Source organism: Cryptomeria japonica, chromosome 3 (genome assembly GCF_030272615.1).
Source record: "Cryptomeria japonica chromosome 3, Sugi_1.0, whole genome shotgun sequence".
NCBI lineage: Eukaryota > Viridiplantae > Streptophyta > Pinopsida > Cupressales > Cupressaceae > Cryptomeria > Cryptomeria japonica.
Window position 1 is genome coordinate 136,608,579 of NC_081407.1, and position 72,089 is coordinate 136,680,667.

Genomic DNA, 72,089 nt, shown 5'->3' on the forward strand with positions numbered 1-72,089 from the left:
CCGTTACTTGCAACAACTCAGTCAACAAGAAATGGTTTCAGGGTTGCCTTCTATTCGATTTTCTGATGGAGTGTGCCAGGGGTGCATTCTTGGTAAGCATCCAGAGGAGAAGTATGATAAAGGTAAAGCTTGGAGAGCTACACAACTATTGGAGTTGGTACATAGTGACTTGGCAGGACCATTTCCACAACCATCTTTCAGCAAGGCTAGATATGTCTTGACATTTATTGATGACTTTTCTAGATATACATGGGTTTACTTTCTCAAACAAAAGTCTGAAGTCTTTGAAAATTTTCTAGATTTCAAAGCTTTTGCAGAGAAACAATCTGGGAAGTTCATCAAGATTCTGCGTACAGATAATGGGGGTGAATATGTTAATAATCAGTTTGAACAGTTTTGTGCTTCAGAAGGTATCAACATGCAGCAGACAGTTCCATACAGTCCTCAACAAAATGGTGTAGCAGAACGAAAGAATAGGTCCTTGAAGGAGATGGCTAATTGTATGATTCACTCCAAGTCTTTGGCACCTCAGTATTGGGCAGAGGCCATCAACTGTGCGTGTTACATCCAGAACCGAGTTCCTCATAAAGCTGTGAAGGGAGTAACTCCCTTTCAAGCTTGGACTGGTCGAAAACCCACAGTTAAACACTTTAGAGTGTTTGGTTCTCTTGCATGGGCCCACATTCCAGCTGAAAAATGCAAGGCTATGGATCCGCAGAGTAAGCCTTGCATATTTGTTGGATATCCAGATGATGTCAAAGGGTATAGGCTTCTCCATCCCACTACTCATGAGTTGTTCATTGAGAGGAGTGTTCGTTTTGAGGAGAGTTCTTCTAGTTCTTCTCATACCACTTCTCCATCCACTATCACATTGGAGAAATTGCATTATGATGACAGTTCTTCAGAGGATCTTAGACCTCCTAATCTTGATGAGGAGTCTTCTTCCTCTACTTTAGATGGTGATAGTGATGATGAGGATTCACATTAATCTCATAGTCATCATTCAGAGGCTGATGATTCTCCCCCAGACTCTCCAGCCTCAGTGCCTCTTTGGGCTCGACAAACTTTTGAGTCAGCAGGAGATTGGCTTGGTGATCCATTAGATACTAGAAGAACAAGGTCACAATTTCAGCAAGCTCGACATCTCTTCATTGCTTCAGCTTCTGATCCACAGTCCTTTCGAGAAGCTTCAGGTGTTCCTGAGTGGGATGCTGCAATGCAAGAAGAGTTCAATTCCTTGGAAAGGAATCACACATGGGATTTAGTTCCTCTTCCTAAGGGAAGGAAACTTGTTCGATGCAAGTGGATCTATCAAACAAAATTTGCAGCGGATGGGTGGGTTGATAAGTATAAGGCTCGCTTGGTAGCAAAAGGTTTTTCCCAAGTTCTAGGGGTTGATTACTCTGAGACTTTTGCTCCAGTTGCTAAGATGAATTCCATCCGCCTTGTTCTTGCTATAGCTGCAGCCCATCATTGGGAAGTTCATCAGATGGATGTGAAGAGTGCATTTCTTCATGGTGACCTTCAGGAGGAAATCTACATGGAGCAACCATAGGGGTTTGTTCAGGATCCTTCACTTGTGTGTCGACTTTGAAAGTCTCTCTATGGCCTCAAACAGGCTCCTCAAGCTTGGTATGCCAAGATGGACTCATTCCTTCTGACAGTTGGTTTCACTCGGTGCCATTCTGATCTGAATGTATACATTCTGCAACAGGATGAAACTCTCACATTTTTGGTTCTCTATGTTGATGACTTGTTACTCACAGGGAGTCACTCATCCACCATCAAAGTAGTGAAAATTGCTCTACATGATAGATTTTTGATGTCAAACTTGGGTCTTCTGCATTACTTCTTGGGAATTGAGATCACTCAATCATCTTCAGGAATTTTCCTTGGACAACCCAAGTATGCGCTTGATATGCTCTCTAGATTTCACATGGCTAATTGTAAGCCTGCACCTACTCCATTTTTGTCAGGGGTCAAACTTGAGGCTAAGTGCTCTTCACCCTTGGTTGATGGCACTTTATATCGACAGCTTGTTGGAAGCCTCATTTATTTGACTCATACGAGACCCGACATTTCTTATGCTGTGGGCATGGTCTCTAGATTCATGCAGGAGCCACATGAGTTGCATTGGAAAGCAGCTAAGCGGATCCTCCACTACATTCAGGGTACTCACAATTATGGAATTCAGTATGTAGCAGGTGTGGATATTGACTTGGTAGGATATACGGATTCAGATTGGGTAGGTGATTCTCAGGATCGCAAGTCTACTTCTGGGTATTGCTTCTCACTTGGTTCTGGTCCAGTTTGTTGGTCGAGCAAGAAGCAGTCTGCAATTGCTCTTTCATCGACAGAGGCCAAGTATCGAGGGGCAGTCAATGCCACCACTGAGGCTATTTGGCTTCAAAATATTCTTACTGAGTTTGGTATTCTAGTCAGAAAGCCTACCATCATCTTTTGTGATAATCAGAGTGCTATACAGATCTCAAGAAATCCAGTTCATCATCAGAGGACGAAACACATTGAGATACATATGCACTATATTCGGGAGCTCATTCAGGAAGGCATCATTGATCTTAAGTATTGTCCTACATCGGAGCAAACTGCGGACATCTTCACCAAACCTTTCACTGAAAGCAAGTTCCTTCATTTGTGATCTTTGCTTGGGATGCAAAAGGTGTCTACTTCAGGAGGGGCTTCTTGGTCCTTCATTCTTTCTCTCTCTATTTTGGGGGGGTCTATTCCTCTTATGGGGGGCTTCTTCTTTTGGGGGGGATATTTATGTACATGGGTACCTAACATGGCCTCATTTGCCAGGACCCATCTTTTCACCCACCTAAGCTACGCTTAAGGGGGGGTGTTAGTGTAGGTTTTTTTTATTTTCCTTATGTTAGGGGGTATTTATTTTTCCTACACATATATTATTAAGCTTGCTTAGGTTATTAGGTGTGGTTAATATGAGGACACGTGGCGGAATACATTAGCTACATGTGTAACTCTCCACCTCACATGGGTAGTTGAGTTACACACCCTCTTTTGGCTTGTTGTGCCACCTCTCATAACCACTATTTTGTCATTTCCTAAGTGGGTTATGGGGTAGTTGGGTTTCTCACCCTCTTTTGGCCTTATGTGCCACCTCTTATAACTCCTTTTTTGTTTTCATGTAAGGAGGTTATGCCACATGTTTTGGCATTTACCAAGTAGGTAAAAACCTCCCACCTTTTATGGGGTAGTAGGTAAAACCTCCCACTTTTTATGGAGGTGGGAGTTAATGCACCTCTTGGTTGTATATGCTATTATTTTTCTATATAATAAACAATATACTCTCACCTTCACAAGTGAAGTGATAGCTAGGTGAGAGTCTTCTCTAAATTCTCTTCTTTATCTCTATTTTTCTCTCATATCAGATTTATCTTCATTCAGCTATTTTGATCTTCGATCATCCGTTGCTTGGAGTTGCATGTGATCTATGACCGACATCAGATCCTGGCTCAATTCTTACTTCTCACAGAATTTAACAAATGCCACTGCAGTAGTAGATATGTACAAAAGAAGTGGCTTCCCTAGAATAGGAGGCATAAGAATCAGAGGTGATGCAAGATATTCCTTAAGCTTCTCAAAAGCCTTTTGACATAGGTAGTCCCATTTAAATTTAGTATCCTTGTGTAATAAGTGAGGAAATGGGTGACATTTGTCTGCAAGTTGTGAAATGAAGCGTCTGATAGATTGGAGCTTTCCTTGGAGACTACATAGTTATCTAAGGGCCTTTGGGGGAGGAATTTCCATGATAGCTTTCACCTTTGTAGGATCAGCCTCTATACCTCTGTGCAAAATAAAGAAGCCTAACAATTTCTCTGATGTGACACCAAAGACACATTTCTTGGGATTGAGGCATAGTTTGTATTTTTCCAATCTCTCAAAGATTTTTCTTAGGATAGGGATGTGCTCATGTCTTGTCTTGGATTTTCCTAGAAGATCATCCATATAATCTTCCATGATTTTATGCCAAAGTTCATAGAAAATTGTTGTTATTGCTCATTGATATGTAGCTCTAGCATTCTTGAGACCAAAAGGCATGACGCGGTAACAAAAGGTGCCCCATGGTGTTGTGAATGTTGTTTTGTGTTGGTCTTCTTTTGCAATCCTAATCTGATTGTATTCAGAAAATCCATCCATAAGTGATAACATTTCATGTCCCACTGTGATGTCTACCATCATGTCTATGTTTGGGAGTAGGAAATCATCCTTAGGGTAGGCATTGTTCAAGTCCCAAAAATTTGTGCAAACACAGATGCCCCCAACAACTTTTTTGACAAGTACAATGTTGGATACCCACTCAGGATAGTTTATTATTTTTATGAATCCAGCATCCAACATCTTTTGGAGTTCTGCTTTGATGAGGAGTGCAATGTGTGGATGCATTTTGTGTAACTTTTGCTTTACTAGTTTTGCATCTGGACGAAAAACAAGATTGTGAACTACCAAGTCAGAATCTAGGCCTGGCATGTCAGCATATGACTAGGAAAAATTGCTCTTTGTTTCTATGAGAAAATTGATAGTCTTGTCTTTCTTGATCCGTCAAGGACTTGGCAATGAGCATGTTCTTTGGTGTGTCTTCAGCACCCATATTGATAGTGTATGTTTCCTCTATTAGCAAAGTTGACCTATCTTGCTGAAGAGGAACAATGGTAGGGAGGCCAAGTCCCTTATCCTCCAGTGCCTAATCTAGGTTTTCACTTTTGGATACGCTCTTTGTTTTTACTTTTTCGTCATCCAAAAGTGCCTCAGAGAGGTTTTCACCTAGGGAATCATGATTTTTCCTTTTGTTATCTTTTTTGTTACTAAGGGCATTGAATTGACTACCAAAGTATCCTTTTTCATGTAATTTAATCCCATGAACCTTGTTCTAGTCTTCCAAATTGTGCATAGTCATGAGAGTCATGAGAGCATTGTCATCAGCGTAGACATCTAAAGTAGGTTTGTCTCATTGGCCCTAGTCTATAAGTTCAGGATGGACAAGTTGTAGCTCATGTAGGATGGGAGGGGTTGTGGGAGTGATGGTGTTGACGTGTGTATCAAAGAAGATGTCATCTTCATATTCAAAAGGCATTTCATGGAACTCCTCTTCATCAGAGTTTTCGACATCCAAAGCCCCAGTGATGGTGATCTTAGGCACTAGAATATAACCCAAGCCCTTGTTATACTTGTATCAGATGGGATTTATTGGTGCTTTTATTCCTTTCTCTTCTGGCCCTTGGTCATGTCCTTTGTAACCCATTTTCTCTACTATGGTTGATGCTTTTGGATACATTTTTGGGTTTTTTTTTTTTGATCTTCATCTTCTTCTCAGTACAACCATGAAGACACATCTGTCTCAAGACTCTCCTCATCAAGTGGACCCCATTGTTTGAAGGTGGTATCCTTACATTGTATAACAGGTTTTTGATCTTTTTTAATTTCTTTTGGCTTTCCAAATGACTTGGGAGACAAGGGGAGATTGTCTATTAATAAGACATCCTCAAGTTTTTATTCTCCACAACAATTATTCAGGATCTTGACTTTGGGCTTTTCTTGGAATGAGGTGGTGGCAATGTTTGATGCATTAGATGGAGGAGTGGGGGTGGGTCTATTCAATGGGCAATGATATGGATGCTTCCCTTCTAAGAGTTTGAAATATTGAAATGGTTGTGGGTCACCTTTGATAGTGATATCTCTTTCATTGAAGGCGAATTTGATGCATTGATGCTAAGTGGAAGGGACAGCTTGAAGAGAATGGATCCACGGGCATTCGAGGAGGATGTTATAGGGGAGATCAAGATCTAGGACTTGGCAAGGGGTCTAAATTGTAATAAGGCCCACTTGAAGAGGAAAAGTGATCATTCCTTTAGAAAATTTTTGCATCATCATAAGCTTTGATTGTGATTCTTCCTAATGTATGTACCAGGTCCTCAAAAATCCCCAATTTCTTTATTAACTTGTATGTATAGAGATTGAGTCCAAATCCACTATCTATCAAGATACATTTAACCTTGTGTTTCTAGATAAGGGCTTCAATATGTAATGGTTTGTTATGGTCTTTGTCTACAAAAGTGTCATTGGAGGTGAACACAAGGTGTTGCTGGGTAGCAAGGTTTCCAATGAGAGCTTGGAATTGGGTAGCATTGATGTTGTCAGGAACACGCAACTCAAGGAGGGCTTGTTCCAAAATCTCCTTATGGACAAGGGAAGTTTTGAGGAGCTCTAGGATGGAGATCTAGGCAGGGGTCTTCCCAAGATGGTCAAGTAGGTCATATCAGTGGGTGGAGGACATGGGGGGAGGGTTGGGTGGTAGAGGTGCTCCTTGGATAATTACTATCCCTCAACGAGTAGTGACATTGTAGTCATTCTGAGAGTGATAAGCGGAAGGTGCGGCACCTTGAATGACTATCTTAGTAGGGTTAGGTCTACTTGCTAGTTGAAATAGGGCAAGATCACCTTGGACAGTGATCCTAGGTCTACTTTGGGAAGGGGGAGGGTTAGCTCCTTGGATAGTTATGACATTGACATGGTTATTTGTAGACTCAAAGCGACCTGTTATATGATTGGTGTAATCATAGTTCACGATATTAGATGATGAGCCCTTTCCTTTGTCATGCTTTGGGAAAGGTTCCTAACACATCTTAAGTTTTTTATTGTTATTACCAAGTTTGGCTATTGCTACTTCAATATCACTCTTATCAATGAGGTCTTGCATGTAGATTTTCAGCTTCATACACTTTCGTGTATCGTGCCCATTGATACGATGATATTCACAATATTCATTCTCATTTTACCACCTAGGTTTGGGTTGATTAGGATCAAGTGGGTGAGTTATCAAAAAGACTACCACACCTACTTGGACAAGCTTTTGCAACACAATCTCAATGGGCTTGGCAAGAGGAGTAAAGTCTCTTGGATTCCTGTTGTTAGATCGGGGTGGTTGCCCCTAAACTGAGACATCGTTATGAGGATTTTGAGATTGATTTTGATTATTTTGATTATTAAACTATGATTAGTGGTGGTGGGCTTTGGAGGAGTGGCCATGGTCTAGACCCATTTTGCATCAGTCACACCATTGACTACATTCTTATTCTTAGACCAAAATTTTGGTTTGTTATTGTGAAAAGAGGAAGACTTTTGACTTGATTTTTGATAATGCTTTAGGGTACCTTCCTCTAACAAGACACACTCAAGGGATAAGCCCTTGTCAGTCAACTTTTGGAAAGACTATGCATTGAGATGTCAAGGGTATTGATAGTTTGGACACCATATTTTTCTGAAATAATTCAATTTGATGTTGTCCTGGCATGTCCCACTAGAATTTCTTGATAAGGTGTTGCCACCTTTGCAAGAAGTTAGCGAAAATTTCTCCAGGCTTTTGCTTTGTGTTACAAAGGTCCATCATGAAAACATAATTGACAATGTTATAAGCATAGTGGGCCACAAACTTTTTTGCTAAGTCTGAGAAGGAGGTGATAAAACCTCAAGGCAAGGACGAGTACCATGCAAGAGCATCTCCCATGAGACTCTTAGGGAAGAGACTTCGAAGATATAAATCACTATACGAGACTTCTTGAAATAAGATATGGAACTTGTGAACATGGTCTCAGGGGTCCCCTTTGCCCTCATACTTCATGAACTTGGGCATCTCAAACCCTAGTGGGTATGGTGCAATTGATATGGATGGGTCATAAGGACATAATTCCTCAAAGAGTAAGGTTTCCTCTTGTTAGTCCTTTCCTTCATGTTTTTGATGATGTTTTCATGTCCTAGATTTCCTTGATGATATCTTGTTGCGGATTTTGGATATTGTGGACTGTGCTTGCCCCTAGAATCGGATGAGTCATGGAAGGTGTACCACCACTGCTAATGTATTGATATGATGAGGAAGTGGGGATGTGAGATGTGATGACCGATGTCATGGGGAATTGAGTGAAAATTAGTTGCGACCTGCAAATTTTTGTGATAGGAGGAAGTGAAGCTTGGATGAAGTTAGCGATATTGTTGAGAGGAATGGAGGATTGTGGAATAGAAATGTATGGTCGGGTAGAAGAAGATGGCATAGAAGCATGTTGGAGAATAGACAAGATCGGATTGGATATTGGCATAGATGCTAAGAAGGAAGAAGGTGGAATGGAGACCATGAGGATGGATGTCACAGATGTTATTAATTGGAGTTGGATGATGGGCGGGGGTGCAATTGGTTGAGGTTGAAGAATAGGTGTGATGAGTAGGAGAAAGCTCTCCTTGTGGTTGTTGATCAAGAACAGATCTATCAAAATAAAGGGGAAGGTGAGCTCCATTTTCAATGAGATCCTTTAGAATACTATTAGGATTATGTTGGATGAATTTCTCCATCATTTCTTGGTTGTAAGAGTCTTCTAGGAATGTTTTCACTTCCGGGGAGAGGTCATCTTGATCGACCATGTTAGGGTCCCCTTGTGGTTGGGGATCTTGGACATCAGGTTGCACACTTTGTGTAAGATCTTGTGTATAGTCTTGATATAGGACACTAATGTTCGGCATTCCATATTGTTTTTCAGCCATATTTTTCTTTTAGGATTGAGTTGTGACCATACAAGATTAACCTTAGAAAGATTGATTGGAAGGAAAGAGACTTGATGAAAGGACTCAGCAAAAGAAAAAATTGGATTCTAGATTTGATTTGGATTTGATTAATTTGGATGGATTGATTGATGGGGTCCTTGGATTAGGACATGAGTTTGATTAAGATTGCACCTTAGTCTTTGGATGAGGACTTTAGGTGGGAGATGTTGACGAAACCACAAGAAAGGTAATGACCAAGTTAGGTAAAATTTAGACCTTAGGATAATGATCAAAGTCTTTTTTCTACTAAGGATTGACTAATGATCCAAGGCAAAATAAAGACATAGGATAAGAGTCTTGATTGACTCAAAGGATGAGGCAAAGGTACTTGGGGAGGATTCTTCCCCAAGCACAAAGGCCAAATGATTAATTGATTAGAGATGAGGTCTAAATGAAACTTCACAAGGCATAAAACCTTTACGTGAGGTTGATTTGAATGAAGGATTATTGATTGAGGATTGATTTGATCAAATATGATTGATTAAAGATTCATTAATGTGCTAATTCCTTAGAAAAGGTTGATGATGAAAGATCAAAAAAGGGTGATAGTGATGATTAGAAGAACTTGATGACTAAATTATTCTTGGTATGGACATGACGTAGTAAGTGATGGGTTCAGATGGAAAATTGTATGAAGGGATGTGACCACCCTAATTTTGATGATAGTTGGTATTGAAAGACAAGTCAGATCCTTGGTGTAGAGCTCAGACTCTTAGTTCATCATTAGCATCAAACTCATTGCTATGACCATGAATTAATTGTGATATCGGTGCAAGAAGGTCCTATGCTTGAGCAAGAGTTTACAATTGGTATACCAAAACTTTCGATGTCTAATGAGTTGTGTTTGTGTGAGCTTCTTTTTCTTGATTGGACGATGGATTGACTTCCTGGGATGCTTGTACAACTTAGTCTTTTGAAACATGAGGTAAGCGGAGTTCCGATGTAGTGTGGACTTGTTGGAAAATTTGGACTTTTATCGTGACTTGGACTGGATTAAGGTTGCTTTAAAATTTTGTGTGACTAGGACATGATTTAGATATGACTTGAATATGACGTGGGAATGACTAGGGATTATGATTTGGATATTGACTTGGATAGAATAATTCTACTCTTGGATAGTCATCAAAGTGAGAATGCTATTGGTGTACCTCCTCCTTCAAGGCTCACAAAAAAAATTTCTCGTAGGTATGAATCAGTAAGAGAATAGAATGATGTGAACTTGATTGACCTAGATGAAACTTCTAGATCTGAAATAACTTTGCTAGATCCAGAAGAAGATTTTGGAGATATAGATATATTGAGAAGAGAACTCCAGGAATAGATAGATCTCAAAAGTAAGAGAAAAAAGGAAAAAGAATCTGAGGTTATTAGAGTTGTGATAGAAAAAGATGGTCTGATGAGATAGTTAGCAACACTAAAAGCCTTAGCGCAAGAAGATGATAAGCCTAGTGTTGAGGGCCCTATTCTAAGGGAGATTATAGATAAGAAATCTGAAAATGTCATAAGGGAAAAAGCTAAGGATAATATGGATAACCCAAAGTTAGTTGATCTTAGTGAACCAAATAATCAGGTTCCTAGATTAGACTTGGACAAGGGAAAACATAAAGTGTCTTCTATTAAGATAGATGATAGGAAGTCTTCGACTATCCCATATTTAAGCCTAAGGCTATCCCAAGTTGACATTGAGCTAGAAACAGCTAGGATAGAAAATGAAACTCTTGCAAAAGAGTTGAAGAGAGTTCAAATGAAAGCCTCAAATGCAAAGATGAAAAGGAAAATTGATTTCCTTAAGTTGTCAACTTTGAATAGTGCTTCATTCATTGCTGGTCCATCCAAAACCCAGGCTATTTCTTCTACAGTGCCAAATATCAATACGAGTGTTCCATCTCAAAATGACCAAAATACTCAGAACACTGGGATTCCACTTATTGGATAGAAAATTCAGGGAACCACTCAAAATAGTATTCATCCCCAATGTCCTAAAGATCTTGACACAACTACAGGGGTTAACATAAGAATAAATGCTACTACAGTTAATACTACAACAAGTATTGCAGGATGATCTGTATTAGGGAAATTTCAAAGAAGACCTATCCATCTAGAGAGGTATAAGCAATTACATTTTGATGCGATCCTAGGATATCCCAATGTTATCCCAAATGACTTAAGGAATAAATTTAGTAAATTCATAGGTAATAATGCTATAACTAGCGAAGAACACCTAAAAGCATTCATTGATAAGTTGAATTATTATGAGGTGGAACATGAAGATGTGGTTATGAAGTTATTTGTACAATCTTTGACAGAGGATGCCAGGGATTGGTATAGGGGATTGCCAACTACAAGTATCTATTCCTAAGAGGAATTGGAAAGATTTTTCAAAGAGCAGTATGGTGACAAAACAAACCCTAGTTTCATGTTAAATGATTTCAATAACATCAAGAAGTCATTGAATGAGGATGTGTCTGATTTCAATATCAGATTTCAAAAAGCTATGCATAAGTTGTTTCAAGTGTTAAGGTTGTATGACAATGTTTGTCTGACTATATATATGAATGCATTTGATGCAAAAATGGGATATATACTTAGAGACAAGGATCCTAAAACTCTAAGAGATGCATTTAGAATGGCTATAAATATGGAAAGAAATAGAAAAGCTTCAGGTAAGCTTAGAAGAAGAGAGGATCCTAGATTTTCTAAAAATGCCAAAGATAAAATTGAAAAGTCTTTAGGTACAAAAATTAAAGAAGAAGAAAGATGGGATAAAGTAATTAATACCTTGAATGATTTAAAATTGACTGTGGAAAAAAATTACAAGAGTTCTGTACTAGAAAAGCCACAGTTCAATAAATTCAATAGACCACTAAGATTGCAAGAATACCCTTATAATACAAACTGGAAAGATGGAAAGCCTTTCCAACAGAAAAAGGGTAAACAATAACAACAAACCCCTGACCCATTACAAAAACATACAGTCAACATTGTGGAAGATACTCCCTGGTGTGTTGCTTGTCAATCACCTCATTCACCTAAATATTGTGTCATGGCATAATTTATTTCTGCTAAAGATGAGAAACATGAAGAAGAGGAAGAAACCTTTGAAGGTGACAATGTTGATTGTCTTATGATTTCTCCCTATCTTGGAGAAGATAAAATACTCTTCTGATATTGAGACTCAATACTTTGATATAGACAATCAAATGAAAATAAATGAAACATATCATCAATAGGTTTTTTCTGATGAGGAATTATTTGTTGATGACCGAATGTCCAATGTTGAACAAGGTGAGTGTTTTGTGTCCTTGAGAAGACCCTCAAATGAAGAGATTGCTAAAATAAAAGTTGCTATGGTAGCTTAGGTTAAAAACAATTATCAATTGAGAAACAGGGTTGTAGGTGAGGACCAAGGCAAGCCTTCAAGTTTATTTGTCAAAGAATTAAAAAATAAAGGAAAAGAGGTCAAGGAGGATAAATCAGGGGAAGAAGCAATCAAAATTAAGGAGGTCAAGAGAAAGTTGTGGGCCAAAAAAGAAGAGGTTGTAAAACCTATTGAAAAAATTTCTCCACTTACGATGAAAGCAAAGATAGTTGAAGAGTCTGCTTCACCTATTGGAGGAGACTCATATAAGACAAAAAATATTGAAGGCAACATACCCAAGAAATATGAAGAACAATCAGGTATGTCACTTGAACTACCAAATTACACACCTATAGATATGCTTCGGTTGCTTTCTTAGATTACAATTAAGGTTCCTTTGCAAGAGATGTTAAGAATTGGAGAGCATAGGGAAAAAGCCATGGCTTGGGTCAAAGCTATTTCCCATTCTGTTGAAATTGAAAATAAGAATATATCTCACAATATAAAGGAATGAGTGATTAGAAATGAAACAAAGAATAAAGAGTTAGAGGGAATGGTTTCCTAGATCCCCCAAATTTACCTTGAAGATACAGAAGGGGAGAGCCCTAACAATGTAGATCCTTTCTTTCTAAGTGTTATTGTTAATGGAGGAATCTTAAAAATTTGTATGATTGATTCTAGGGCCTCAAATAATGTCATACCAGTAAGGATAATGAAGTCCATGGGTTTAAAGGTAGATACTCCTCACAGAAGATGTTGTGCCATGGATTCAAGAGAAGTGTCTATGATAGGAACTATAAAGGCACTACCTTATAAACTTGTTGCTTTCCCTGAGAAATAATTAATTATGAGTGTCCTAGTTGTGGATATTCCACCTCATTATGGGATGCTATTATCAAGAAAATGGAGTGCCTCTATGGGTGGAATTTTGCAATGTGACCTATCTTATGCTACTTTTTGCATTGATGGTAAAAATGTAAAGGTCAAAAGAGAATCTAGGGTATCATATATGATGGTCAAAATAGTACAATGTGATGAGAATATGACTTGTTTTGTAGAGATGAAGATAAATGCATTCAAGGTTGAAGACTCTCCACTAAAGAAAAAGGAACAACCTGCATTATTGGTTGAAGAGGTAGAAAAGTCATCAAGACATGATGATTTATGGACCATGTATTTTCATGGAGTCAGCTCTAAGGAGGGCTCAAGAGCAGGTGTGTTGTTCATATCACCCCGAGGAGAAAATTTTAAGTTTTCTTTTACTTTGTCCTTTGCATGTACAAATAATGTAGCAAAATATGAAGTGTTGTTGCTTGGTCTAAAATTATCTGAAAAACATGGGATAAAGAATATCAAAGTGGTTGGAGAATCTGAGTTAGTCATATCCCAAATGAGATCTAAATATGCATTAAAAAACAAAAGGCTGAAACAGTATAGAAATGTTGTATGGGACCAAATTGAGAACTTTGATGCATTTGGTATTGAATGGAAAGAGAGAAGTCATAACATAATGATTGATCTCCTGGCAAATATAGCTCTAAGGCTAGAGGACGTCACTTTTGCTGGAATCTCAAGGATTGAGATTCAAACAAGACCTTCAATCCCTGATAACATTGAAAACTGGAAGGTTTTTAATGATGATGATGATATTTTAAGATTTCTACATTGTGTAGATGAATATGAAAATCAGGAGATTCATTTCAGTGCTTTTGTGCAAACAGAGGATGATAAAGAAATAGTCTTTGGGAAGGAAGTGATTCAATTAAAGACAAATAAATTCCCAGAGGTTTGGTTGTTTTAGAGAGGGTGTTTGATAGTCAAGATAAAGATAATGTTGTTACTACTACCCCACACCTTGAAGATTTAGAAGAAGTTAACCTTGGGATGGAAGAAGCTCCAAGGAAGGTAAATGTTGGAAAGAAAATGTCACCTAGGGTCAAAAAAATGTTAATTGATTTATTGAGAAAATACAAGCATGGTTTTGATTGGTCGTATGATGATTTGAAGGCTTAAAGGTAAGATCTATTTCCACATGAGATTCCTTTGAAAGAAAATGCCAAGTCTTTTAGGCAAAAACAGAGGTCCATTAACCCAATATTAGCACCTAAAATGCAAGAGGAGTTGGCCAATCTAAGAGACACTGGGATTATAAACCTATCAAACCTTCATCATGGGTGTCTAACTTGGTGACTTTTAGAAAAAAGAATGGAGATATCAAACTATGTGTTGATATCATAAATCTGAATATATCTTCATTAAAAGACAATTATCCATTGCCAAATATGGAAGCAATGTTACAAAGGGTAACAAGTTGTGATATTTTTCCATGATGGATGGATTTTCAGGTTATAACCAAGTGATGATTAGAGGGTCAAAACAATACAAAACAACATTTACTACACCTTTGGTAACCTATGTTTATATAAGAATGCCTTTTGGTTTAACAAATGCAGGAGTGACATTTCAAAGAGCCATGGATGTTGCATTTTCTGATATTATAAATGTATTCTTAGTGGCATATCAGGATGATTTAACAATTTATTTCAAGAAGGAAAGTGATCACTGTGGTCACCTTGAAAAAAAATTTAACAAAGCTGTTGAATATGGGATATCCTTAAACCCCCAAAAAAGTGTTTTTGGGGTAACTGAAGGTAATTTGTTGGGTCACATTGATTCAAAAGATGGTGTGAGAATTGACCCAGAGAGGGTGATAGCGATAGACAAAGTCCCTTAGCCTAAAACAATGAAAGGTATCCAATCTTTCTTTGGGCAAATAATTTTTTTAAGAAGGTTTGTCACTAATTTTGCTGAAATTAGTAGACCCATATCCAAAATGTTAAAGAAAGCTACAAAAATAGAATGGAATGAGGAGCCAGTCAAGGCATTCCAAGAGATTAAATAGGCTATTAAAAATGCACCTATTCTTAAGACACCTGATTATGGAAAACCTATGCAGATATTTTCATTTGCATCTTTTCGTACTGTTGTTGTTGTGTTGTTGCAACAGAATTTAGAAGGTTTCGAACAACCTATAGCATTTTTTAGTAGATCTTTGCAAGCTGTAGAATTGAAGTATGATTTAAATGAAAACCAATCTTATGTAGTTACAAAGGTTGTTAAAGCTTTTTGGAGTTACTTGATGGGAGCAACAATAGTTGTGTATTTGCCTAGTGTTGCAATTAAAGATATTCACACAACATGAAGTGTCTAGAAGAAGACGTTGATGGATAAACAGGATCCAAGAATTCAATAATGTTATCCAAATCAATAAATTAGTGAGCATTACAATTGGAAAATTTAATGGCCTAGAGTAATTTGGATGCCAATCAAATAAATATTGTGGAAGAAGAGCATGGGTCCTCTATCTGTGATATGGATGGTTACAAATGATATGATGATATCATATATTATTTTTAGAGGATGAAATGTCCAGAAGATATGATTGATAATAAAAGGAGGACATTAAAATTACATGCTATTAAATATTCCATTGTAAATGGGAATCTTTGGTGGAGGAACAATGATTGTGCCATGTTAAAATGTGTGGACCAGGATCAAGCTCAGAAGTTGTTGTTTGAACTACATAGCAGAGTCTGTGGAGGGTATTATATGGCTAAAACAACTGCACACAAAGTATTAAGAGCTGGGTTCTGGTGGTCGACAATTTTCAAAGATGCACATCAAATAGTCAAGAAATGTGACCCATGCCAGAGATTCTCAAGAAAATTAAAATTTTTAGGAAATTTGCCATTAAGACCAGTAAATATACAAGCTCCATTTCAGCAGTGGGGTATGGATTTCATTGGAGAAATAGCATGCAAATCGATTAGTGGCCATTCATGAATTTTAGTAGCCATTGATTATTTCACTAAGGGGGTTGAAGTTGTACCGACTAAAAAAGGAACAAGGTGGTAATCGATTTCCTTACAGAGAATATATTAACTAGATTTGGATGTCCAAAGAGGATAGTCTTTGATAATGCAATGAGTTTCAGGTCAGAGAATATGAAAATTTCTGTAATAAATATGGTATCCATATTTATTATTCATCACCTTACCACCCATAATTAAACGAATTCTAGAAAAGAATAAAAAGGCTTGGGATTCAAAACTAAGATTAGTTGTTTGGGCAGACAAGGTAACAATCAAGAAAGCAATTAGATGTGTACCTTTTGATTTGGTGTATGGTATACGAGCAAGGTTACCCCAAAATAATCGGATGGAGATATATAAATTTGTCCAAACTTGTAACAATGATATAGATGATGGTATGTAGTTGAGAATTGAGGCTCTAATGGAATTAGATGAAGCTAGAAGAGAAGCAAGTACAAGAAATACAAAGTTACAGATGCAAGTTAAAAACCTATATGACAAAAGAACAATTGCAAGGATTTTTTAGGTTAATGATTTGGTTTTGATATGGAATGGCATAATAGAAGATAAAGGAAAACATGGCAAGTTTGATGCCATTTGGCTAGGCCCATATTCAAATAAAATGGGGAGAAGACTCTTATATTCTCCAGGATATACATGGTGATACTCTTGAATTGCCTATTCATGGACAATTCTTGAAGCTCTACTTTTCTTAAAAGTAGTTATTTTCCATGAGCATTAGTTACATTTTGTATATATTGGTTTAGTTTCCTTTTAGTTGATTTTACCCTATCCAGGTAATTTCTTTTTGGTCTGCTTTGTAATTGGTCTACTTTACCCAAAGATCTTGGTTTCTCATCTCATTCATGTGAAATTAGAGTCCCAAATAGAGCCACTGATAGGAACTAAAATTATGTCTTACAAAATTTGGTCATCCTGGTTTTATTTTTGCCCTTGGTCAAGTTATCAGGGTTTAGGGCTATAGGGGTTTAAAAAATGTTGGAGCTACTTTCCAGAGAGCAATGGATGTAGCTTTCAAGGAATTCATTAACATTATCATGGTTGTGTACCAAGATGATTTAACATGTTTCTCCAATAGGGCAGATGACCACTACGAGCACTTGGAAAAGGTTTTCAATAAAGCTCTGGAGTATGGTGTCTCTTTAAATCCAAAAAAGTGTCTGCTGTCATTGAAGGAAAGTTGCTTGGGCATATTGTCTCCAAGGAAGGGGTTAGGATAGACCTCGAGAGAATTGAAGCTATAAACAATATACCGAGCCAAAGAGTGTCAAAGGTATCTAGTCTTTCTTGGGTAAGGTGAATTTTGTTAGAAGGTTCATTGCCAATTTTGCTAAAATAGTCAAAAGCCTATTGTTAGATTGCTCAAAAAAGATGCAAAGTTTTATTAGGATGAAGAAGTTGAAAAGACTTTTGGTCAAATTAAAAAGGCTATCCAGGAGGCACTAGTGTTGAAATCCCCTGATTACAGTAAGTCCTTTTCTCTATTTTCTTTTGCTTCTTATCATACAGTGGCTGCAGTCCTTCTTCAAAAGGATTTTGAAGGACATGAACACCCCATTGCCTTTTATAATAAATCTTTACAAGCTACAGAACTAAAATATGAAATCATGGAGAAGCAAGCATATGCTTTGGTTAAAGCTATAAAAGCATTTAGGCCATATCTTGTGAATGCACAAGTAATTGCTTACGTCCCACATACAATTGTCAAGGACATCTTATCTCAGTCCGAAGTCACTGGTAAAAGGTGTAGATGGATAACTAGAATTCAAGAGTTTGATCTAGAGATTAAGATTACTAAATTGGTAAGAGGTTTAGGTCTTGCTAAGCTAATGGTTGAATCAAACCTTCTTGATGTTAAGGTGAATAATTTTGAAATCAAGAACATCCTAGTCACAAGTATTGAGACACAGCCTTGGTACTCAGATATAGTACATTTTTTAAGGGATGCAACATGCTCAAAGGGAATGACTCCAAACCAGAGAAGAATGTTGAAATTGAAGTCTCAAAAGCATGTCCTTATTCAGGGTGATCTATACTGGTGAAATAGAGATGGGGCATTGTTTATGTGCTTAGACAAATCCCAAGCTAAAAAGATATTAACTGAAATGCATGATGGAGTATGTGGAGGTCACTACTCTTCCAAGACCACAGCTGGTAAGAATAGTTTGGGCTAGATACTATTGGCCTACTTTGTTCAAAGATGCCCATGAACATGTTCAGAGGTGTGACCCATGCCAAAAAATTTCTTCCAGATTGAAGTATGAGGGAGCTTTGCCCCTCAACCCAGTTACAATGGAAGCCCCTTTTGTCCAATGGGGCATTGATTTTATTGGGGAAATAGTTGAGAAATCAGGAAGAGGTCACAGGTGGATCATAGTGGCCATTGATTACTTCACTAAGTGGATTGAGGCTATACCTACTAGAAGAGCCACTAGTAAAGTTGTCATTGAATTTTTTATGGATAATATTATAACAAGATTTGGTGTTCCTGTGAAATTGGTAATGGATAATGCCATGAGCTTTAGATCAGAGGAGTTCATTGAATTTTGCACCAGTCATGGAATAATTATGTCTTATTCTTCACCATATCATCCTCAGGGTAATGGGCAAGCAGAATCCAGCAATAAGAGCCTTCTGAACATTATTAAGAAAATCCTTGAGGAGAACAAAAGGTCTTGGGACCAAAAATTGAAATTGGTGATATGGGCAAACAGGGTTACTATCAAAAAGGCAAATGGTGTATCACCATTTGAATTGGTTTATGGAATGCAATCTAGGGTGCCAATCAACAACCTTCTTCTTGTATACAAGTTCTTACAAGCTAAGGATATGGAGTTGTCAGAACCTATGGAAGACAGAATGATTCAAATGGTGGAGGTGGAGGAAATCAAAATTTTGGCCCATAAGAGAAATTTGAAGATTCAGTTGCAATCCAAGTATTTGTTTGACAAAAGAACCACATTAAGGAGGTTTCAAATTGGAGACATGGTTCTTCAATGGAATGCAAGAGGGCAAGATAAAGGAAAACACAAAAAATTCGAGTCACTATGGATGGGCCCTTCTATTGTTTGTGGTCTTAATGGAAAAGATTCATATTTTTTGTAGACCATGAATGGTGAGGTACAAGAATTTCCAGTGCATGGACAATTCTTGAAGCATTACTTCTCTTAAGTCCATGCACAATAGGTCCTAGTCTGTATATATTTAGGTTTATTTCTGTTGGTTGTTGTGGGTTTGTTTTGGTGTGTTCTCCATATTTTTTTGTATTCTTGTGTTGATCTTGCGATCAACCATCCCCAATCAGAGTCATTGTTATCACTGTTTTGACTTTTGGGTGATTTTGTTCCATAATCTACTAAAATCTGCAAAATTGCTCTTAGCACTTCATCTTGCCTCTGAGTTATTGGTCTGAAGGTTTAGGGTTTTTGAATTTCCCCCCTTATCTATTTTGGGAATCCCCGCATTCTATTTCAATGTTACTTTTTCCACTTAAGTGGAAGGGTCAGTCTGTCATGAAGGGGTCCCCCCCTTTTACGTTTTACCTTAGGCGGGTCTCTATTAATGTTCTATTTTGCACCCTTTTCCTAAGTTTTTAGTCCTTTGTCAGGCTCCATAAAAACCATGCAAGTTCTAGTAGATCCGACGGTGTGCGTGAATTCGCAAGGGGAAATAGCCCAAACTTTATGCTTCGCGAAGCAGTGAAAAGAGTGGCAGGTCCGAAAGGTAGGTGGATCCTTTGGTTAAAAACTACGCATCTCAAAGATGATCTAATGGTTGGCGCTATTTCACTTGAAAGAGATGTGTGGAGTTTACCTTTCACAAAATAATGAAAAGATTGGCAGGCCTAGCTGGTGGGTTAAAGAATGAAGGTTAAAGGACTATATCTTGGATTTGATCCAATGGCCCACGTTGTTTCATAAAGGAAAGATGCTAGGAGTTTATCTTTCACAAAGTTGTGAAAGGGAAGTGGGCCCAGTGTAAGGATGACATGGAAAATAAAGAAGGTGCATCTTGGGATAGATCTGACGGTCCGCATTATTTCACTGGGTGAAATAGCATGGAGTTTATCTTTTGCAAATTAGTGAAAGGATCTAGCGACTATGTGGTGGATGATGTGGCAATATAGTTGGATGCCTAGATAAAGAAAAAGATGATCTGTCAAATGGACATGTGGCTCTAAAGGATTGGGAAGGGCCCACTTTGATTGAGCAGCAATGGTGATAAGATTCATGGCTAAAGTAAAACACGTGGCAGTTAAGATGTGGAGCCCGATAGAGTTCTTGGATGAATGGGTGGCTAACATGTAAGAGTTATCCATCAAAAATCAATAAGGAAAGTGGAATCCATGTAGAGGGCCCACTTTGAAGGTTAAGGGATGTTAAAGGTTGCACATCTCGAAAGTGATCCAACAGCCAGCGTTGTTTCGTAGCCCAAAGATAAAGGGTTGTTAACCTTTGCGAAATAGCAAAAACCTTTAGTGGTGATGGTTGTGTGCGGTTAGTGAAAAAGACTGGCAGGCACCATAAGATGTAAAGATTGAGTGGATGGTAGGATATCCAACGGCCATTGACATTTCGCATAAAAGAAATGCGCGATGTTTATCTTTCACGAAAGGAATGTGGGGCCCGTTTTTAAGCAGGATGACCCAGGTAAGGTAAGTGACGTGCATGTTTTCCAGGATCTGATGGACGGTGTTGTTTCACATGGCAAAGATGTGAGGTTTTTAATCTTCGAGAAATAGCATAAAGCCAGGACATTGAGATTTTCTTTGTGGTCCGTTGGAGCCTATTTTCAAATTCAATTGTGAATTGATTGTTGAAGCATGTGGATTAATGCTTCAATTCATTGCTCTATTGCCATATTAAGCTTCACATCAACTAAATTGCAATGTCATTTCAAAGAGTTTTGTAGAGGAACCATTGTGCAGAGTGAATTTCTTCAGGCAACAAGTAAGTTCTACACTCATTTTGAAAGTTACAAGTTCGAATTGGTATAATTGGTTGTTTAAATTCTCAGAGGTCTGTTTGAGTTTAAATTGAAATAGCGATAATTCAAGATGGAACCACAAGAGACTTCATAGGGAAAGTGAATTATTAGGATAGAGCTATATGTGATGATTTCTTGGAACAATTAACCATGTCTATAAATCTGGTTGCTAAAATAAAAGAATTGGTGCCCAAAGCTCCCCATTTGAGAATTAATGATGGCATGTATGACAAAGGGAACTGGTTAAGGGATCTACAAATAGGGTTATCTGGTCTAGGACTCTTCAAGGTAGGATTTGGTTAGAGATACTCCCCTACTCCAATGAATAGTATATGGGAGTTAGACATGGGAAATCTCATAGTTTGTGGGGTTTTTATGGATGTAGATTTATTAACCCAAATTGCAAATAATATGACCTTGTTGCTAAATGTGTGAGAAATGTGAATGGGGGAGCCTTAATTGAGATCAATGATGATGAGTTTAGGAAAGTGTTTAAGTTTAGCACGGTATCAAACTACTTAGAGCCAATCAATTTTGATACACTTACACAAGTCTACAATGTGCAAAGGGATCACCTTAGGAGTGGTCCTCTAAAAGAATATTTTGTCAAAATAGGAGGGTTAACTGTTGTAGGCCCTAGTACTATAGAACCTTTCTCACTAAATATATTTACTCTGAGGGCTAAAGGGATGTATCGGTCACTCTGTCAGATGTTTGAGGAAGATGCTGAAACAACCATGCCAACCCATTATATGCTAATTATAGCACAGATTTTGAACCCCTCTCTGGCAGTAACTTTTGATTATGCACCTTCTCTCACTGATGCAATTCATGCAAGGCTGATAGGGATTAAAAATGGTAAAGTAGACAAACCCTTTGGGTGGTACTCTCTTCTTATGCACATGTTTTTATTTAAAGGTGCTGACTATTTTTCTAATGAAATGGATCTGGTTAAGGAAAACGATGGTGAAGAGATGTCTATGCAATTATGGAGCACAATTTTGTCTTGGGACAGAGAGGATGCCAACTACTTGAAGTTTTATAGATATTTTGCATCAAGGCTTAGGATCCTCTTATGCTCACAAAACCCTAGAATCCCTAAAGCTCTTTTAGAATTTCTTAGGCCTAAGGAATTTGCTGAAGGTATTAAGATTGTTCATAATTGGGGTGACATATATTTATACCCTGTCTCTATTGTATTCAAAGTTTATGGTACTTGTTCCCCTATCAAGTCCCATTGAAGATAGGAATTGCAGAGGTCCTGAGGCAAATTGGGGGTGTGCAAGAGGTCAAATTAACAAATAGGGGAAAAGGGACCATCTTCCCAACTGTCACTATGGCTCATCAATTTGTAATCACCAAGGGTGGTTGGAAGCACTTTGATGATTTCTTTCAACCATATAGGTTATCTACTGCAGTATCAAGATTTGCTGACCCTGAAGATTTCTTCAATTGCATGTTCAAAAAGAGAGCAGTATGTAAAGGCAGAGCTCACTAGTTCCATTTTTTTGAGGATCTGATTAGGAATGAATTCAATTTAGATGAGAAAGAATTGAGAAAAGAAAAATGGGTAGCATACAAGAAGGCTCTTGATTTTATTCACCAATTTGATGGTGGTTATGATCCTCTGTCTAGTTATTCTCCCTTTGAGGAGAAAATTAAATTCTTAATTCTTTATTTTAAAGACCTAATGCTGACATTGAAGGAGAAGAGGGAGGTTATAATGAGGAACAATCCTGAAAGGGCTAAATTGGTTTTATCCAATCCTGCCTTTGCCAAGGCCATCCCTTCGGGTGATTATGTGATGCATAAGAAGGCAAGATATAGTGTGCTAGTGTCGGTAACTAGTGAGCCCTCTACTTCAAAAGGGAAGAGGGCAATAGGAGATGTCATTGACATCCAAAACTCCCCTAAAAGGAAAAGGGTAGGCAAAGAGGTGCAAATAGGTGAACCTTTGTACTCTCCATCCCAATCCCCTATCCATGTGGGAGATGAATAGGTAGCGACACAGAAATTGTTGTAGTTAGGAAGTCTTGGAGAGATTACCTACACTTATGAGGAAACATAAGAGGGAATGCTTGAAGAGCCACAAAGTGCTAAGATGAACTTGACTACAGATGAGTTCAAAGGAAAAGAGCTAAACCTTGCTATCAAACAGGCCAATGAAGAGTTCCTAGCTGATAATAATTTTGTCACAACAGGGTCCTTTATACAATTTGTTTGGAAACAAAACATTGAGAAATTTAAGGCAAGATGTGAGAAGAAAAAGAATGAGTAACCCCACAAAGATGCAAATACAGTGGAGGAAGAAGCGAAGCAAGAAATGATAGCACAATTCAAAGTCATTACTCCTGAAAAGGGGAGAGAAATGGTGTCAAAGGCTGGTGTTTTAATCCTTCCTAAATGGGACATAGTCGATGCCTTAGTGCTTGAAGCAGTAAGGAAAGAAACCAAGCCCCTAGAAGGAGTGACATTCAGTAAGGATAATGTTTCTTTGGTTATGTGGTCCCTAAAGAGGGCTAAGAGTAGAAGGAGGAAGGACACCTCAAAATCTAGCTACCTAGGAGGTATGATAGTGAAGAGAGTCTAGGACACTGGAGTGGTGGAAGATTCTAGCATAGTTCTAGAAACTGCAAAATTTAGTGTAGTAGTGGCTGAGAAAGAAGCTAAGGAGAGAGCTGATCTCGAGGTAAAACTAGAAACAATTTTAAAGACTTATAATGAGGCCAAAGGAGAGATAGCCAACCGAGATAGCATCATTGCTAATTTACAAAGTCAATTGGTAGGGCATTACTAGAAAGGTGAGTCCTCTACTTTAATGATTGCATCTTCTCCAGCAAGACCCCCACCCACCAGTCCTATCATTGAATTTCCCCCTTCTCCTATGAATTTTGGTTTCCAAGCAACTAAAACCATACAAGATGAGATGGAAAAGTTTAAACAGGCTCAAGCCTTATTTGCAAGCAAATATGAAGAAAAGGTCAGAGGTACAATTTTGAAATTTGCTGACTCAGTTAGAGCCTCTATTGTATACATTTACATGAACAAAATTTTGAATATTTTGACTGATTTGAAAGAAGATAAGGCCACTTTGGAGCCAATTTTGAATAAGTGGATACCTAGGGAAGTGGAGTTGGAACTTATGTGTTCATCCCATGTAGAGGCAGAGGATGATGCCAATATCAAATCCACTTGTGAGTTAGTAAAAGGAATGACTGGATTAGCAAAAGAAAGGGCAGGTGTGAAGAGAAAAGCCCACTTATATAGAAAAGAATATTTTGATCACAAGTATGAGTTGTTTCTCGGGGGTTTTGCTAGTCCAAGTCAGCTGAAAGAGGCAAAAGGTATGGTTTGATGAGTTGGGGTATAACTTGTCTTAGAGGGTAAATGAGGTCATTAATATAGATGACATGTCTTTATTTATTAAGACAATTAAGGAGATTGAGAAAGTAAATTCACATTATGGTTTTCTAGAGATAGAGGTTGGGCAATTGAGAATCACATGGAAAAGGCTAAATAAGATGAAAAAGAAGATTGTTAGCTTCTCCTAGCCAAGTGATGATGTGTTCTAAGAGTGGAAAAACAAATATGTAGTATAAGAAGAGGAAGTCCCAGAACAGTTAGAAGATGCTGCAGCGGAACAACAAACTTAAAAGGCCGTTAGGAAATGAAATGGTTGTATTTATTCTTTCCTTTTCAGTGGGAATCATGGTTGTAACAAACTCTTCCTAGGAAAGTCTGAAGCTTGTTTACATCCATATTGTTATAAATTGATACTAGGACTTAAAAAAAAAAGCATCACAAGAATTTGTAAAGAAACTCTGCTGAAATATATCTAGGGTTTTTTTGGTTCTCTCAGGAATTACCTTGAGTCATGTAAAATTTTCAAAATGAATATAAATATACAGATCAAAGTTTTAGGCCTAAATCATCATTGTCTTCTGGTGTGCATTCATTAGTTTGATGGTTTCATTTGGATAATTTAGGGTTATTAGATTGAGCATGGATTAAGAGGCAATCTTATAGATATACATATGGCTTTTCTCTTCAGGAGAGGGATTAAATATGCATGAAATATTTCTATTAGTAGATCAATTGTTTGCTTCTTTGAATTTGATAAATGGTTTTAGTTTAAAGGGAAAGAACCTATATATATGTCAGGCATGTATGGGGTTCATGAAAGCTAAAGTAATGAAATGTATGAGAATGTTCAGTTTTGAAACTCTTGCTTGATTAAGGTGACTCTGTAGCCTGGATAAGCCATTGATATCAGTTATGGAATTCTTTCTATCTTTCTTGGGATCAAATACTGAAAATGAGCATAAGTTTTCTTTATTGTTTCAGTTTTATTGAGATGATGAAGTCCATAGGTTTTTAGCATTGGTTTACTGTGGATCTCAATTTAAAAGTGTGAAAGTATTCACAAAAGGTATACCCACCTGAGCTTTGGATAAGTTCGACGTGTAGAAGGTTTTGTTGAAACCTTGTTATATGTTAGTCCAGAATTAGATTTTCTTGGTGTCCTCTTCATATACAGACAAAGTTACTAAATTTTCTTACAGGGAGGAATAGGAGGGAATCAGAATTTGAGAACAACAGTAATGCCATCTGATTTTATGTACATGGCTATGCAGATACAACATCTGGACTTTACAATAGTTTTTGACTTTGCCCCTTATATTGAGGAGAAGATGCATGAGGGGTTATTAGACATTAAGAATCAAGTTATCGATGTTCAATTCTCCTAGTATTCTTTACTCATGCATATGTTCCTTTCAAGGAATGGAGAATATTTTGAGGGTACCATGAACCTTAGAAGGACAATAGATAATCAGAAGATTCCAATACAACTCTGGAGTACAGACATGTCATGGGATAGACAAGAGACGAGCTATATAATATTTGATAACAACTTTGCCTCTAGGTTAAGACAAAGTTTGAAAGTGAATCCACCAAGGATTCCTAAGTAATTGCATGATTTTGTGAGACCCAAGGAAAGGGTGCCTCTTGCCAGAATTGAACTTACTTGGGGGGATTTTATCCCATACTTTGTAAGTACTCTAATCAGAATCTATGGATTTTCTGGACAACCTCATGTACTGCCTTTCAATATTCCTCTGAGAATGGGTTTTGCTGAGGTGATGTGTCAAATTGGATGTATTCAGGATAAAGATTTAAAAGGAAAAGGAAAAGGGACATTCTTCCTGGATTACACCATTATCCCTTACTTTGTGATTATAAAGGGAGGACATGAGAACTTTGACAAATTCTTTTCTCCATACTATTTGTGGGTAAGTGTAGCTAGAAACAATGATCCTGAGGGTTTTTACAACAATTTTAGAAGGAGAATAAAAGGATCTTTGTTGCCCCATGTGCATAATTTTCCTAAGGACTTAATCAGGAATGAATTTGACCTCATGATGTAGGAATGGAGAAAAGAGAAGTGGATAATTTTTAGAAAATTATGGGATGCTATTCAGAAGATGGATCCAAAATATGATCCATTAAAAGGGTTTTCCCCATTCCATGCCAATATTGAATTTGTTATGAAAAATTTTGATGACTTAACAAAGGTCTTAAGAGAGAAGCTAGCTAGACTTGAAGAAGTTCATGGCCGGTGGCAATTAAGCTCACAACCTCTTGTATCCTAGAAAGCAAGTGGTGTGATAGTGGAGAGGCTTGTTCAGGAATCTCCACACAAAAGAGTTGGAGTGTGATACTGGGAGTTTGATAAGGATAAATGGTAAGAAGATGATGAGTTCAGAGCCTTTCCCCAAGATACAAACTAAGCCTCTTCAAGGAGTCAGGATCATTGATCTTGAAGATGTAGACATAAGTCCCACTCCATCAGCTATATCTTTTCCACCAGCCAGGCAAGATGAAGCTCGGGTGGAGGGAGATAGGTTTGTTGCAACAAGTGCAGAAATGCAGATGGGTATTCCTATATTGCCTCCTAATTTGGAGTTGGATCTTACTCCCTTGGATATCCAGGGTAAAGCTTTCAAAGATGCAAGAAAGGAGGCATGTGATAATTTCCTTGAGGATGATGCATTTGTAAGAAGCCCAACCTTTTTGCAGTTAGTATGGAAAAGAAAGGTCGAGGAATACAAAGGAAGGATTATAGAGAGGAAGGCCCAAAGGCTAGATAGATCAAACCAAGAAATCCAAGAGGAAGTAAAAAGTGAAATGAAGGAAGAGTTCAAGGAAATCACTACTGATGAGGGCAGGAAAATTATAAGTCAGGCTAGAGTCTTGATATTGCCAAAATGGGATATAGCAGATGCAGTGGCATTTTACACAATTAGGAAATAAAAGGAAGAAGAAGGAGGGTTAGCATTAAGAGGATCAGACTTTGCAAATGATTATGCAACCTTGGCTATATGGGCATTAGAGGAAGGACCTAGGAAGCCCGACATCAGTCTTGATTATAAAAAGAGAAGCTAATACATAAAGTGTAGAGGCTACAAAATTGAATGTTGATTTTGCTAAGCTGGCACATGAGAGTGCAAAAAAGGAAGCTTTAGAGAAGGCTACGCTGATGAAAAAATTTCACAAGCTTTTTAGAAATTATAATGCATCTCCAAAAAGATGTGTGGAGTTGCAAATGAGAATGCAACTCCTTGAGCAAGGACAAATAAAGGTTTCCTATCTCATACTTGCAGGACCGTCTAAGCCATAAACATCTAGGTCACCACCTATGATCCAAGGATGAGAAACAACTTAATTAAATACAAGTACTAATATCCCTGGCATGGTATTAGTCTCATATGATGATGGTGATGAGCCTGATACTACTAGATCAACTGAACCAAATGAGTCTCAACTTTTGAAGATTGTTGAATTAGAAAATATATTGAAAGAATTAGAAAAATAATCAGCTGAGGAGTGGAAGGATATACTTAGCTCTATGCTAACTCATTTAAATGAGAAAATTTAAAGCAGGTTAAACAATATTCATGCCTTATATTCTTTACTTTTTTATTTTATTTAAAAGTTTAATGATGATAAAGAAGTGGCAATTCCCCTATTTACAAAGTGGATACAAAGGGAAAATGAGATTAGAATGATGTCCATGGCCTCTAAATTTCATACTGAGAGACCACATGTACTCCAACAAAAATATTTGTTGGTGAAATCAATGCAGGAAGCTCAAATTATGCCAGAAAATATAGAAAGAAAGATAAGGGAATTGATGAAGAGTTTTAGTGAATTAGAAAAAACACTTTTGCCAGATATTGAAGATAGAGAAGGGGCAATTAAGCTTTTGCATTCTTGGAAGGAAGAGGCAAAGAGAGTCATCAACACCTAGGTAGAAATGATTTGTGATGGGCTAAATATGGATATGTTGGAGGATAGTATGGATAAAATAATTGCTATAGGGCTATTTTTTGAAACTTTTGAAAGAGAGGCAAACCAAGTAGTTGTTAAGTATATTTCATATAGCGTAAAAGCTGATGAAGTAATGAATTTCAATTGACCATCTGATGAGGATTATAGTGCATGGAGTGACATGCATTCGAATGATGAATAGAAAGTTGTAAATAGTTTGCATGACTATTTTTGTTTTCTAGTGGTAGATATTTTGGAACCCGTAAGATAGGATGGGGGGAATTTTCATCATGAGTTTTGAAGAAGGCGGCTATATATTTTGATCCAATATAAGCAAGTTTTGAGGATGATTGTTTTGTATAAAAAAATGTGGTTATGCATAGTCATTCTTAGATGATAGGTGTCTCCTCTGGCCAAAAGCTTGTGTTCTCCCTTGTTTTTTATAAAAGGAAATTCAGGGCTATGAGATGGGATTCGGAATTTTGGTCCCTTATGTGTTCTGAATTTCTATTTCCAAATAGAAAAGTTTAGGTGAAACAAAAGGATTGTAAAAGATCATTGTATAGAGCAAAAAAAAAAGAAAAGAGTCTTGTGTCTATGATTTTTGTAGGTTCTTGAAGGAGTTATGTATGGATTGTATTCTTATAGAGACATCAGAATTAATGAATAAATACATGTGTAGACACCTAAAAATGGTCAATGCTTGTGGAGTCATACTTTAACATTGGCGCATTGCCTTATTTTAGGTTTTTGCATCGCATTAACATTTCTTCTATGTTGCATACTTGGTCTTTATCATTTGCGAGCATCGAGTCCTTCTTCTGCATTCCTCATTTTTATCGCTTTTGAATTAGGGTTTTGTCCTCTTATCAATCTTATCATTTTGAGATCGATTTGTCATCGATCCTTGTCCTTGTCAATCTTGTCGTTTTATGATCGATTCATCATCGATCCTTGTCCTCTTCAATCATGTCAATTGGCACATATCAATTTGGTCTCTTTATCAATATTGGTCCATTTGTCAATCAATCTCAATTGTTTATCAATCAAATCAATTCAAAATCATGGTCGAATCGACATCAAATCAATTTTATATCAAGACCTAATTGTCGTCCTTGAATTTCTAATTTATCTTCTAGGGTTTTATGATTTATTCATTTAACCTTGTTTGTCATTTTCTCTCCATTTTCTCCCTCTAGGTTAAATAATTTATTTATTTATCCTAGGTCTTCATGTCACAATTAAATGTTTAATTTAATTGGCTAACTAATTATTCCTCTTTTTGTGAATTAATTAATAAATGACAAATTATTAATTGATTTACCTAATTTCTCCTAACTCCTAATTTCCTAATTTTTCATTCCCTCTTTGTGAATTAATTAATAAATGAGAAATTATTAATTAATTCACTAAATTCCTAATTTCTTCATTTCTAATTCACTAATTTCCTAATTTCTTCATTTCTAATTTTCTAATTCCTAATTTCCACCTATTTTCTAATTTGTCAAATTCAATTTCCACCTAATCAAATGTTTCTCTAGTTCTCCCTATTTTTGTGCTTCGGTGGAAGCATGAATTTCTCATGCGTCATACTTTTGGCATAGCAAGATGTCATAAGCTTCTAGTCCTCTAACCTTTGCATTGGCAATATGTCATAATTCATGACATAGAAGGTGTCATAACCTTCTTCCTTCAACTCAATTTTGCCATTTTGAAATCAATTGCCTCTAATATCAATTTCATGCTAATCTTGTCTTTTCTCCAATTTATATATAAATTGGATGAATTTCTTTAATCAAGACTAATCACTTTGTTGAATCACATTATCCAACTAATCACTTTGTCTAATCACTTTGTCGAATCAATCACGCTTCGAGTATTCTTACGCTACTATCTTGTCTACTTGCTTTCATCTCATGTGTATGCACTTGTAGGTGAGATCCACAAACAAAGCTATTTGAAGAAGAAAGAAGGACAATGGAGCCACATGAAGGAGACATTCAAGTCTGCATTTGGTTTGCTTAAGTTTTCAATCTTGAATATCTTGTTTTCATATCTCTATTGGATGTAATTAGGATTGATCATTGCATTTGAGCTTTTGTGATTGAGCGAATGACTAATATTGAATTGCTTGTGATGATTTCCAATTTCCTAGCTACAACATGATTCAAACCCATTTCTCTTTAGTGTATTGTTCTATCATGTTTTGAATGCATATTATTAAGGATTTTATGATTCATTGCACTATTGTGGTGTATGTAACCTTTTATTCACACTTTCGTCTGATAGGTCAATTAAATGCTTGAATGAAATTGCAAAGCGATAGGGGTCTTTAGAAGGATTTTGATAAGTAGTTTTGGGTGGGGATTAAAAATACAATATATTGTAAGGCAATATTATCTGTGGTTATATGTTGTTAGATAAATTTTGTTAGAAGTACAGTCTAATGCAGTATGAATTCATGTACCCAATGGAATAAGGCACTGATCATAGTTAAGTGAATGCCTGCTTATTTATTTACTGTTTGGAATCACCACTGGTTTTCTATAACTTGTTGAATATTAGAATATTTTCAATTTATATGAATGTTATCATATGTGTTAGTCATCTCATACTCTGAGCGGGTTGAGGATCACTAAGGAATTTGCCATGCCTGAGCATTCTCCCTTATTGTTGAGTCTTTATATGAAATTATTTTCTTTTTTCATGCATGATTTGTGAGTGTGGTGTAAAATCACAAATAAGCATGGGGATCACCCTCCCTAGTTTTGCAGAGCCTAAAGCATAGAAGGATCTCGCATCCTTGTCATTGTTGGTCCAAGTCTAATGAATATCAAATAGTTGGGAGTGGCTTTCCATAGATATTTTTAGGAGAAAATGACTTGGTCTTTGCCTTTGAGTGAGTGTAAACCCGTTTCTGGGCACCAACAAAAAATGGTGACTCTGCTAGGGAATGAATGATAAAGAGTCTCTGGTTAAAGAGTTCTTGTTTAAAATATAGTAGAAGTTTTCATAGTATTTATATGCTTTGATGGTTGAGCCTACAGTTCTTTATTTTGTTTCATGTTTTCCTATGAAAAGGGTGTTGTACATTTTTGTGAGAAAGATATTCCGATTTATGAACAAGGTTCACAAATTTCTTTCAAAAAGTATCAAACAGTATATTATTTGATATCCCAAAGTAATTTGGGTGGCAAATCTGAGGTTTTTATGCCAATGTGTATATCTTTGAATAGTTCTAACAAATTTTTGAAGGACTTTGCTACTATGATTAAAGCAAAGAACACCAAAGGTTACATGAAGTTGCACCCTGAAGAAAACCTGGAATATTTTTAGGGAGCTTCACAAAGACAAGGAATAAGAAGAAATGCAGATACAAGCATTGCTCCCTCATCATGGAAGCCCAAGCATAAGAATGCAAGTAAGTCATAGTTAAACTCTATTCCTAAGGTTCATGCATCATCTTCAAAAAGTTCTGAATCAGATAGTTTAGCAATTTTCAATTATTTATTTGATACACCTATACAAGAAGAAATGCAACCACAAAGGAAAGAATGCATTCAAGTTCAATATTCAAAGAAGGCAAGAGGTTAGAGTAGAAGTAGAAGTCATCAAAGTGAGAATACCATTGGTGTACCTCCTCCTCTAGGTCTCATAACAAATTTTTCTCATAGTTATGAATCAGTACGAGAACAAAATGATGTGAACTTGATTAACCTAGATGACACTTCTGGATCTGAAATAACTTTGCCAGATCTAGAAGAAGTTTTTGGAGATATAGATACATTGAGAAGAGAACTCCAGGAATAGATAGATATCATAAGAGAGAAAAGGAAAAAGAATCTGAGGTTATTAGAGTTGTGATAGAAAGAGATGGTCTGATGAGATAGTTAGCAACACTAAAAGCCTTAGTGCAAGAAGATGATAAGCCTAGTGTTGAGGGCCCTATTCTAAGGGAGATTGTAGATAAGAAATCTAAAAAATATCATCAGGGAAAAAGATAAGGATAATATGGATAACAAGAAGTTATTTGATCTTAGGCAGCCAAATATTCAGATTCCTAGATTAGACATGGATAAGGCAAAATAGAAAGTGTGTGTTGTTAAGATAGATGATAGGAAGTCTTTGACTATCCCAGATTTAAGACTAAAGTTATCCCAAGTTGGCATTGACCTAGAAACAGCCATGATAGAAAATGAAAGTTTTAAAAAACATTTGAAGAGAGTTGAAATGGAAGCCTCAAATGCAAAGATGAAAAGGAAAATTGATTTCCTTAAGTTGTCAACTTTGAGTAGTGCTTCACTCATTGCCAGTCTGTCCAAAACTCAAACTATTTTTGGTACAGTGACAAATGTCATTACAAGTGTTCCATCTTAAAATGACCAAAATACTCAGAACACTGGGATTCCACTTATCAGATAGAAAAGTCAGGGAACCACTCAAAATAGTAGTCATCCCAAATATCCTAAAGATCTTAACACAGCTGTAGGGGTTAACGTTAGAATAGATGCTAGTACAATTAATACTACAACAAGTTTGCAGGATGAGCTGTAGCAGGGCAATTTTAAAGAAGACCTATCCATCTAGAGAGGTATAGGCAATTACATTTTCATGGGATCCCAGGATATCACAATGTTATCCCAAATGACTTAAGGGATAAATTTAGTAAATTCGTAGGTAATAATGCTATAACTGGAAAACAACACCTAAGAGAATTCACTGATAAGTTGAATGACTATGAGGTGGAGCATGAAGATGTGGTTATGAAGTTATTTGTACAATTTCTAACAAGGGATTGCCAGTTGCAAGTATCAGTTCCTGGGAGGAATTGTAAAGTTTTTTCAATGAGCAGTATGGTGACAAAACAAACCCTAGTTTCTTGTTAAACAAGTTTAATAACATCAAGAAGTCATTGAATGAGGATGTGTCTGATTTCAATATCAGATTTCAAAAAGCTATGCATAGGTTGTTTCAACTTGTAGGATTTTGCCAAGATCAAAGGCACAATGAAAAGCATAAAAGAGACAATAGAATGACAAGAACAAACTATATTCTCATCAATATGCAAAATGATCAACTGGATTAACCAATACAATGAATATAGGCCTACTTATATAGGCAAAGCCATATGGATGTATGAGCACACAAATATGACATGTGGCTCAATGAGAAACAAGGGTAGGTAAGAAATACTAGCGGTAGGTAGGAGAAATAATATAATATTCCACAAGAGGTGGATGACCCACCGAATGTGGAGTGTAACAGCAAAATAAGACCACAAAAGGTGAAATTTCTCCTACAAGCTCTATCCCTATGTGCACACTTCCCTAAGTGTCTCAAATCCAAACTACAAAGAGATGTATTATCCTAAGTTAACTTAAGTAAGTGTAATAATATCCAAAATGAATATTTATTTACACCAACACCCCCCCTTAAGTGCAACTTAGGGGAATGAAGACTCAAGTCAACAATGCAAGATGGGTCCTGGCTACTAGGCCATGATAGCTACCCATGTACAATATGCAAATGCAAGCAAAACTATGCAATGCAATCTCTCACAAACGGAGAAAGGGAGAAAACCCAGTGGGAAAAAACTCCCCCCCAAAAGAGAGATGAATGTACAAAAGACTCTCAAAGAAGAAGGACAAAACCTCAAAGAGGAAAAAGTCCCCCCCATAAGAGAGGAAGGAGAAGTCAGCTGACCCCCCCTAAAGACACATCCCGCACCCCCAAGAGAGCTCATAACTACTGGAGCTTACTCTCGGTGAAAGGTTTGGTGAATATGTCAGCAACCTACTCTGCTATAGGACAATACTGCAAATCAATGACCTGCTCCTGGATGAGCTCTCGGATATAGTGCATATGAATCTCGATGTGCTTGGTCCACTGGTGCTGGACAGGTTTTTCGAGATCGCAATAGCACTCTGATTGTCGCAATGTAGAACTGTCGGCCATGGAGTGGTGAATCCAAACTCTATGAGAATCTGTTGGAACCAAATGGTCTTAGTCGTTGCATTAATAGTGCATCGATACTTAGCCTCAGTCAAAGAGAGAGCAATAGCATGTTGCTTCTTGCTCTGCCAACAAATGGGGCCCGAACCAAGGTGAAAACTGTAACTAGAAGTAGACTTACGATCATCTAGATCACCAGCCCAATCGGAGTCTGTGTAATCAACCAAGTGAAGTTTGATGCCTACTACATAGTGAATCCCATAGTGATGTGTACCTTGGTGTAAAGCGGAAAAAATCGTGATCGAACCCTAGTTGCTCTCCCATCTTTCAACTCCAAGGAGAGAGAAGGGAGGTTCGCTAGGATTTGATGGTTTTCACTTAGGGGGGAGACTTTACATTCAAAAGAGGGGTTGAAACCCACAAGATCCAATCCCACGCAATGCAAGATTGGATGCTAAATGAATTTCAAGGGTTAAGAAAGCAAGGCTACCCTCTTTTGTAAAGAATGTGCATAGAGGAATTGAGCTAGGAATGCATAGAAAGTGACAAAGATTCGCTTTATAAACTGAGATAGGAATATAGTATGAAGCTGCAGACCTGGAATTAGCAGTAAAATGTCGATACGGTGCTGTCCTGCAAATTTGAGCAAAAGTTGTCGGGACGATGGCGCCCGGCGCCACGGTCCTCCGAAAAATCCGCGAAATGAAGGGGCACCTGTTCGTCTCTGCACAAGGATTCCAGATCTTCAATCTCAGCCGCGTACCTGCAACCTACACACAGAAAAGCGAAGACGATTGGGGGGTTAGGGATTAGGGGTTTGCCTTTAGGTCAAACCCCGGTTTTGGAATTAACCAAGAAATGAGCAAGAGCTGTAAATGTAAATGACTGTAAAACAAGTACTAATACCTTGTTCTAAGGATGTTTGTATCCTTATGTGAGAAGGTTTAGATGTTGTATGTTGTATGTTGTAGTAGTATGTAGTAAGTGATCTCCTCTTCAATGGTTGAATCCTTGTCTTGAATGCAACACTTAGCCTTGAATGGAGACTTAGAAGGAATGCTTGAATGCTTGAATGCTTGAGTATAGTTTCCACGCTTTGTACACATATCTTTTTCATCATATCGAATGAAAGAGGAAAATGTAGTTTATATACTTGTCATTTAGGGCTGATAGACTGATTTTCCCGACCTTAGGCCGACCAGGAAATGATAATTTCCAAATTGCAAACAAAAAGACCCGAGACCCCTTAGGAGACCGGGCCCAAAATAGGACCCAGGGACCAGGGCGCTGGGCGCCATGGTCCTGGGGACCAGGGCACTGGGCGCCCTGGTCCTGAGGGACCAGGGCACTGGGAGCTCTGGTCCCACCTACCGGGACATCACGGTGCAAGGAGGTTCAGGCCAGGGTACTTGAAAAATGCAGTTTTTGGTGTCGTGAGCAAGTTTCGGGGTCTCCATTCAGGTTGCGTGTTGCGTCGCCATCGTGAAGACCGAAATGCAGTCAAAATTGCAAGTGTCGCAATTTTGGGACGCTACATTTAGCCCCCACTTTAGCGGGAGTATGTATGCTCATACTTCCGGTAAAGTACAAGGAAACAACATTGAAAAACTTTCACCGCGTCAAGGAGGCAAGACACACCAAGCCCCCAGTGGACTAAGGATCTTACGACTTTGATTGACAAAGTAAAAGGGAGGATCACAAGGGAGAACCATGACTGTCAGTAGTAAGGTTCCCTCACTATGAGTCATGCAAGAAAGATATCAAGAATTTTCAAGGAAAAGCTAAATTTGCCAAGAAATTCTCAAGTATCTTGAAAAGATATGAACGGGATGTATGCCCCCCTACGTTAAAGCGATCGCACACGCCTCACCGGGGGTGATTGTTTTAACGCAGTGATACACATAAGAAGGGAAAGGAAAGGAGCACGTTATCGCAAGGATTTAGCCCCCAAGTGTGAGATAAGCCCAAGGATAATAGACACAAAACACAAAGCACGAGGTGACTTCGCTTTCCTTGGGGTCAGTATGCTGTATGATAAGTCATGTATATATCATATGTATGTATGCATAATTGTTCTTCATTCCCCAATCAAGGAAGGTCACCTAGAAGAAGGGAACACATGTGTCTTTTGAGTCAACATGAGAGAGATCGAGAAATCTCAATGCTTTGCATCGTCCTCAAGTAGACAACACTAAGGACAACAAATAGAAGAATGAGAATAACATATAGAAGAAGTAACACAAGAGAGGAGGAGAGAATCTGCTATGCTAATGTAACTAGTCTAGCACGTCATCTACCCCCCGATCTTGCTGATCAATATTTCGGGAAGGTAGGGAACACGCTAGAGGAGGAACATTCAACACGGCAGATGGAGCTATCACAAGATCCAAACAAGGGCTATGTTGATGTTCCGAGCCACATTGTTCTTGTCTAGGAGCTAGGATAAGTGCTTTAGAAAATTCATTAGATAAATGATTATCAACATCAACAAGTTCATATTCACTATCAGAAGCAAGAGAAGTAATATTTTCATCATGAATAACATTTTCATCTATATCATCATCAAGATTTATAAAAATAGGATCTTTAACTCGCACAGGATCAAGACCATCATGCATCTTATGTTTAGGAGATTTAGGCTCAATGTCCGGCTGAGAAGAAAATGGAATAATGCTCGTTGAAGGTGTTTTTGGAGATTGCAAAGTTTGAGCTCTAAGACGACGCTTTCGCTGGCATTCACGTGCAGAACGATTTCGTCTAGTCTTAGTAGGAAGTGAAGAAGATTGAGGAGGAGGAATGTTCTCATCCCTATCACTTGGGTGTTTAGGTTGTGGTCTCTTAGGCTGGATAATAGGAGAAGAAGAAGGTCTCTTCTCTCTATAAAAGGAAGGAGGAACTGCTCCATATAAAGGAGGAATTTTTGGTTTAGGAAGGAGACCAAGTCCATCATGACGAGGAGGTATAGGTCTACTTGTAGGAAGTTTATTAGACATAGACATAGTCACATCCATAGGGATGGGTTGGGAATCTTCTTGAGGAAAGACATTAGTTTTATCTTTCAAAGGAAGAACTTCCTTCTCAAGAATGATAGGAATGTCAAGTTTAGGTGTTCTAGGTTCACTTAAAGATAGGATCATATCTATTTTCCACTTTTGATAAGATTTGAAAAGATGATCACTTCGCGGAGGAAGGGATTGGAATTGTTTAGGCCAAAAGTAATCAAGAGGAACACTAGAGGTTCTTTCAGGTGGTTTAAAGAGGCTATGATTGACAGTAACAATTTCACCATTATGGGGAAATTTCAAACACTTATGAATAGGAGAAGCAATAGCTTTCATGGAAGATAGCCAAGGATAGCCAAGCTTCACACGAAATTGTTCGGAAGATGGAATAATAGCAAAGTTCACATCAAGGGATTTGTTATGGACCTCAATAGGCAATGTAATAGAACCAATTGCGGGAGAAGAAAATGCATCAAATAGTTTCACAATCACATCTGTTTTGTCATAAATCACTTGATTCAATTGCAAAGTAAAAAGAAATTCTTCAGTAATAACATTAACCATGCACGAAGGATCAATAAGCACTCCACGGCAAGGTGTATTCTTGACTTTTGCAACTATGTATAAAGGACCATCAAGTGCCCTAATGGTTTCATTGGAATCAAATGTGATGGAAGGTTCTTTAGGGTTTTCTTGCTGCTCTACAAAGTTAATCACATTTGGAGTCATAGACACAAGACCATCAGATGAGAGAGAGGAATCATTAGCCTCAATTGCATTAGAGGTATGAGAAGGTAATGGATCAGTGAAAATCTAAAGATTTTGATTAGGAGGAGCTACAGATGTATTGCCTTTATCATTCACTCCAGAAATAGAAATAGTATTATTATCAATCAAATCTTGAATTTTACCCTTTAAAGAAAAACATTTTTCAGTATCATGCCCAGGCTGATGATGAAATTGACAAAAGGCTTTGTTATCAAAATAAGGTGAAGTAATCTTTGCAGGATCAATTTGTCTTATAGGAGGAAGAGTAAGCACATTTTGTTCCAATAATTTATTCATAATACTATGCAATGATTCATTCAAAGGAGTATACTTTCTTTCTTTCTTGAAAAATTTAGTAATAGGAGGCACACCTGATGCTGCATTCACATTGTTGTTGATGATGTTTTCATTGAATTTGATGGAGTCTCTATTCGGTTTAAACTTCCCAAATGGTTGTTGACTGCTATCACCCTTATCACTCGGAGCCATAGGATGTGATTGTTCCATTTGACTCACAGTCAGTTGATAATTGTGAAGAGTGGCACACAACTGTTGGAAAGAAGTAAACTCAGAAAACAGAAGTTTGTCTCGAATATCTTTTTGTAAATTAGAAATAAAGATTCTTTGAATATCATTGTCAGGCACTGGAAAAGAAATTTGAGCATACAAATGCTTATATCTACCAATGAAATCAGTCACTTTTTCTTTAACACCTTGTTTACAATGCATTAAATCAATCAAAGTAACTTTAGGACTTACATTGTTTTGAAATTGTTGAATGAAAGCATTTGCAAGTTGTTCGAAAGAAGTAATAGAATAGGAAGGCAACGAGAAATACCATTGTAGGGCTTTGTCTCTTAATGTTCTCGTGAATAGTTTTGCAAGCAACCTTTGGTCATAAGCAAAATCAGTACAAATTGTTTGAAAAGTCTTAACATGTGTTAGAGGATCACCTTTACCATTATAAAGCTCCAAATGCGGAATTTCAACATGTTTAGGGGGAATAGCTCGAACAATGTCAAGAGAAAGTGGGCTCGCAACATCAAATGTGGGCACACTAAACTTAGATTGATTCATAGAGGCAATTTGTTGCTGTAAAGAAGAGACAGTTTGTGCAAGATTGTTAATGGTTGCTTCAGTCGAAGAGTTCATATTAGATGTGTTAGATTGAGATGGAGGTGTTATGTTATTGAAAGAAGGTAAAGAGTAAGGTGGTGGGACCCTATGATAATTAGTCATAGGAGATGATTGGACAGGAGGAACACTACAAGGAGGAATGGAATGATTAAATGAATTGCCCCCTTGCGTCATGTTCATTTGTGAAGATGTAATAGGAACACTCATTGAAGGAGCGAATGAAGAAGTCGGATTGAATGAAGGAAGAGGGTTAATTGAAAAGGAAGGATTGCCCCCATGACTAGTGATCACAGGAGGAATGTCTTGTGTAGAAGTAGCCATTATGTTTGATGTAAAGGTAGGTATGCTAGCAATAGAAGTCATCAAAGGAATAGAATGATTGACTTGTGTAGGAGGTTGTGTATAACCTAAAGTTTCGGCACAACTCTTCATAGGCATCACGTTCGAATTCACAATGTGTGAAATACCATGCAAAATATCAATTCCATTCTTATCACTTTGAAGCATACATTTTAGACCCTCAATTAAAGGAAGAGCTTGACTATCAGGGTACTCATGAGACATCCATTGGTGAAAATCATCAAATTGGTTATCCAATTTCTAAAGTTGTTCTACAGAAACCTCATGGAGAGCTTCTTCATCATTAGGAGGATTAGAGGAATTACCCATGTCCTCGTTAAAAAGGCTATTCAAATTAGGTTCCATCTCCTCAGTAGTTAAACCTCGGAAAGACTTAATTCTACGGCTTCGTCTAACAGGAATAGTGTAAGTAGGGCTTATTGTTGTAAAACTCATGCACTAGGGAAGGAGAGAAAATTTTGATTTTAGAGGTAGCAATTTTCAGTAAAATCAGCCAATCTTCTGGATTTAAGCTGTTAAATGCAATCACGACAGTCTCCCGAAATTTTGGAAAAAATGTCCGGGACCGTGGTGCTCGGAGTGCAACACGGTCCTTGCAACTTTTTTCGAAATTTGCAGGGATGAAAGGTATGATGATTTTAAAGCCAATCTGAAAAAATTGAGTGATTTTACGATCTGTAGATAGGCCAAATTAAAGTTGCAATCTCAAAATTGAACCCTACCCAGATTGTCGAAAAATGCAAAATTTGAATTTTGAAAAAAAAGAGAGGGAAACTGAAATTTTGAATTTTATGATTTTAGAGGGAATGTCAAGAGCAATGCAAATTTTGAAATTTAAAAATTGACTCAATTTCACGCAAAATTCAATTTTGAAAGCGGAAATCAAAGTTGTTGTAATTAAGCACTTAATTTCAAAAGTCACAAAATGCAAGAATTTGGATAAAGCACTGAAATTTTTAATGAATGCAAACACACTTTTAAGATTTAGGACAGTAAGAACACAATTTTGACACAAAATTTCAGTTTCAATGATTTTTGAATGTTTAAAAGCCTTAATCCAAGCAATCACAAGACCAACTTTGACTGTAATTTTGAAGGTGTTAAAATTGATAAATTCAGCCAAAATTCTGGATTTTAGCAGAAAAATACAGTAAGATCTCGCTCCCGAAATTTCGGAAAAAATGTCGGGGACGATGGTGCTCGGTGCCACGGTCCTCGCAACTTTTTTCCAAATTTTCAGGGATGAAAGATATTGTGATTTTATTGCGGAATCCAAAGTTACAGCTGATTTGGAGATGTTTTGATCAATGAAATTGTCGAACAAAGGTTGAATCAAGAGGGTTTCAAAAATTAGGGTTTTGACACTTAACCACTTAATTTTCAAAATTAAAGCATAGATATGAATTGATAATTTGTAATAGAAGGACAGATCTGAAACAAGCATTAACCATTAAATATTTCACAAGTTTAATTACTAAAAAGAAATTTTAGGGTTTTTATGCAATCACCTCTAAAATTTTGCAAAAGATCAAACATGGAAATGTAATCAAATTTTTCAGATCTAAGCATCAAAAATCAAAAAGGATGTTCACGTCGGGTTCACCAAAATGTAAAGCGGAAAAAATCGCGATCGAACCCTAGTTGCTCTCCCCTCTTCCAACTCCAAGGAGAGAGAAGGGAGGTTCGCTAGGATTCGATGGTTTTCACTTAGGGGGGAGACTTTACATTCAAAAGAGGGGTTGAAACCCACAAGATCCAATCCCACGCAATGCAAGATTGGATGCTAAATGAATTTCAAGGGTTAAGAAAGCAAGGCTACCCTCTTTTGTAAAGAATGTGCATAGAGGAATTGAGCTAGGAATGCATAGAAAGTGACAAAGATTCGCTTTATAAACTGAGATAGGAATACAGTATGAAGCTGCGGATCTGGAATTAGTAGTAAAATGTCGATACGATGCTGTCCTGCAAATTTGAGCAAAAGTTGTCAAGACGATGGCGCCCGGCGCCATGGTCCTCCGAAAAATCTGCGAAACGAAGGGGGACCTGTTCGTCTCTGCACAAGGATTCCAGATCTTCAATCTCAGCCGCGTTCCTGCAACCTACACACAGAAAAGCGAAGACAATTGGGGGGTTAGGGATTAGGGGTTTGCCTTTAGGTCAAACCCCGATTTTGGAATTAACCAAGAAATGAGCAAGAGCTGTAAATGTAAATGACTGTAAAACAAGTACTAATACCTTGTTCTAAGGATGTTTGTATCCTTATGTGCGAAGGTTTAGATGTTGTATGTTGTATGTTGTAGTAGTATGTAGTAAGTGATCTCCTCTTCAATGGTTGAATCCTTGTCTTGAATGCAACACTTAGCCTTGAATGGAGACTTAGAAGGAATGCTTGAATGCTTGAATGCTTGAGTATAGTTTCCACGCTTTGTACACATATCTTTTTCATCATATCGAATGAAAGAGGAAAATGTAGTTTATATACTTGTCATTTAGGGCTGATAGACTGATTTTCTTGACCTTAGGCCGACCAGGAAATGATAATTTCCAAATTGCAAACAAAAAGACCCAAGACCCCTTAGGAGACCGGGCCCAAAATAGGACCCAGGGACCAGGGCGCCCTGGTCCTAAGGGACCAGGGTGCTCTGGTCCCACCTCCCGGGACATCAGGGTGCAAGGAGGTTCAGGCCAGGGCACTTGAAAAATGCAGTTTTTGGTGTCGTGAGCAAGTTTCGGGGTCTCCATTCAGGTTGTGTGTTGCGTCGCCATCGTGAAGACCGAAATGTAGTCGAAATTGCAAGTGTCGCAATTTTAGGATGCTACACTTGGATGTAATGAAGGATGCATTTGGCGGCTTTCCAATGAAGCTCATGTGGTTCCTGCATGAAGCAGGAAACCATGCCAACTGCAAATGAAATATAAGGGCATGTATGAGTCAAGTAGATGAGACTACCCACAAGCTGATGATACAAAGTGGCATCAATGGGTGGAGAAGAACACTGAGCCTCAAGCTTGACTCCTGAAAGAAAGGGAGTTGGGGTAGGCTTACAATCAGCCATATGAAAGTGTGCAAGTAGATCAAGAGCATACTTGGGTTGCAATAGGGTAATCTTGGAAGGTGACTGTGAAATCTCTATCCCAAGAAAGTAGTGCAAAAGACCCAAGTCAGTCATAGAAAATTTGTCATGCAAAGCAGATTTGACCTTGCTAATGATGGATGAAGTACTCCTTATAATGATCAAGTCATCAACATAGAGCACAAGTATCAAATGAGAGTCATCCTATCACAAAATGTAGACATTCGGATTGGAATGACACTTGGTGAACCATGCAGAGAGAAGAAAGGAATCCATCTTGGCATACCAAGCCCTAGGGGCCTGCTTAAGGCCACAGAGAGATTTCCTTAGTCTGCAAACCAAGGAAGTATCCTGGATGAAACCTTGTGGCTGCTCCATATAAATCTCCTCATCAAGATCACCATGAAGAAAAGCACTCTTCACATCCATCTGATGTATAGCCCAACCATGAGCTGCACCAATAGCAAGTGTCAAACGAATGGAGTTCATCTTGGCTACGGGTGCAAAGGTCTCAGTATAGTCAACACCTACAACCTACGAAAAACCTTTCACAACAAGTCGAGCCTTATAGTTATCCACACTACCATCCGCTGCAAACTTGGTCTAATAGATCCACTTACATCGAACCATCTTTCTCCCCTTAGGGAGATGGACTAAATCCCATGTGTTGTTCCTCATCAAGGAACTATACTCTTCCTCCATAGCTTGGTCCCACTCAGGAACCCCTGAAGCTTCCCTAAATGTCTGTGGATCAGAAGTGGTAGCAATGAATGCATGTGGAAGATCCTGATGTTGTGATCGAGTTCTCCATGTATCTGAAGGTCCCCCAACAAGAGAACCTACGGACTCAAGTGTCTGTCGAGCCCAATGAGGTCTAGGTGGAGGTGGAGAATGAGGCTCCTCAACTGCAAGTGGACCTTGCAGAGGTGTAACCCTGTGAGTCAGAGTTGAGGGAGTCTCATCATCTGAATCACTAACATCACTATCCACAATGGAGGAAGGTGGAGGAGGTAGAGAGGCTAAGCTAGGAGAGCTTTCCTCAAAGTGAACACTCCTCTCAATGAATACGTCATGTGTCTCTGGATCCATCAATCTGTATGCCTTAACACCCTCAGGATATCCAACAAATATGCAAGGCCGACTCTGAGGTTCCAATGCCTTGCATTTCTGCGGAGGTATGTGAGCCCATGCTACACACCCAAAGACTCTGAAATGTCTCACAATCGGTTTCCTACCAGCCCAAGCTTCAAAAAGAGTAACACCTTGCAAAGCTTTGTGAGGAACCTGATTCTGGATGTGTGTGGCACAATTGATAGCCTCTGCCCAAAAGGTGGGATCAAGAGAATGCGGATGTATCATATAGCTAGCCATTACTTTGAGAGTTCTATTCTTGCGTTCTGCAACCCCATTTTGCTATGGAGTGTTTGCTACAGAAAGCTAAAGATCAATTCCCTCAAATGTACAAAAATCCTCAAGTCTTTGGTTCACATATTCCCTTCCATTATCTGTGTGAAGAATCTAGACCAATTTCCCTGATTGCTTCTCCACATGAGTCTTCAAGTCCTGAAATTTGTCAAATACTTCACTCTTATGAATGAGAAAGTAGACCCAAGTGAAGTGGGAGTAGTCATCAATGAAGGTAAGAACATCATGTTGTGTTCAAAATCTGATTCCCTTTAACATCCTTAAAATAATATGGTTAAACTCGATGCAGAAGAGACATTAAAGATAAGGAAATTCTCAAGACAACATATGACAAGGTTTGATTGAACCTTCTACACTTCGGACTTACTCAAAGCCCAGGTGGGTATACCTTTGTGAATTGAATTCACACTTTCAAACATAAACCCATAGCAAACCAGTCCAGAAAACCAGTGGATCTATTCACCTTGAAATCAACTAAAAACAAAGAATGGAAATTATACTTAAATTTAGCATTTCGATTAACAAAACATGCAATAAATAACTTCAATCAATACCAGTGCCTTATCTGAGGTCACAGAGTCATCTAAACTCAAATAAGACTCCTCAAACAAAACATCTTTATGCATCCCGTTGGCTTGGTTTCTATTAACCCTTGTATATGCATTATACCTACAAGAATTCATGCATTCCAAATTAAGCTATGATCATCAAAATTCAAAGTCTCTTCCAAAGAGTTTACTGGTATGAGTGATCCCCGCATCTTTAATTTCCCTCCTAAAGAGAAAAGCTAACGAACACTTCTACTAAAATTGCTTTGCAATTCCATTCAAACAGAACAACCCTGGATTATTCAGAATGAAAACAATAAACAAATTGTAAACACACTTGAAGACAACACAAAGCTTCACTCAAAACCGATGGTCTGTATATTGATATTAAGATTCAAGAAATATTACAAGAAAGTTTTGAATATTCTCCATTAGACTTGGAAAAGCTCAGATAAATTTCTGCAGCATTTTCTTACAATTCTTTTGTGATCCCTTTTCCTCTAGTCCTGGTATCCATTTATAACAACATGGATGCACAAAGCTTTGGACTTCTCAAGGAGAGTTTGTTACAATCATTTCTTTCAAAATAAAGAGGTTACAAGCTTTTCGCAAAAATAGTTACAAGCTCTTTTCGGCCTCTACAGTTTCTTCAACAAGCTGTTCAGTTGCAACCCCTTCTACCTTTTCAAGGGCACTCTCCAACTATTCTAGATCATGGGTGGCATATTTAGTTGTCCACTCACCACACACCTCTTCTGTCGGCCATGAGAAATTAATCACTTTATCCTCGGTCTTAGTCAACCATTTCCAAGAATTTCTCATTTTGTTGACTTCTGAATTGAGAAAACCATAATGTGACTTAATTTTCTCTATCTCTTGTATTGTCAAAACAAAGAAAGAAGCATCGTCTAGATCAATAATTCCTTTAACTCTTGCTGACAATTTAGCTTCTATCTCCTTAAGCCACATTTGTTTATCCTTTAATTGATCCGGGCTAGCAAAAACTCCTGGGAGCAACTCAAAAACTTGATCAGTGTACTCCTTTTTACACAAATTAACCTTCCTATCAACATTATCCACCTCTACTGCTAATTGTAATAAGACTTTAGCGACATCAGAAGTGGATTTGATGATGGGATTGGCCCTTGCTTCATCGCAGGATACACACATAAACTCTAAATCTTGCTCCCTAGGCCTCCATTTGTCAAAATGGCCTTGTCTCTCCTAAGCTCATTCCATATATCCATAATTTTACCTACATTCTTGTAGAGCAATGAGGCATTTATTGTATCTGCAAAACTAAAAATTGTAGCCTTTACTCTCTCCTCATACTTCTTCGCATATAAGGCCTGAGCCTGTTTCAAGTTTTCTAATTCTTGAGGAGTAATTTCAACCATTTGAGAGCTGGAGGGTGCTGGAGATGGTGGAAACACAATGATAGGGCTAGTAGGTGGAGGTCTTGCAGGAGAAAAGGAGATCATCAATGTTGAAGACTCACCTTGATGGTATTGTCTAGTCAATTGGCTTTGCAGCATGGCAATGATGCTATCCTTACCAATTACCTCATCCTTGACATTATTATAGGCCTTCAAAATTGTTTCCAACTTGACTTGGAGGGCCTCTTTCTCTTTGGCATCCTTCTCTGCTACTGCAACACTAAATTTTATAGTCTCTAGCATAGTGCTAGCAACCTCCACTACCCCTGTACTCTGCACTCTCTTCACCATCATCCCACCAAGGTAACTTGACCTTGGGGTGTCTTTGCTTTTCTTACTTTCATTTCTCTTGAGAGACCACATGACGAGTGCAACATTATCCTTATTGAAAGTAATCCCCTCCATGGGTTTAGTCTCTTTTCTCACTACATCTAGTACCAGGGCATCTGCTATATCCCATTCGGGTAAAATAAGCACTCCAGCTTGTGCTACCATATCTCTTCCCTGCTTAGGGGTGATGGTTTTGAATTATTCCATCATCTCTTGCTTTATTTCCTCTTCTACCAGGGCTAGATCTTTATTAGGCTGCTTAGCCTTTCTCTTTTCACATCTAGCATTATATTTATCTATGTGTTGTTTCCATATAAACTGCATAAATGCTTCTGATGTGACAAAATTGTTATCAGCTAAGAAGGCATTACTTGCCTACTTTATCTCAGGATCCCACTCTTGGCCTTTGAGTTCAGTGGTAGTAATATTCATTTTAGTAGCAATGGGTTCTTTTGGCATTCCTTCCTCCACTTCATCATAAGTGTAGGCAATTTCCCCTAGACTACCTAACTGTAGGAGTTGCTCAGCTGCGGCTTGCTCATTTCCTATATGGATAGGGGATTGGGATGGGGAATACAAAGGTGTATCTGATTGTACTTCTTTCCCCACCCTTTGCTTTTTTGGGCTTTCTTGGATGTCAATGACATTTTGTATCTTCCTCTTTCCTTTGGAGGTAGAGGGCTCCCCTGTTGTAGGCATCAGCACACTATAATTGGATTTCTTATGTAGTGTATAATCACTAGGAGGGATTGCTTTGTTGGAAGCTAACCTACTTAGGATCATTCTTGCCTTCTTAGGGTTTCTTTTGATTACAGCTTCCCTCCTCTCCTTCAGGGTCTGCATCACATCTTCAAAGCAAACAATCAAAAACTTTATTTTCTCCTCTAGAGGGAAAAAGCTAGACAATGGGTCATAACTGGCATCAAACTGATGCACAAAATCCAAGGCATTCTTATAAGCCACCCACTTCTCTTTCCTTAGCTCCTGCTCATCTAGATCAAACTCATTTCTGATGAGGTCTTCAAGAAACTGGAATTGATGAGGCCTACCTCTGCATGCTACCTTCTCTCTAAACATATCGTTGAAGAATTCTTCTAGATCAGCACACCTGGACACTGTAGTGGACAAATGATAAGACTTGAGGAAATACTCAAAGCAATTCTAGCCTCCCTTTGTTATTACAAATTGGTGGGCTATGGTAGCTGCAGGGAAAATAGTCCCTTTAACCCTGCCTGTCAACTCTGCCTCTTATAAACCACTAGTTTGTCTAAGGATCTCTGCAATTCCCACTTTGAGAGGGACCTAGTAAGGTAGAAAAAATGGGGTGCCTCTGAAACCAAACACTCTGAAAACTATGGAGACTGGATACAAGTAAATGTCACCCCAGTTATGAACAATTTTTATGTTCTCTACGAATTCTTTTCGTCTTATGAATTCTAGAAGAACTTTGGGGATTCTTGGGTTCTCTGAGCAGAGGAGAGTCCTGATCTTGGATGCAAAGTATTTTTCAAACTTCAAGAAACTAGCATCCTCTCTATCCCATGATAACACAGTACTCCATAATTGTACTAACATTTTTTCTCCTTCTTTCTCCTTAACAAGGTCCAGTCCACTGGCAAAGTAATCACCACCTTTGAAGAAAAAAAGATGCATCAAGAGTGAGTACCATTCGAAAGGCCTATCCACTTTCCATTCTTGATTCTGTTAACCCTCCATGGATAGCATCAGCAATAAAAGAGGCATAATCAAATGTAATTGCAAGAGAAGGATTCAAAATCTGAGCAATCATTAACAAGTAATGATTTGGCATATTTGCTTCAGCATCTTCTCCCAAAACTTGGCAAAGTGCCCAATACATTCCTTTAGCCCTCAGGGTGAACATACTTAATGAAAAGGGCTCTTGTGTGTTGGGTCCTACAACTATTAACCCTCCTATCTTCACAAAAAACTCCTTGAGAGGCCCGTTCCTGAGATGACTCCCTTGTGCACTGTAAATTTTGGCTAATGATGTGAAATTTATAGGTTCTAGAAAATTGGTGAACTCATTAAGCCCAAAAGCTTTCCTGAATTCTTCAGCATTAATCTCAACAAGGGTTTTCCCATTTATATCCCGAATGCTTCTTGTGACTGGATCATAGTTGAGCGCAATTTGGGTCAGCAAATCTATGTCCATAAATACCCCTGGGACTACCAATTTCCCAACATCTAATTCCCAAATACTATTTTGCAGGGCCGGGGAATTTCTCATTCCAAATCCAATCTTAAATAACCCCAACCTAGACAATCCAACCTATGGGTCTCTCAACCAATTACCCTTGTCATACAGTCCTTCTCTTATCTTTAAATGGGGAGCTCTAGGCACTAATTCTTTTGCCTTTGATGCCTGACTAGTTGACAATGTCAACTGTTCTTAAAAATCATCACAAACACTCCTTTCTGAATAGTTAACTTTGCCAAAAAATTCTATTTTAGGAGCCATTTTGAAAACGTAAGAAATGAATACCACTCTTAAATAATTCTATGACGAATCAATTATCTTATCTAAAACACTACACAAGAATTGCTACACAAGAATACGAGAGAACCTATTCTTCACTTGAAGGAATTTTCTCTGCAACTGAACTGACTTGCTCTGTACCTGAAGAAAATAACTCTGCATCCACTCTTCTGTAAAATTCTTTAAAAGATATCTTCATCCAGTTGATAGGAAATCAAATATTGTACTCAGGGTCTTAACTACAACTTTGATTCTGCATGCTTCAACTGTCCCTTCAAAATTGAATTCATATGAGAATTCATATTTTTCGCTCCAACGGGTCACAACGTTCCTACAAGTGTTTCATTTTGCTCTTTCGCAACTTCACGAAGCATAACTATCGGGCAGATTGATCCTACGAAATAGCACCGACCGTCTGATCAAAAGAAACTTGATCAACCGTTAGATTAACTAATAGCTTTGGCTCCACGCTGGGTCCCACTTTTCTATTGGCTACATGATACCATGTGGTACCCAACCATTGGCCTTGAAATTTCCTTTGCATTCCACTTGATACTGGCCGTGTGTCTTTCTTTTATACTGTCGGTTCCACCTTGGTGGGCCCACAACTTTCTTCTAAGACCATGTGTCACCAGACATGTGGACAGCTCTCATTCACTCTCGCTATTTTGTGGGGTATAAAGAATGAGCACCTTACCCTTGCGAAATAGTGTGGGCTGTCAAATCATCTTTTAAGTGATCAGCATTTAAGCATCTGAAAAGGCTTTCAGGAGGGGTGGGCCCACTGACTCACTATGAACACCTGGCGTCCAATCATATGCATCGCTGACATGTCACTTTTTTATACACCGAAAGAAAACCACAGGGCCCCAACAAACTCTTGACAGCTGTATCCTTCAGGTCCTCCATTATGACACGTGGATAGCTCTCATTCACTCTTGCTATTTCGCGGGGTATAAAGAATGAGCACCTTACCCTTGCAAAATAGCGCGGGCCGTCAGATCATCTTTTATGTGATCGGCGTTTAACCATCTGAAAAAGGCTTTCGGGAGGGGTGGGCCTGCTGACTCACTGTGAATACCTAGCGTCCAGTCATCTACATCGCTGACATGTCATTTTTTCATTTGTTGAGAGAAAGCCACTGGGCTCTAGTAAATTATTGACAGCTGTACTCGCCAAGTCATCTCCTAACTGCAACTTGACTCACCTTTGGGGCCTGCCTTTTAGCCTTTAATCCTAACCCGCTGACTGTTGTGACTTGTGCCACGTGCCACCATTTTACTTGCTATCATCAACCAGCTAGACCATCTATGTGGCGTGCCATGTCATTTTTACAACTTTGCCTAGCGAAATAGTGAAAGCCGTAGATCCATCCGCGAGATGCGCACTAGTTACTAGGCTTGACAACTTTAAGAGAAAAACATATAAGACATAAATTTTTTGATTAGTTAACATAACTGCCTAGGCAAACAACAAGGGGGGACACTTCCTACGACCCCATGACCCATTACTTAAGTGAATAAAGTAACGAAAGATTAGAAACCAGAGGGTTTAAAACAAACACAAGAGGATCTAAAATCAAAAACCCTTAAACCCTTGAGGTCTAAAACAAAGCTGAACCATTTGAAACTGCATCCTATTCAAAAATTCAACAAACCATAGCCAATCATGGGAAAAGAAAAACTCATTTTTAACCAGTGATAACAGCGGCTCTGATTGGGGATGGTTGATCGCAAGATCAACACAAGAAAACTCAAAAACTCTAGAGAAACAGACCAAAATAGAAAAGTAGGAAAGTAACAAAATATGTACAAACAAAGGACCTACCGTGCATAGACATTAAGAGAAATAATGCTTCAGGAATTGTCCATGCACTAGAAATTCCTGCATTTCATCATCCATATTCTTCAAGAAATATGAATCCTTACCATTTAAGTCACAAACCACAAAAGGGCCAATCCATAGTGATTCAAATTTCTTATGCTTTCCCTTATCCTGTCCTTTTGCATTCCACTGAAGAACCATGTCATCAATTTGAAACTTCCTTAGTGATGTCCTTTTATCAAAAAGATACTTTGACTACAACTGGATCTTCTGATTTCTCTTATGGGCAGAAGTCCTAAGCTCCTCCATTTCTACAATTTGGATCATTTTGTTTTCCATTGGTTCAGATACCTCCATGTCCTTATTTTGCAAAAACTTATACACTGGAAGAAGGTTATTTACCAGTAACCTGGCTTGGGCACCATAGACTAATTCAAAAGGTGATATTCCAATGGATTTCTTAACTGTTATTCTATCTGCCCATAGAGCTAACTTTAGTTTTTGATCCCAAGATCTTTTATTCTCTTCTAGGATTTTCTTGATGATATTCAACAGGCTTTTATTGCTGGATTCTGCTTGTCCATTCCCCTGAGGGTGATAAGGTGAAGAGTATGACATGAGTATACCATGACTAGTACAAAAACCTACAAATTCTTCTGATCTGAAACACATGGCATTATCCATCACCAATTTTGCAGGTGTTCCAAATCTAGTTACAATATTATCCATCAGGAAATCAATGACAACTTTACTAGTAGCTCTTCTTGTAGGGATGGCTTCTATCCATTTGGTGAAATAGTTAGTGGCCACTATGATCCATCCATGACCTCTTCCTAACCTCTCAATGATCTCTCCAATAAAATCAATGCCCCACTGGACAAAAGGAGCTTCTACAGAGACTGGATTTAGGGGTAAGGCTCCTTCATACTTCTAAACATCTCTGAACATATGCATGAGTATCTTTAAATAAGGTGGGCCAATAGTACCCAGCCTAGATTATCTTACTAGCAGTGGTCTTAGTAGAATAGTGACCTCCACATACTCCATCATGCATTTTAGTCAACACCTGTTTAGCTTGAAATTCATCCAAACACATTAGTAACTCTCCATCTCTTTTCCTCCAGAAAAGATCACCCTGAATGAGCACATATTTTTGGGACTTGAGTTTCAGAGTTCTTTTCTGATTGTATGTCATTTTTTCTGGGAGTGTATCACCTCTCAAAATTTGGATTATCTTTGTGTACCAGGGTTGCCTCTCAATACTAGTGACCAAAGCATTTCTAACCTCAACATTGTGTATTTCTACATTCATGAGATTCGACTCAGTCATGAGCTTAGCCAGACCTAAACCTCTCACCAATTTGGTGATCTTTATCTCCAAGTTGAATTCTTGAATTCTATTAATCCATCTGCATCTCTTCCCAGTAACCTCAGACTAAGACAAAATATCTTTAACTGTAGCATGTGGGACATAAGCAATGATATTTGCATTTACTAAATATGGCGTAAAAGCCTTAACAACTTTAACTAGGGCATAAGCTTGTTTCTCCATGGTTTCATAGTTTAGTTCTACTACCTGCAAAGACTTACTGTAGAAGGCTATGGGATGTTCATATCCTTCATTATCCTTTTGTAGTAATACTGCAGCCACTGCATGATATAAAGCAAAAGAAAACAGAGAAAAAGGCTTACTATAATTAGGGGATTTCAATACTGGTGCCTCCTGGATTGCCTTCTTAATCTCAGCAAAAGCTTTTGAAGCTTCTTGATCCCAATAAAATTTTGTATCCTTCTTAAGCAATTTGACGATAGGCTTCACTATCTCTGTGAAGTTTGCAATGAATCTCCTAACAAAATTTACCTTACAGAGATAGTGAATTTTTAGGTTCAGACACCTTATTGATTGTTTCAATTCTCTCAGGGTCTATTCTTACCCCCTCCTTGGAAACTATGTGTCCCACTAGCTTTCCCTCAGTGACCCCAAAATGATATTTCTTGGGATTTAGTGATACACCAAATTCCAAGGCTTTATTGAACACCTTCTCTAGATGTCCACGATGATCATCAGCTTTTTTAGAGAAACAAGTTAGATCATCTTGATAAACCACCATGATGATGTTTATGAATTCTTTGAAAACTACATCCATAGCTCTCTAAAATGTAGCTCCTGCATTTTTTAATCCAAATGGAATTCTCACATATACATAAGTTCCCCATGGAGTAGTGATAGTTGTCTTAAACTGTTCAAACTCCTTTACCAACACTTGATTATATCCTGAGAAACCATCCATCATGGATAAAAGATCACATCCTGTCACTCTTTGTAGCATGGCTTCCATATTTGGGGATGGGTAGTTATCTTTCAAGGAAGCGACATTTAAATTCCTAAAATTTACACACAATCTGATGTCTCCATTCTTCTTCCTCACTTGGACCAAATTGGAGACCCATGAAGAATGCCTTATTGGTTTGATAATCCCCCCTTCTCTCAATTTGGTCAACTCTTGTTGCATTTTAGTTTCTAACAAGGGATTGATAGGCCTTTGTTTCTATCTGAAAGGCTTAGCATCTGGAAGTAAAGGAACTTCAAGCTGAAAAAGATCTTGTCTATATGCTTTTAGGTCTTCATAAGACCAAGCAAAGACATGCTTATACCTTTTCAATAAATTAATAAGGTTAGTCCTAACATGAGGGGGTAGTTTCTTTCCAATATATACCAACTTAGGGGATGATTCTGTCCCTAGGTTTACCTCCTCTAACTCTTCCAACTTGGTGGTAGACTACTGATGTAAATGACTATCATTATAGCTAAACATGCTCTCCAGCTCCACTAGCCCTTTAGGTATTTCATTGGTTTCCAACTGGACCACATCATTTCCAAACATTGTCTCTCTGTTGTCTACCACTTCCACCAATGCATTACAATCAATCTTTTGTCCATCATAATCATCAACACATTGGATAAACCTAAGAATGTCTTCATCATTAGCAAAAACTTGCCAATTATACACATTATCAGGAATAGTAGGCCTAGATTTTATTTCCATAGTGGAAATACCGGTTAGCTTTGCATCATCATTTTTCAAAGCAACATTAGCCAGGAAATCTGCCATAATATTTTTTACTCGCTCTATCCAATTAATAGAAAATGCATCAAAATACTCAATAACATCCCAAACAACATGCTTATACTGCTTTAATCTATCATTCTTGGATGCATATTTAGATCTCACTTGAGAAACAACCAATTTTGAATCCCCCATTACTTTCAACAGTTGGATTCCATGCCTTTTTGCAACCTCAAGCCCTAGTAACAAGGCTTCATACTTTGCAGTATTATTTGTGCATTGGAATGCTAATAAAAATGAGTACTTAAAAGTTATACCTGATGGGGACACAAAAAGAACCTCTGCTCCAGATCCTTCTTTAGAGAAAGCTCCATCAAAATACATCTACCATAATCTGTACTGTTGTGCTTGTAGCTCAACCACAATAGGGTCAGTATTCTTCAATTGAGGTGAAATTGGTTGAAGTCTAAAGTTATCTAAATCTACATCGATCATACAATTAAGCATACTAGGGTCTACATTTTCAATTACCCTAGGAGCTTGTGGCTCTCTGTATAATTTGACCTAATTACCGCTAATAGGAATGGTAGCATAAGATAAGTCCAGTTGAACATTTCCCCCTACTGCTGCTGCCCATTGCCTGGAAAGTAACATACCATAGTGGGGTTTAGTGTCAGTAACAATAACATCCATTTTTTAAGTGGCTTCAGGAAATGCTGCTATTTTTACTTCTACATCTTTCATTGTACCTATCACAGGTACTTCTCTGTTATCCATGGCATAGCATTTCCCATACACAGTGGTTACTGATAACCCTAATTCTTTCATAACACCATAGGGCATTACATTAGCAACAGGTCCTAAATCTATCATGTAGTTTTTAATCAACCGATTATTGACTAACAAGGTAACATAGAAGGGATCTACCTGAGAAGGCTCCTAAGTGATAGTGGTTCCAACATAAACCTCTAGGATTTGGAACTCTTGATCCTTTCCAACTTTAGTTGAACTGGTGGGTGATACTGTGTCACTATCAGATATACTAGAGAATAAAGACAAAGCTACATCCTTATGTTCTTTAATCTTTAGTAATTCTACTAATGGAACAGTGACCTTCATTTGAGTTAAAGCTTGGGCCATGTCAAATGTAGAACTATTGCATTTTTTAGTATTAGCCCTGACTTTTTCTATTTTGAATTGACTTGCCCTTTTCACTGTCTCTGCTCCTTGTATATCACTAACATTTTTATCATCTTTTCCTTTAGGTATATCTTTAACTTGTTCCCCTTTTTATTGACCGACCTTAGGAACAGTAGTAGCACTACTTGATGCCCCTTTTTTTGTAACTTCATTTACAAACATAGAACCCAGCTCACCCTGATCAACATCTCTCTTGGTGCTTCTCAGATTATAGTTATGTTTTGCTTTGGCAATTGTAGCTTTAGTGAGATTTCTAACCTCTTCCTCACTAGGCCTCCTAAGATGAACCTCTTCATCTTCAATTGTTACCACATTCAATGTAGGATGTCAATCTAAAGTTAACTATCCTTGCACTAGCTTTTCATTATCTAGCACATCACTGTATTGACTTTGCATGGATTCCTCATCACTTTCTATGATGACTTCAAACATATTAATGTCAGGCTCTGCTTGTGGTCTCATAGATTTTTCAAGAGCTTGAGCCACTGCACACTGATGAGGAGAATGTGGTCCATCACAAGCAATACACCAAGGAGTATTTTCTATATTGTGAATAGTTTTCCCTTTCAAGGGATCTGGTGTGTCTTGACTTTGGGTAATTTTGGGCTTCTCTATTTGAGGTTTACCATCCTTCCAATTGGTATTATATGGCATATCATGTAATCTAGGGGGTCTATCTTGCCAATTATAATGAGGTTTATCATTTTTGTTAACCTTGGCAGTCAAATCTTTCATAGAAGTAACAAATTTCTCTATTTTATCATCCTCTTTAGCAACTTTATTAGGTTGTTGTTTGGTTTCTTGCCATAATCTACCATCTGTCCTTCTTCCTTATTTTCCAGATGCTTTTCTGTTACTTTCTACGTTTATGGCAATTCTAAAAGCATCTCTCAAGTTATGGAGATTTTTATCTCTCAAGATATAGGCCATTTTGGAATCAAATGCATTGTAATATGTATTAAGACACATGTTATCATCTAGCCTCATCACTTGATACAATTTGTGCATGGCCTTCTGGAATTTGGCATTGAAATCAGTGACCATTTCATTTTCAGATTTTCTAATATTGTTGAACTCATTTAGCATGAAACTCACATTAGTCTTGTCACCATACTGCTCTTGAAAGCAATTTTTAAAATCTTCCTATGAACCTATGCTATTGATTGGAAGACCTTTGTACCAATCTCTTGCATCATCAACCAGGGATTGAACAAACAGTTTCATAATAACATCTTCATCTACTATCTCATAATCATTTATTAGATCCCCAAAAGATTTCAGATGTTCCTCAGCACTAATTGCATTGTTCCCAGCAAATTTATGGAGTTTGTCTCTTAACTCAGTGGGAACATGATTTGGATATCCCGGGATCCCATCAAAGAACAATTGTCTATATTGTTCTAAATTGATTGGTCTTCTTTGAAAAGGGGTAATAGAACTATTATTTCCCATGGTCATTTTATATTTTGGGATTGGAGATTGAGGTGCTTGGGTGTACTGTTTATTCACAGGTATTTGGTTTACTAAGGCAATATTAGCTTGTACCGCAGGTTGAGTACTGGCCCGAGGAAAGAGAATGTGTTGGGGATTAGGCTTGCTAAGATCTTCTGATGGGAATGTAATAGGAGGAGCCTTTAAGTAGTTAATCTTTCTTTTTACTTCCTGGTTCACTGCTTCTAGCTCAGCCTTTTCTAATTCCATTTGGAGATCTTCTTTTTCCTTCCTCATCCTTTCCATTTCTCTCTCATGTGCTAAAAGCCTATGAGAGATTTCTTCTGTAATTTTAGATTCTATTCCATCATCTACCCATTTCTGTTGTCCTTTATCTATATTGGCTTTAAGAAGCTGGGAGTCATTAAATACTTCCCTAGTTGGTTGGGCTACTGACTTACAAGCTTGTTTAGTTTTGGGGATTAGAATTTCTCTAATCACAAGGCCTTCCTCATCACTTTTTTCTTTCTCCTTAGCAAGCATTTCAAGATTAGTTATTTGTCTAAGAAGCCTATCTCTTTCCATTAGTTTGGCTTTAACTTCCTTCTCCTTATTTGCCTCCTTTTGGGCTCTTAGGGAGATTAGATGATGGACTCTTCTATTTAAATCTTCAATCTCTTGAGACACTTTATCCTCATCAGGGAAGTTTTCTTCAGAGTCTGATGCATTAACTTGATATATGTCAATCAAACTAATGTTCCCATCAATTGTCCTAGGAATAGAGTGCCTAATTGCATTTGAACTGGTTCTATCTTTTGCAAAAATACTAACATGAGATAGATCTTGATTTAAAATAGGTGCATCATCAATATTTCCAAACAATCCCGAATGGAAACCTAAGATATCATGCTCTGAATCTCTGGACAATGAATTAGACTTTTCATAAATAGGTTGATCAGGCATCTTACCAGTATTATTGTTTTTCTGCACCCAAGCAGCATTTGATGGCTCATGCAACACAAATCTTTTCTAGCCTCTCTGTGACTGTTCTGGCAGACCTTCTTGCAAGGTTTCACGAGGATGTTTCTTCATGAATGATCTCATGTTTTTTGCTCCTTGCATCTCGCTTGTCTTCTTTTTATAAATATTTGTATCTCACAAGGACTGGTTCAAAAGTAACAGAGTCACCACCCACAAAACTATGGGAATTATGAAAACAAGCAGTCTTATTCACAAACACACAACAATTTTCTTTATAAAACTCAACACAGATCTACGTTTATATCTTTATTGTAACTCTCCCTAGCAGAGTCGCCACTTTTGTTGTGGTGACTCGGATGGGATAATCTCAACCTTATATGAATTAAATCTTTATTAACCAGAGCCTCTTGATAGTTCATTTGTTCCCCAATGGAGTCGCCACTTTTGTTGTGTTCAAAATCTGATTCCCCTTTACATCCTTAAAATAATATGGTTAAACTCAGTGCAGAAGAGACATTAAAGATAAGGAAATTCTCAAGACAACATATGACAAGGTTTGATTGAACCTTCTACACTTCGGACTTACTCAAAGTCCAGGTGGGTATACCTTTGTGAATTGAATTCACACTTTCAAACATAAACTCACATCAAACCAGTCCAGAAAACTAGTGGATCTATTCACCTTGAAATCAACTGAAAACAAAGAATGGAAATTATACTTAAATTCAGCATTTCGATCAACAAAACATGCAATAAACAACTTCAATCAATACCAGTGCCTTATCCAAGGTCATAGAGTCATCTAAACTCAAATAAGACTCCTCAAACAAAACATCTTTATGCATCTCGTTGGCTTGGTTTCTATTAATCCTTGTATATGCCTGACACCTACAAGAATTCATGCATTCCAAATTAAGCTATGATCATCAAAATTCAAAGTCTCTTCCAAAGAGTTTACTGGTATGAGTGATCCGTGCATCTTTAATTTCCCTCCTAAAGAGAAAAGCTCACGAACACTTCTACTAAAATTGCTTTGCAATTCCATTCAAATAGAACAACCCTAGATTATTCAGAATGAAAATAGTAAACAAATTGTAAACACACTTGAAGACAACACAAAGCTTCACTCAAAACCGATGGTCTGTATATTGATATTAAGTTTCAAGAAATATTACAAGAAGTTTTTGAATATTCTCCATTAGACTTGGAAAAGCTCAGATAAATTTCTGTAGCATTTTCTTACAATTCTTTTGCAATCCCTTTTCCTCTAGTCCTCGTATCCATTTATAACAACATGGATGCACAAAGCTTCAGACTTCTCGAGGAGAGTTTGTTACAATCATTTCTTTCAAAATAAAGAGGTTACAAGCTTTTCGCAAAAACAATTACAAGCTCTTTTTGGCCTCTGCAGTTTCTTCAACAAGCTGTTCAGTTGCAACCTCTTCTACCTTTTCAGGGGTGCTCTCCAACTATTCCGGATCATGGGTGGCATATTTAGTTATCCACTCACCATACACCTCTTCTATCGACCATGAGAAATTAATCACTTTATCCTTGGTCTTAGTCAACCTTTTCCAAGAATTTCTCATTTTGTTGACATCTGAATTGAGAAAACCATAATGTGACTTAATTTTCTCTATCTCTTGTATTGTCAAAACAAAGAAAGAAGCATCGTCTAGATCAATAATTCCTTTAACTCTTGCTGACAATTTAGCTTCTATCTCCTTAAGCCACATTTGTTTATCCTTTAATTGATCCGGGCTAGCAAAAACTCCTGGGAGCAACTCAAAAACTTGATCAGTGTACTCCTTTTTGCACAAATTAACCTTCCTATCAACATTATCCACCTCTGCTGCTAATTGTACTAAGACTTTAGCGACATCAAAAATGGATTTGATGATGGGATTGGCCCTTGCTTCATCACAAGATACACACATAAACTCTAAATCTTGCTCCCGAGGCCTCCATTTGTCAAAAATAGGTGTCAAAATGGCCTTGTCTCTCTTGAGCTCATTCCATATATCCATAATTTTACCTACATTGTTGTAGAGCAATGAGGCATTTATTGTATCTACAAAACTAGAAATTGTAGCCCTTACTCTCTCCTCATACTTCTTTGCATATAAGGCCTGAGCCTGTTTCAAGTTTTCTAATTCTTGAGGAGTAATTTCAACCGTTTGAGAGCTGGAGGGTGCTGGAGATGGTGGAAACTCAATGATAGGGCTAGTAGGTGGAGGTCTTGTAGGAGAAGAGGAGATCATCAATGTTGAAGACTCACCTTGATGGTATTGTCCAGTCAACTGGCTCTGCAGCTTGACAATGATGCTATCCTTACCTGTTACCTCCTCCTTGGCATTGTTATAGGCCTTCAAAACTGTTTCCAACTTGACTTGGAGGGCCTCTTTCTCTGTGGCTTCCTTCTCTGCTACTACAACACTACATTTTACAGTCTCTAACACAGTGCTAGCAGCCTCCACTACCCCTATACTCTGCACTCTCTTCACCATCATCCCACCAAGGTAACTTGACCCTGGGGTGTCTTTGTTTTTCTTACTCTCATTTCTCTTGAGAGACCACATGATGAGTGCAACATTATCCTTATTGAAAGTAATCCCCTCCATGGGTTTAGTATCTTTTCTCACTACATCTAGTACCAGGGCGTCTGCTATATCCCATTCGGGTAAAATAAGCACTCCAGCTTGTGCTACCATATCTCTTCCCTGCTCAGGGGTGATGGTTTTGAATTCTTCCATCATCTCTTGCTTTATTTCCTCTTCTACCAAGGTGGGATCTTTATTAGGCTGCTCAACCTTTCTCTTTTCACATCTAGCATTATATTTATCTATGTGTTGTTTCCATATAAACTGCATAAATGCTTCTGATGTGACAAAATTGTTATCAGCTAAGAAGGCATCACTTGCCTACTTTATCTCAAGATCCCACTCTTGGCCTTTGAGTTCAGTGGTAGTGATATCCATTTTAGCAGCAATGGGTTCTTCTGACATTCTTTCCTCCACTTCATCATAAGTGTAGGCAATTTCCCCTAGACTACCTAACTGTAGGAGTTGCTCAGCTGGGGCTTGCTCATTTCCTATATGGATAGGGAATTGGGATGGGGAATACAAAGGTGTATCTGATTGTACTTCTTTCCCCACCCTTTTCTTTTTTGGGTTTTCTCGGATTTCAATGACATTTTGTATCTTCCTCTTTCCTTTGGAGGTAGAGGGCTCCCCTGTTGTAGGCATCAACACACTATAACTGGATTTCTTATGCAGTGTATAATCACCAGAAGGGATTGCTTTGCTGGAAGTTGACCTACTTAGGATCATTCTTGCCTTCCTAGGGTTGCTTTTGATTATAGCTTCCCTCCTCTCCTTCAGGGTCTACATCACATCTTCAAAGCAAACAATCAAAAACTTTATTTTCTCCTCTAGAGGGAAAAAGCTAGACAATGGGTCATAGTTAGCATCAAACTGATGCACAAAATTCAAGGCTTTCTTATAAGCCACCCACTTCTCTTTCCTTAGCTCTTGCTCATCTAGATCAAACTCATTTCTGATGAGGTCTTTAGGAAACTGGAATTGATGAGGCTTACCTCTGCATGCTACCTTCTTTCTAAACATACCATTGAAGAAGTCTTGTGGATCAGCACACCTGTACACTGCAGTGGACAAATGATAAGGCTTGAGGAAATCCTTAAAGCAATTCCAGCCTCCCTTTGTTATTACAAATTGGTGGGCTATGGTAGCTGTAGGGAAAATAGTCCCTTTACCCCTGCCTATCAACTCTGCCTCTTGTAAACCACCGATTTGTCTAAGGATCTCTGCAATTCCCACTTTGAGAGGGACCTGGTAAGGTAGCAAAAATGGGGTGCCTCTGAAACGAAACACTCTGAAAACTATGGAGACTAGATACAAGTAAATGTCACCCTAGTTATGAACAATTTTTATGTTCTTTGCGAATTCTTTTGGTCTTATGAATTCCAGAAGAACTTTGGGGATTCTTGGGTTCTCTGAATAGAGGAGAGTCCTGATCTTGGATGCAAAGTATTTGTCAAACTTCAAGAAATTGGCATCCTCTCTATCCCATGATAACACAATACTCCATAATTGTACTGACATTTTTTCTCCTTCTTTCTCCTTAACAAGGTCCAGTCCACTGGCAAAGTAATCACCACCTTTGAAGAGAAAAAGATGCATCAGGAGTGAGTACCATCTGAAAGGCCTATCCACCTTTCCATTCTTGATTCCTATTAACCATCCATGGATAACATCAGCAATAAAAGAGGCATAATCAAATGTAATTGCAAGAGAAGGATTCAAAATCTGAGCAATTATTAACAAGTAATGATTTGGCATATTTGCTTCAGCATCTTCTCCCAAAACTTGGCAATGTGCCCAATACATTCCTTTAGCCCTCAGGGTGAACATACTTAATGAAAAGGGCTCTTGTGTGTTGGGTCCTACAACTATTAACCCTCCTATCTTCACAAAAAACTCCTTGAGAGGCCCATTCCTGAGATGACTCTTCTGTGCACCATAAATTTGGGCTAATGATGTGAAATTTATAAGTTCTAGAAAATTGGAGAACTCATTAATCCCAAAAGCTTTCCTGAATTCTTCAGCATTAATCTCAACAAGGGTTTTCCCATTTATATCCCAAATGCTTCTTGTGACTGGATCATAGTTGAGTGCAATTTGGGTCAGCAAATCTATGTCCATAAATACCCTTGGGACTACCAATTTTCCAACATCTAATTCCCAAATGCTGTTTTGTGGAGCCAGAGAATTTTTCATTGCAAATCCAATCTTAAATAACCCCAACCCAGGCAATCCAACCTATGGGTCTCTCAACCAGTTACCCTTGTCATACAGTCCTTCTCTTATCTTTAAACAGGGAGCTCTAGGCACTAATTCTTTTGCCTTTGATGCCTGATTAGTTGACAACATCAACTGTTCTAAAAAATCATCACAAACACTCCTTTCTGAATAGTTAACTTTACCACAAAATTCTCTTTTAGGAGCCATTTTGAAAACATAAGAAATGAATACCACTCTTAAACAATTCTATGACGAATCAATTATCTTATCTAAAACACTACACAGGAATTGCTACACAAGAATACGAGAGAACCTATTCTTCACTTGAAGGAATTTGCTCTGTAACTGAACCGACTTGCTCTATACCTGAAGAAAATAACTCTGCATCCACTCTTCTACAAAATTCTTTAAAAGATATATTCACCCGGTTGATAGGAAATCAAATATTGTACTCAGGGTCTTAACTACAACATTGATTCTGCATGCTTCGGTGGTCCCTTCAAAATTGAATTCATATGAGAATTCATATTTTTCACTCCAACGGGTCACAACGTTCCTGCAGGTGTTTCATTTTTCTCTTTCGCAACTTCGCGAAGCATAACTATCGGGCAGCTTGATCCTGCGAAATAGCGCCGACTGTCTGATCAAAAGAAACTTGATCGAGTGTTAGATTAACTAACAGCTTTGTCTCTGCATTGGGTCCCGCTTTTCTACTGGCTAATGATACCACGTGGCACCCAACCATTGGCCTTGAAATTTCCTTTGCATTCCACTTGATATTGGCCGCGTGTCTTTCTTTTATACCACCGGTTCCACCTTGGTGGACCCACAACTTTCTTCTAAGACCACGTGTTGCCGGACACGTGGACGACTCTCATTCACTTTCGCTATTTCATGGGGTATAAAGAACGAGCACCTTACCCTTGTGAAATAGCATGGGCAATCAGATCATCTTTTAAGTGATCAGCATTTAACCATCTAAAAAGGCTTTTGGGAGGGGTGGGCCCGCTGACTCACTGTGAACACCTAGCGTCCAGTCATCTGCATCGCTGACATGTCACTTTTTTATATGCCGAAAGAAAACCACAGGGCCCCAACAAACTCTTGACAACTGTATCCTCTAGGTCCTCCATTATGACATGTGGACGGTTCTCATTCACTCTCGCTATTTCGTGGGGTATAAAGAATGAGCACCTTACCCTTGAGAAATAGCATGGGCTGTCAGATCATCTTTTAAGTGATCGGCGTTTAACCATCTGAAAAAGGCTTTCGGAAGGGGTGGGCCTGCTGACTCACTATGAACACCTAACATCCAGTCATCTACATCGTTGACATGTCATTTTTTCATTTGCTGAGAGAAAGCCACTGGGCTCCAGTAAATTATTGACAACTGTACTCGCCAGGTCATCTCCTAACTGTGACCTGACTCACCTCTAGGGCCTGCCTTTTAGCCTTTAATCTTGACCCGCTGACTGTTATGACTTGTGTCGTGTGCCACCATTTTACTTGCCATCAACTAGCTAGACCGTCTATGTGGCATGCCATGTTATTTTTGCAACTTCACTGGTTTTAAACTACGTGCAACTTCGCCTAGCGAAATAGCGAAAGTCGTAGATCCATCTGCGAGATGCGCACTAGTTACTGGACCCGACAACTTTAAGAGAAAAACATATAAGGCATAAATTTTTTGATTAATTGACATAACCGCCTAGGCAAACAACAAGGGGGGACACTTCCTATGACCCCATGACCCATTATTTAAGTGAATAAAGTAACGAAAGATTAGAAACCAGAGGGTTTAAAACAAACACAAGAGGATCTAAAATAAAAAACCCTTAAACCCTTGAGGTCTAAAACAAAGTTGAAGCATTTGATACTGCATCCTATTCAAAAATTCAACAAACCATAGCCAATCATGGGAAAAGAAAAACCCATTTTTAACCAGTGATAACACATAGCGGGCCTTACTAAATGAAGGTGTTGGAAATGGACCTGCTACATCGCTGTGAACAAGTTGAAGAACTTCCAAAGCTCTCCAAGTATTCCCCTTATCAAACTTCTCTTCGGGATGCTTTCCCATGGAACAACATGAACATACACCCTCTGAAAAACTGATTCGAGGTAGACCTGTGACCATGTCTTTAGGGCTAAGCTACTGAAGATAGCGATAGTTGAGGTGACCAAACCGCTCATGCCATAGCTTACTTTCTGAATTTGAATGAGTAAGCAAGGCCCTAGAAGGTGAACTTGGCACAAAGTGGGAGAATGAATAAAGCCTTGAGTTGTCATTGACTTGTCACACTGCTACCAAGGCATCATCATCAAGTTCCTTTACCACAACTGAATTTGGTGTAAACTCAACCTTTTTCCCATTCCCATAGTGAGTGATTTGGTAGATGGAGAGAAGGTTGGTAGACAAGTTAGGAACATAGAGAACATTTTCAAATGTTCCATCATCCATGTCAACTGAACCTTTCCCTTCAACCTCTACTTGTGTGTCATCACCTATGTAAATGTGAGGTACCTTAGATGGCTGCAATGAAGAAAATTGCTCCTTTGTAGAACCCATGTGATATGAGGCACCCGAGTCAAGTATCCATTGCTGTGAAGAACCTGTTGTAGCCACAAATGCTTGCCCTTTTCCCTTAGATTGTGAATCCTTCTTTGTGTAGGTGGATGGCAAGTTGATGTTGTTTTTCTTGAGAAGATTGGTTAACTCATCAACTTGCTTTGCATGGCATCGATGCTCATCATGACCATACTTCTTGCAATATGCACAAGTTGGTTTATCCTTCTTAGGTGGTGTCCCCTTCTTGGAAGAGGATGAAAAATCGCCTTGTGATGGAGAGGATGATTGTCCTTTTTCCTGGTGTGGCTTAGACTTGGATTGCTTCTTCTTCTTGTTGGAATCTTTGCCTTGACTTCCTTGATTCCCTTGATTAGCCACCAAAGCCTTGGACTTTGAAGACTTGAGAAACCCCATGTTCAACAACTTAGATTGTTCCAATATTAACATTTCTGTGAAAGCATCAAATGAAGGCATAACATAAGAACTCCCCACTGTCAAACGATGAGTTTGGAAGCTAGACACAAATGCTGCATATTCTGGTGCAAGCTTGTCTAACAAGTTGAATATCAACTGAGCATCCTTTTTGTCAATTCCACAATCCTTAAGCTTTGCTCTTAGCTCATTTGCTTTGGTGACATAATCTTGGATTGTATCAAAACTCTTGGGATCTAAGTTGGTGAGCTCATTGTCAATCTGATAGCCTCTGATTTCATCAACTTGTCCATACAATTTCTGAAACATATCCCAAGCCTCCTTGATTGTTTTACACTTCTCAATGTGAAAAATGAGGTCATCTAATACATACTTGCGTAAGGTTCCAAGAGCCATGCAATTCTTTGTGAGCCATTCTAATTGAGCAATTGGATCAGCCTTAGGATCAGGTGGTGTTGTTATTGTTCCATCTATGTAGTGTGTGAGACCCTTTTTCCATTAATTTACTCCATACTTTAATTTTCCATGATGTATAATTATGTGGAGTTAAAGGTGGAAATTTATTAGGACTCATTGCAACAAAAATGGAAAGAGCACAAAGAGAGGCACAATCACACAAGACACTCCCCCCAATTCACTCAATCAAACAACCCCTCCCCCCAAATGTGATGATTTGGCACTTTATAAGTAGTGCGTATACAATGGGCCACTTGCAAAAAAATGGCAAAGTGGACTTCTGATTTATAATTTTACAACTGCCTTAATAAGGCCAAAAGAGTCTCAAACTGATAATGCAAGAGATCTAACTAAGATCCAAGCAATTTACAAGTACCTAATAGGCCAAATAAAACCAATATTTGAAAGTAAAATTTCCACTCAAAATCTCTAAAATCTGATCATAGATTCTGAAAGTAGATGAAAAAATAAACACTTTAAAAAAAAATGGCACCTAAAAAGGAGGTCCTATGAGCTCAAACGAGGCCTTTGAAGTTGCAGAATGAGGATTGGATAGGTACATCTGAGAGAATCCAAAAATTCTGTAAAACTTGTGCACCAAAATCAGAAAATAACCATACCACTATGAAGATCATGAAATTTTAGCCCATTTCAAAAAAAAATGCACTAAAAAAGAAGCAAAAATGAGCAAGATATGGCCTTTCAAAGTTGGATTGCAAAACTGAAAAGCCCAATAGAGAGGGGTCAAAAAAATTTCAAAAAATGCTGATGTGGTGCTGATGTCAGCAATTCACTGTGTTAAATTTGATGGCCATATGACCGTCACAAAAACTTCGCCTCCCTGCTGACTGGGCGTCTGTACTGTACGGACTACTGACTAGGCAGGTGACTATGCAGGTCTGCTGACAAAGTGTACGGATCTGACGTGGCTGACAGAATGTATGGTTTTACCTACAGGACAGTGGCTGCCTGCCACATGGCAGACACGGGTCCTCCTGGTTTAGTGACTACCGGCGGAAGGAGGCACTGCCGAAGAGGAGGAAGCAGTCGTCGTCGGAGGAAGCAGTCACCGAAGGAACCTGCTCGGGCGATGGTGACAAGGATGGTGGAAGCCGCAACGACAAGGCGGGACGGCTGGCGGCGGCGATGGGCTCTAGAGGGTACATGGCCGGAGTGGGAGGTTCACTGCAGTAGCGGCGGGAGGACAAAACGACCGGCGGCGCCTGCAACACCTGCAACATGTAAGTATGACAGAGTACGGGGGGGTCTGCGGACCCCCAACAATGCGATCCAATAAAAAACTTTTCTTTTTTTTTTATTTTTTTTTTCAAAATTTTTCAAAAATTTTTTATTTTTTTTCCGAAAAATAAATTAAAAAAAATTTGAAATCCGTACGATAATAGCAAAAATGGGGAAAAAAAATTTCTCACCAAAATAGGTCGACTTTATAGTCAAAATTTATGGAAACGGCTTCCCGGATTCAATGGTGATGTCCAAATCGCTGTATGACGCCCCCAAAAAATGAAGATCCCCAAATCCAAAAATAGAAGCCTTCCACGATGTCTCCAAAAACCAATCAATGAAACCCCAATAGCTCTGATACCATGTAGGATTTTGCCAAGATCAAAGACACAATGAAAAGCATAAAAGAGACAATAGAATGACAAGAATAAACTGTATTCTCATCAATATGCAAAATGATCAACTGGATTAACCAATACAATGAATAGAGGCCTACTTATATAAGCAAGGCCATGTGGATGTATGAGCACACAAATATGACATGTGGCTCAATAAGAAACAAGGGTAGGTAAGAAATACTAGGGATAGGTAGGAGAAATAATATAATATTCCACAAGAGGTGGATGACCCACCGAATGTGGAATGTAACAACAAAATAAGACCACAAAAGGTGGAATTTCTCCTACAAGCTCTATCCCTATGTGCACACTTCCCTAAGTGTCTCAAATCCAAACTATGAAGAGATGCATTATCCTAAGTTAACTTAAGTAAGTGTAATAATATCCAAAATGAATATTTATTTACACCAACACAACTGTTAAGGTTGGACGACAATGTTTCTCTAACTACATATATGAATGCATTTGATGCAAAAATGGCAAATATACTTAGAGACAAGGATCCTTAAACTCTAAGAGATGCATTTAGAATGGCTATAAATGTGGAAGGAAATAAAAGAGCTTCAGGTAAGCTCGAAAGAAGAGAGGATCCTAGATTTTCTAAAAATGCCAAAGATAAAATTAAAAAGTCTTTAGGTACAAAACCTAAAGAAGAAGAAAGATGGGACAAGGTACTTATTACCTTGAAGGATTTAAAATTAACTATGGAAAAAATGACAAGAGTTCTATACCAGAAAAGCCACAGTTCAATAAATTCAATAGACTACTAAGATTGCAAAATTATCCCTACAATACAAACTAGAAAGATGGAAAGCCTTTCCAATAGCAAAAGGGTAAAAAAGAACAACAAACCCTTGACCCATTACAGAAACATACAGTGAACATGATGGATGATACTCCCTACTGTGTTGCTTGTCAATCACCTCATTCACCTGAATATTGTGTCATAGCATTATTTATTTCTGCTAAAGATGAGACACATGAAGAAGAGGAAGAAACCTTTGAAGGTGACAATGTTGATTGTCTTATGAATTCTTCCTATCTTAGAGAAGAAAAATACTCTTCAGATATTGAGACTCAAGACTTTGATATAGATAATCAAAGGCAAATAAATGAAACATATCATCAGCAGGTTTTTCTGATGAGGAATTATCTATTGATGACCAAATGTGCAATGCTGAACAAGGTGAGTGTTCTGTGTCCTTGAGAAGAACCTAAATGAAGAGATTTCTAAAATAACTGTTGCTATGGTAGCTCAGGTGAAAAGAAATTATCAATTGAGAAACAGGGTTCTAGGTGAGGACCAATGCAAGCCTTCAGGTTTATTTGTCAAAGAATTGAAAAATAAAGGAAAAGAGGTCAAGGATGATAAATCAGTAAAAGAAGTAATCAAAATTAAGGAGGTCAAGAGAAAGGAGTGGGCCAAAAATGCAGAGGTTGTAAAACCTATTGAAAAAATTTCTCCACTTAATATGAAAGCAAAGATAGTTGAAGAGTCTCCTTTGCCTATTGGAGGAGACTCACAGAACACACAAAATATTGAAGGCAACATACCCAAGAAATATGAAGAACAACCAGGTATGTCACCTGAACTACCAAATTACACACTTGTGGATATGCTTCATTTGCTTTCTCAGATTACAAATAAGGTTCCACTGCAAGAGATGTTAAGAGTTAGAGAGCATAGGGAAAAAGCCATGGCTTGGGCCAAAGGTATTTCCCATTCTATTGAAATTGAAAATAAGAATATATCTCACAATATAATGGAACGTGTGATTAGAAATAAAATAAAGGATAAAGAGTTAAACGGAATGGTTTCCCAAATCCCCCAAATTTACCTTGAAGATATAGTAGGGGAGAGCCCTAACAATGTAGATCCTTTCTTTCTAAGTGTTATTATTAATGGAGGAATCTTAAAAAATTGTATGATCCCATTATTGGGCCTCAAATAATGTCATGTCAGTAAGGATAATGCAGTCCATGGGTTTAAAGGTAGATACTCCTAATGGAAGATGTTGTGCCATGGATTAAAGAGAAGGTCCTATGATAGGAACTATAAAGGCACTACCTTATAAACTTGCTACTTTCCCTGAGAAAGAATTAATTATGAGTGTCCTGGTTGTGCATATTCCACCTCATTATGGGATACTATTATCAAGAAAATGAAGTGCCTCTATGGGTGGAAGTTTGCAATGTGACCTATCTTATGCTACTTTTTGCATTGATGGTACAAATGTAAAGGTCAAAAGAGAATCTAGGGTACCATATATGATGGTACATGTAGTACAATCTGATGAGAATATGATTTGTTTTGTAGACACGGAGATAAATGCATTCAGGGTTGAAGACTCTCCATTGAAGAAAAAGGAACAACCTACATTATTGGATGAAGAGGTGGAAAATTCATCAGGACATGATGATTTATGGACCATGTATTTTGATGGAGCCAGTTCTAAGGAGGGCTCAAGAGTAGGTGTGTTGTTCATATCACCCCCAGGAGAAACTTTTAAGTTTTGTTTTACTTTGTCCTTTTCATGTACAAATAATGTAGCAGAATACAAAGCGTTCTTGCTTGGTCTGAAATTATCTGAAAAACATGGGATAAATAATCTCAAGGTGGTTGGAGAGTCTGAGTTAGTCATATCCCAAATCAGATTTAAATACACATAAAAAAAGGATGAAACAATATAGAAATATTGTATGGGACCAAATTGAGAACTTTGATGCATTTGGTTTTGAATGGAAAGAGAGAAGTCATAACAGAATGGTTGATCTCCTGGAAAATATAGCTCTAAGGCCAGAGGACATCACTTTTGCTAATATTTCAAGGATTGAGATTCAGACAAGGCCTTCAGTCCTGATAACATTGAAAACTAGCAGGTTTTTAATGATGATGATGATTTTTTAAGATTTCTAGATTGTGTAGATGAATATGAAAATTAGGAGATTGATTTCAGTGCTTTTGTGCAAATAGAGGATGATAAAGAAATAGTCTTTGGGAACTAAGTGATTCAATTAAAGACAAATAAAATTCCTTGAGGATTGGTTGTTTTAGAGAGGGTGTTTGATATTCAAGATAAAGCTAAGGTTGTTACTACTACCCCACAACCTGAAGATTTAGAAGAAGTTAACCTTTGGACGGAAGAAGCTGCAAGGAAGGTATATGTTGGAAAGAAAATGTCACCCAAGGTCAGAAAAATGTTAATTGATTTATTGAGAAATTACAAGCTTGTTTTTGCTTGGTCATATAATGATTTGAAGGCTTACAAGGAAGATATATTTCAGCATGAGATTCCTTTGAAAGAAAATGCCAAGCCTTTTAGGCAAAAACAAAGGTCTATTAACCCAATATTAGCACCTAAAATGAAAGAGGAGTTGGTCAAGTTAAGAGACGCTGGGATTATAAGAGCTATCAAACATTCATCATGGGTGTCTAACTTGGTGCCTGTCAGAAAAAAGAATGGAGATATCAAACTATGTGTTGATTTCAGAAATCTAAATATATCTTCATTGAAAGACAATTATCCACTGCCAAATATGGAAGCAATGTTACAAAGGGTAACAGGTTGTGAGCTTTTAGCCATGGTGGATGGATTTTTAGGTTATAACCAAGTGATGGTTAGAGAGTCAAAACAATACAAAACAACATTTACTACACCTTAGGGAACCTATGTTTATTAAGATTGCCTTTTGGTTTAACAAATGCAGGAGTGACATTTTAAAGAGCCATGGATGTTCCATTTTCTAATATTATAAATGTATTCTTAGTGGTATATCAGGATGATTTAACAGCTTATTCCAAGAAGGAAAGTGATCACTGTGGTCACCTTGAAAAAAAATTTAACAGCGCTGTTGAATATGGGATATCCTTAAACCCAAAAAAATATGCTTTTGGGGTAATTGAAGGTAAGTTGTTGGGTCACATTGTTTCAAAAGATGGTGTGAGAATTGACCCAGAGAGGGTGATAGAGATAGACAAAGTCCCTTAGCCTAGAACAGTGAAAGGTATCCAATCTTTCTTTGGGCAAATAATTTTGTAAGAAGGTTTATCACTAATTTTGCTGAAATTAGTAGACCCATATCCAAAATATTAAAGAAAGGTGCAAGAATGGAATGAGGAGCCAATCAAATAATTCCAAGAGATTAAATAGGATATTAAAAATGCACCTATTCTTAAGACACCTAATTATGGCAAACCTATGTAGATATTTTCATTTGCATCTTTTCATACTATTGTTGTTGTGTTGTTGCAAAAGAATTTAGAAGGTTTTAGACAACCTATAGCATTTTTTAGTAAATCTTTGCAAGCTACATAATTGAAGTATGATTAAAATGAAAAGAAATGTTATGCACTAGTGAAGGCTATTAAAGCTTTTAGGAGTTACTTGATGGGAGCAACAGTAGTTGTGTATGTGCCTAGTGCTGCAATTAAAGATATTTTCACACAACAGGAAGTTTCTGGAAGAAGATGCCGATATATAAACAGGATCCAAGAATTCAATTTTGATATCCAAATCACTAAATTAGTGAGAGGATTAGGATTGGAAAAGTTAATGGCCCAGAGTAATTTGGATGCCAATCAAATAAATATTATGGAAGAAGAGTACATGTCCTATGTCTGTGATATGGATGGTTGCAAATGATATGATGATATCATATATTATTTGCAGAAAATGAAATGTCCAGAATATATGATTGATAATAAAAGGAGGACATTAAAATTACATGCTATTAAAAATGCCATTATAAATGGGAAGCTCTGGTGGAGGAGCAGTGATGGTCTCATGTTAAAATGTGTGGACCAGGATCAAGCTCAAAAGTTGTTGTCTGAACTACATAGTGGAGTTTGTGGAGGGCATTATATTGCTAAAACAACTGCACACAAAGTATTAAGAATTGGGTTCTGGTGGTCGACAATTTTCAAAGATGCACATCAAATAGTCAA